We start from the raw sequence: 72089 nt of genomic DNA, 5'->3' as shown, positions 1-72089 counted from the left end.
AATCAATCTCATGGCATGTCAACGTGGAACCAACGAGTATTGGTTTCGTCGTCATGGACAATTGAAATGTATGCTAAGAAACTTAGGAACTCCTACATGGTTCCTCACTCTTAGCTGTGCTGAGTATGCATGGGACGATTTACTTCAATTTCTACGAGAGGCAAATGAAAACATACCAAATATAGAATTGAAAACACCAGGAGAACTGTGTTCTTTAGATCCAGTGAATGTTTGCAGATATTTTAATCATAGATTTGAAGCTATGATGTCTTTTATTACCAACAAAAAAAATCCTCCCCTTGGAGAGGTTTTGGATTTCTTTTGGAGGAAGGAATATCAAGCGAGAGGTGCTCCTCATATACATATGTTGTCGTGGATTAAAGATGCACCCAAATTTGGATCAGATTCAGATAAAACAGTGATGAGTTTCATTGAAGAGTATTCAACATGTGCTGTTCCAAAATCTACTGAAGAAAACAATTTAAGGCAATAAGTTTTACGTTTTCAATCTCATCGTTGTGGAAAGTACTGTCGTCGAAAATTTAAAAACAAGGAAAAGTACTACACGAAATGTCGTTTTGCGTTTCCTCGACCAGTGATTTCTAAGGGAAGAGTAAATAATTTGATGTCATCTCTACGACATACTGTGACGAGGAAATCTCCCAAAAATACATACAATTTGAAAAGAAATGAAGAATCTAAGTACATCAACGATTACAACCCAGTGATTTTGTCCATGTGGAATGCTAACATGGATATTCAGTTCGTTGCTGACAACTCTATTGCTGTGGCTCGATATGTGACATCTTACATCACAAAAAAAGAAAAGACAGAACTGAAGGAAATGTGGGAGGACATTTCACATGAAAAGAGTCTAAGCAAGAAATTATACAGTTTCAGTCTGAAGATGTTGTCGCATCGAGAAATTGGAGCATATGAATGTTCTGATCGGTTATCATCAGCAAGTCTCTATGCCAAATCAAGAACAATCATTTGGGTGAGTCTAGGTCTTGCTGCAACACGAAACCGAGTTTTGAAATCTGTACAAGAAATTGAATATTTGGCGGAGAAAAAACCAAACAGTACAGATATTTTGAAGACAAATATGTTGGATACATACTATCCAAATAGAAGTACTCACCTTGAGAACACTTGTTTGTATGAAGTTCTTCAAAACTACAGTTATAAGAGGAACATCACAGAAGATATCAATAATGGAAAATATGCACTCATTGGCTATGAAGGATGTCTAGTGAAGCAGAAAAAAGGCCATTTGATTAATCATCGAAAATTGAGTTGTGAAGTCCCAGACAAAAGAGAATTTTACTATTTAGTACTTTTGCAACTCTTTAAGCCATGGTGTACAGAAGAGGAACTACTTGGAGATTTTCTCTGTTATGAAGACTCTTTTAATGCAACTAAGGATACCATAGAATGTCCTATTTTTCAAAATTATCTGCAAATGTTGAATGAAGAAATGGAGCAAGAAACCACAATTGCTGAAGAGATAGCTAGAGACAGTTCTCAAGATAGTCAGAGTTCTACTTCATTGAGCCAGGATCCACTAGGAGGACCAATTATCCAAAATGAAGCTGCCACTGCCATGGATGAGGTGGAAAGAGCTATGGAACAAGCTCAAGAGGATGGAGTTAACTTAGAAGATTTGGTAAAGCAACTAAACATTGAGCAGAAAAAGATATATGATGAAGTCACAGAGCAGATTGAACATGGATTCAGACATGAGAAAAAAGAGTGCTCATGTATATCATTTGACTCTGTCCGACTATACGTAAGTGGAGAAGCGGGGACAGGACAAAGTTTTCTAATTAAAGCCATTGCAAGTTATCTGCAGAAAAGGACTGATTCACCACTCTCTTGTGTTGTAACTGCTCCAACTGGTCTGGCAGCACATAACATTAAAGGGATTACTCTACATCGTTTACTGATGCTGCCAGTTGAACATGATAATAAATTGCATTACAACAAGTTATCTGGAGATGCGTGTTCTGAAGTTTCAAGAGTGTTGAAGAAAATGAAACTTCTTATCATTGATGAAGTAAGCATGGTCTCAAATCTAATGCTTGCTTTTGTGCATTTGAGAATGCAAGAAATTCTTAAAACAGAGTATGATGTGTTATTTGGAGGAAAACACATTATTGTTTTTGGAGATCTATTGCAGTTGACTCCAGTAAAAGGACAACCAGTGTTTAAAATGCTCACACATGAAGATACCAGGAAGTCCCTTGGAAGCATTGGAAACGTTAATATATGGCTAAATTTTAAATATGCTGAACTGCTTCAAAATATGCGACAGGCCAAGGATGAAGAATATAAAAATATTCTACAAGATGTAAGAATTGGAAAAGTGACTGAGCTTGGGAAAAAAGCTTTGCATAGTCAATTAATTTCAAATTTGTATCCAAATGAAAACATTCTTCCAGAGAATATTTTTAAAAAAATGACTGAGAAGAAATCTGGAATATGTTTGATGCCAACTCTGCAAGAATGTTCCATCTTCAACAACAAAATGTTAGAGTTAGAAAATGAAGAGATTGTGAAACTGGAAGCAATAGATAAAATAGAGCATATGGGTGCAACAATTGTTTTGTCTGAAAATTTGAAAACTAAATTGGATTCATTGGAGAAAAGTATTTCAAAAACAGCTGGTTTTGAAAAGACTCTGAATGTGTGTTTAAATTGTCGTATCATTTTGAGAAGGAATTTAAATGTTGAAAGAGGTCTGGTAAATGGAGCAATGGGTTATGTTGTTGATTTTGTGAATTACAGAAATAGAGATGGAATTGAATTTTTAAAAATAAAATTTGATGGCATTGAACAAGTACAACAAATAAGTCGTGGTTGTGCTAGATTTTTACTTGTAAAAGACTTATATGTTCGCCGAAAACAGTTTCCTGTTTGTTTGGCGTATGCGGTAACAATTCATAAATCTCAAGGTTTAAGAGTAGATGGTGCTTTGGTGAACATTGGAAGATCTGTGTTTAAAGAGGGTATGGCATATGTGGCATTATCACGAGTCAGAACTTTATCAGGATTGTACTTGATTGTGTGTGATGAGACAAAGATTTCTGCAGATCTAGATTGTGTTAAAGAATACAATAGGTTAAGAAGAGAGTATGCTCCACATTTGCCTCAATATCCTCCGTTTGAAAAACGTGTGGTAGGCCGAAAAAGAAGAAATGAGAATAATTGCAGTGAGGTAGTAGCAAAAAAACAAAAAGTAGAGAAAACTGTAATTGAAAACAGGAAGAAAAAGAATTGTGGAGAAAATGTTGTTGGATTTCAGTTTGAAAATAGTTCTGGTGTCAACTGCTATGCTAATGTAGTGGTTAATGTTGTTTTTTTCCTTAAAAGTTTACAAGAACAGATTATTGAAAATCGGGATCAAAGATTGTGTGGTTTATTGAATTCTGTGTTTGAGAAATGTAGCAGTGTTACAGCACAAATAGAAAGTGTAACAGAAATTCAAAATATTTTAGATATGTGTTCTGGTCAAGATAAATTTTCACAGAACATTCAGCAGGATTGTCAGGAATTTTTAATGTATATGTTTGGTGTTTTGGAAGAGGAAGGTGTAGATGTAGATAATCTTTTCAGCCTTTCTTATCAATGGCAGCATGACTGCCGCAATTGTAGTTTATCAAGTACTACTAGAATAGATACTGAAAAATTTATATATTTGACTTTACCTGACTGTAAATCAGTGTCTTTTAAAAATCTAGTTAAAGCAGCAGATCATAATATGGTGTGTACCCAATGTAACTGTACAATGCTGTCCACATTATTTATACAAAGTTATGGGCAGTATATCATATTAGTTTTCGAACGATGTAGACCTGATGGAACTAAATTGACAACTTCTATCAAAAATGTTGTAGCTTCTCAGTTATCAATTTCAGGAAGAACCTTTACAACTGAAGCTATTATTTATCATGATGGTTCTTCGACAACCTCAGGACATTATACATGCTACTTAAAATCTGAAAATGGATGGAGTTACTGCAATGATTCTCATTTAACTTATAAACAACGTTTGCCTTATGACTCTACAAATTCTTATCTAGTGTTTTTAAAACCAAAGTTTTAGTAAAGGGAATTGGCTTTTGAAGACGGGAATAGATAATAAAAGTTAGTTAGTTAGTTAGTTAATCTAATATTTTAAATTATTTATCTCATGTAGATACTTTAAGTGGATCTCAAAGTAAAAAAAACTGATATATCAGACACAAATTGGCCGTGAGGAAAGTGTAAGGTATGATGTTCTTAGATCTTTTTTCATAAGAAGTCGATGAAATGGAAGTTATAGAGCACAGCAGACTTTTTTCCACCAAAAGGACCTTCACTATCTTCTATTTGGCCTCACGGAAAAGTAAGTGAATCAAGGATTAGTGTACATATATGAAATGTATGTTTGAATGTTTTTTTTTAAACACAATCTTTTAGATTGTGGTTTTTTTTCCCGCTGTTATATGATGAAGACTTTGAACTCACTGATTTAAGTGAAATTCAATATATTCTGAGAACAGCAAAAATAAATAATGTAACATATTGTAGAAGTTATTGTGTAGTTTGCATTATGTAATTTATATTGTGTTCACATTGTCTTACACTCATTTTCTTTTTCACCCTTATTTACCTCTCTTTACTAATTTACACTCTTTTTTCATCGCTGTTTCTTTACTGCACTTCATTCACAACTTCTCAATCTAATAGGAACTGTCTGCATTTCCTCTGTTCCTTCCACCACTTTTTATCTTTTTCATATTCTCTCAGTACCACTGCTTTAGTTTCCTAACCCTCTCTTTCTTTTTCTCCATTTTTTTTTCTTTCGCACTCATTGTACTGTAGTTCACTTAGTTATTCCTTTTGTCTTTCTGTGTACTTACTCTCTCACTCCTGTTTTATCCATCGTTCTATAATAACTTCATTCCTTTCATCCCTTCACTCTGTGACTTTACTTCACTCACTCTCAATCATCTTCTATTCCTCTTTTTTATTTATAGTTTCTCAATCAGACTTCTCTCCTTTTCACTCATTTTTCTTTTACTTTCTTATCTTTACTGTTTTTGTTTTGATATCTTACATTCTTTTAGTATCTTATTTACCTTTAGGAATTTGTTCTCTTTCTATTTCTTTTTCCTTTTTTTTTCTTTTTCTACATTACTTTCTTTCTGTTTTTGTATCCTTCACTATTGCTTCATTTCTTAGTAAACTTTTGTAGATTTTTAAACCTCATGAACTGTTTCTTCTATTTTATTATATATTTTTAAGTAATTATAACGTGTTTTTTCTTTTATCTTTCACAGATACAAGTTTGCATTGATTATATGGTAAGTGTGTTTACAAAATGTTTTTTGTTATCACCTTTGGTTTTATTTTCACTATTTTTCTCTCACCCTACCTCACCCCTGTTTCCTTACTTTGCTTCCCTCACTTATTCTTTTCTTCCATGTTTACTTCCTACCACATTCAACTTCTTTCAGTACCTCTGCCTATGCACACTCCTTCACTTACCTTTTTAACTGGTTCACTTAGTCCCTTTGTGACACTCCTTCTTTAACTCTCTCTCTTCTTTCTCTCTATTATTCCCCATGTCTTACCCTTATTCACTTACATGTACCCTCTTTCACCCCTCTTTACTTATATTCACTGCTATTTACTTTCCCTCCGTCACTACTATTCCTTTCCTCTGATTCCGTCACTACCTGTCATTCCCATACTTAACTGTCCTTCCTTTTACTTTCATCATCCATTTACATTCTCCCAGAACCTCTGCTTTAGTCTTCTTCCTATTTCTTCTCTTCTTTTGCTCCCTTATTCATTTTTTTTTCTCAGTTACTTCCTCTAACACTTTTTCTCTGTCTTACTATCTATTACACAGCCCCTCTGTGTTCCTCCCTTTAGCTCTCTTTCTCTTAACACCACTCTCTCTGTCCCCATTCCTTATGGTCACTCCTTCATTATTTTTTTTTTCTTTTTTTTTGTTGGTGCGCTGACGGTGCGTGCACCGGGGCGTTCATCGGTACGCGCACCGGGAGTGCTCCAGAGTCAAATATAAAAAAAAAGTAAAATACTATTTTAAAATAAAAATATTATCTTAATATACATTATAGTGTTCATTTTTAGAAAAACATACCTTTCTCAGCTAAAGACAATTGTGAAAAAATAAGCTTAGAAATTCACTAAAAAGTACATAGGTATGAAGACCTACAAAAAGTTCAAAATTAGCATTAAAAAAACCTTTGAAATTCACTGAAAAAACCATAGGTTTCACACCAGTTATAGTTAGGAATTAGCATTTAAAAAACCTATTAAATTCACTGAAAAAACCATAGGTTTCACACCAGTTATAGTTAGCTGGAAATTTTACTGATATAAAACCATTGAAATTCCCACGTTATAGTTCGTCGGACTCACTATAACTTGCGCGTGCAATGCACTGCTGATGACATCACATATTACATCACTCATGACATGGTCAGTGACATCACTCATGACATCACTGATGACACCATCCTTGTGACACAGTGACAGACCTCCTCTCACTGTAAAGTAACCTTTCAAACACATATTGAAAAATTGAAACTAACATTTTCAAAAAAGTGCATATACCCATACCAGTTACAACAACCAATTCAGTAATTTCACCATCTATATACAAATTCACACATTCACCAACAGTTTTATTTATTCACTCATACATATACTCACTCATCATATGTAGTGATACCCCTATTCATTCTGTTACACATCGACAGTCATCAAAAACTTACTCATACATATACTCACACATGCAAATAAACTAATAAACATCCATTTATTTGCATATACAACTATACACACATTAGCACATTACTTCTAAGGAAACTTACACATACTTACTCTCTTAAACAATCACTTATAGAAACACATACTTATTTAAACAGGAACTCTTTCAATCTCTCACTCTCACATATACTTACTTATATACATCAATGCTCATATATACAAGATTAAAACATATGTAGTTACTCATAAAGACACTAGTGAGAGAGGCATTCACTCACTAACACAAACATATACACACTCATCCACCCATACAGTCCTGCACATATGCTGTCTTCAAAACACATACAAACAGTGAGTCAATCATTGATGCATCTATGTGCTAAGTAACAGCCCCACCAAACCATACAGACACTCATACTGATACTAAAAAAACATCTAATAACCCATATACACACACATGTAGCTACTCACCAACCCATGCAGCCACTTATACACAAAGTAAAACACTGATACATATATTTAAATATTAAAACATTACTCGCTAATATATGTATTCACTAAGATACACTTAATAAGCCAGTTAACCAATCAATTTTTTTTTTTAAAACATCCATTTAGACACTTATTTAAACATTTATTCTTCCATCGACCTTAACATATACATATATAAAACATATTTATTTTTCAGAAAGACACACATTCACTGGATGGTGTCATCAGTGATATCATGAGTGATGTCACTGACCATGTCATGAGTGATGTAATATGTGATGTCATCAGCAGTGCATTGCACGCGCAAGTTATAGTGCGTCCGACTAACTATAACGTGGGAATTTCAATGGTTTTATATCAGTAAAATTTCCAGCTAACTATAACTGGTGTGAAACCTATGGTTTTTTTCAGTGAGTTTAATAGGTTTTTTAAATGCTAATTCCTAACTATAACTGGTGTGAAACCTATGGTTTTTTCAGTGAATATATATATAGTTAGGATTTTTTTGAATAGAGATTTCTGAAAATTCTATGTTGAATAACTTTGGCGTTGATGGACGGAATTGGCTGAAATGTTCAGGAAAATGGCACATTTGGTTTCCGAGCGTCCCCTGAAAGTTTGCGGGGGTTTCGTCAAGCGGGGGCCGAGAAAAAAGGGGGGTCCCAAAACGTGTTTTTAACATTTAGTTTTTCATAGGGCGGTTGGACTCACTTTTAGCTCGAACGGCTGAATGGATTTCCACAAAACTTGTCAAAATTGTAGGGACTGGTAGCCCGATGTGCCTTTGCTATGTCTCAAGATATATGCTCGAGTGGTTTTTACGAAAATTAACTTTGAAAAATATATATTGGGCTACATTGGGCTATATATATGTTAGAGCCCAAATGTAGCCCAATGTAGCCCAATGTAGCCCAAACATGGCCACCAGAGACAAAAAAAACACATGTATCCCAAATATCAGCCAGATGTAGCCCAACTATAGCCCAATGACAGAATGTCCCAGAGTGTTCTAAAGAACAACTAGAGCGCTAACAGTCTTACTTATGACAAAAGTATGGCACACCTGAAGTCATCTTGATTGGAATAAAGTGTTAACACTTAAAACATTTAATTTTCAAAGGAACAAAATGAGGGGTTTCATTTTGCCATAGAAATGTTATATATATATATATATATATATATATATATATATATATATATATATATATATATATATATATATATATATATGTATATATATTACCTACTGGCGGTCGCCAGTAGGTATATATAGTTAGGATTTTTTTGAATAGGGATTTCTGAAAATTCTATGTTGAATAACTTTGGCGTTGATGGACGGAATTGGCTGAAATTTTCAGGAAAATGGCACATGTTGTTTCTGAGCGTCCCCTGAAAGTTTGGGGGGGTTTCGTCAAGCAGGGGCCGAGACAAAAGGGGGGTCCCAAAACGTGTTTTTAACATTGAGTTTTCCATAGGGCGGTTGGACTCACTTTTAGCTCGAACGGCTGAATGGATTTCTAAAAAACTTGGCAAAATTGTAGAGACTGTTTGCTCGATGTGCCTTTGCTAGGTCTCAAGATATGTGCTCCAGTGGATTTTGAGAAATTCACTTTGAAAAAAATATATATATCTGTGACAGCGTCCTGGTTAGCGCCCCGGTTCGCGTACCAGACGCGTAACGGAACTTCGCGAGGAGAAGCGGATTGGCTCTCCGGTGACTCTCAACATTCTAAACAGTCCGGAGCGGCCGCCATCTTGTCTCTCGGTAGGATCGAGAGACAAGAGGTGGAAATAAACGAAGGGGGAAATGAATGAAAGGGGCAAGGTAGACCCCTCCTGACCCCCTAGGATTGATGTGGGGGCTATTAAAGGGCCCCGCGGGGCAAAAAAATAAAATACATTTTTTTTCGATTTTTCGCGGTGGAAGCGCTACCCGGTACGCGAACCGGGTAGCTCACCGGTAGCGTAACGGGAGTCCGCCATCTTGTGTTTCGGACGAATTTAGTCACAAGATGGAGGATAAACAATGTTGGGAATGGGTATAAGGGGGCAAGGGAGACATATCCTGACCCCCTGGGTTTTCTGAGGGTGGCTGAGGAGGCCCATATATGTAAAAAAAAAACCACATTTTTTTTCAAATTTTCGCACGGTTAGCGCCCGGTCCGCGCACCGGGTAGCGTTCCAAAAAGCGTAACAAGGGGAAAACCAAGGGAAATAGTAAAATAATATTTTAGAGTGCTTTGAGGTAGGGTAGCTCTGAATAGAGTTGTTGTGTTGTGTGGGTGATGTAAGTACCAACATGTAGGTACCAATGAAGAGTCTAAAATTCAATGTACACCGTCTCCTCTGTAGATATTTTGTATGTTCTAATATGGGTTATTTAAATGTAAATGTGTGGAAAAGCACTACATGCTTTAAAGCAATTGTATTTTTGAACTGATTGTTCTTTCCTCTTAGTCCTCCTCTTTGGTTTTTTTTCCCCACACTCTTCTTCAGCATGATAGTTGATAAATTTGTTCCCTCAAAAAATGTATATACATAAAAAATTATATTAAATACATATAAAATATATTTTTCCTTTAAAAGAAGAATACATTTTACAGCTTTTGATATTTGCTATTAAAAAACCATTGAAATTCACTGAAAAAACCATAGGTTATAGACCATATATAGTTAGGAATAAGCATTTACAAAACCTTGAAAATTCACTCAAAAAAACATAGGTTATAGACCATATATAGTTAGGAATTAGCATTTACAAAACCTTATTTTACTCACACAAAACCATTGAAATTCGCATATATAGTTAGTTGCACTAACTATATATCGCGCACCCGCAATCCACTGCTGATCATGTCACATATTTCATCATTCATGACATGGTCAGTGACATCACTGATGACATCACTGATGACATCTCAAATGACATCACTGATGACATCACTGATGACAACATCCAGTGACTGTATGTTTCTGTAAAGTTAAAATATGTCTTACATATTGAAGAATGAGTGGATGTATAATTGTCTGGATGAAGGATTTAGTAGGTGCATGACTGACCGTATGAGTGAGTGATTAAATGTGTCTCACTGAGTGCATGGGTTAGGGACTAAACTGTCTTAATTTGTGCATCATTATGTCTGTTGTTCTGTAAACTGCTGCATGTGTTGATCAGTAGCTATATGAGTAACTATATGGGTTATTGATTGGTTGCCCAAGTATTTGTATGGGAGACTGAGTGTGTGTGGGGGTGGCTGGGAGGTGTATGACTCTGTGCATAGATGTGTGAGTAGTTGATTCACTAGATGTATGGGTTCAAAAGTGCATGTGGAAACAGCTGTATGGGCGGTTGACTGTGTGCATGAGTGTATTGGTGAGTGAATGGATATCTCAGTGCTACATGTCAAAGTAAGTACATATGTAAAACACAGTACATGTGAGAGTTGACTTATATAAATAACTGTGCATAAGAGCCAGTGAATGTGTGAGTGGCTGTATGGATCATTGTGAACTTGTATCAGGGATTGTATAAGAGAGTAAATATGTGTTAGTATATGTTTGAATAAGTAAGGTGTGTATAACTGTATAGTTGAAGAAATGGAGGTGTGATTGATTCTTTGCATGACTGACTAGGTGTGTGAGTAACTCCATGGATGAGTGACAGTCTGTGAGTGTCTGTTTACACTGAGTGTATCTAAGGTTATATTAGAGTCTGAAGAGGTTCATCGTATTATCACATGAATGATGTCATCAGTGATGTGATCAGTAATGTCAAATGAGATGTCATCAGTGATGTCATCAGTGATGTCATTTGAGATGTCATCAGTGATGTCATTTGAGATGTCATCAGTGATGTCATCAGTGATGTCATTTGAGATGTCATTAGTGATGACATCAGTGATGTCACTGACCATGTCTTGAATGATGTAATATGTGACATGATCAGCAGTGGATTGCGGGTGCGCGATATATAGTTAGTGCAACTAACTATATATGCGAATTTCAATGGTTTTGTGTGAGTAAAATAAGGTTTTGTAAATGCTAATTCCTAACTATATATGGTCTATAACCTATGGTTTTTTCAGTGAATATATATATATATATATATATATATATATATATATATATATATATATATATATATATATATATATATATATATATATATATATATATATAACCTAAATTCAGTTTCCTGGACCCAAAAGTTTTTTTTAAATGTTGCCACAATAGATTGATTCTTCAATGATAACCCCATTGAAGTACCAACTTTCTCTGTCAAGGACACAGAATCTACTTTTGCATTGATGTTACCTGGACGGCGTTGTGCACTGGGAACAAAAGAGCTTTGCTGTGACCAACATATATATATATAAACAGACATTATTATTTGGGGTTTTGGTTATTTTTGAGGTTTGGTGGGTAGTTTATAAAATGTATTGCTTTTTACATTTAAAAAATAATTTTGTAATACTTTTTCTGAAAAGTAAATATGTTATTTGTTGGTCAAGTTTTGGGGTTTTGTAGGGCTTTTTAGTGGGTAGTGTATCAGGGGTTAGCAGGCTCCAAGTGATAGTCCGGCCCTGCAGACAACACCCACTATGCCTGCCCAAAGACTGTATAAAGTGGGGGTGCCGGCGTGCCTCGGGTAGGCCATCCATGAAAGGTGGGGAACAGAGCCAAGCATATAGACCAGGTTCTGTAACCAAACCCGCTACACATTGTCAGAGTCCATGCCTAGGGGGGTGGTAGCCACTTGCTGTGGGTTGTGCCCACTGAACTTTTGGATATGGAATATGATTAAAACCCCAAAAGATTTCACTGAAACCAATAAAAGGCTAATGTGAAGTTATAAATGCATATAGCTGCAACACCTCAACGTATGTTTAAAAAAAAAACCTCAGGCATTCACCTAAAAAAGTACAGATATGGATATAAAATACAATTGAAAAAAACTGTGAAATTCACAAGCGGTGGTAACTCGCACACCAAATTCAATGTTTATGGCTTCACAATATTTATTCCAGTAAAAAAAAAACACCAAAAAATAAAATGTAGTTAAACAACACTTAATAAACCCCAAAATTATACTACATTCCCAATCATCCTTGTGAGAGTGGTATGGATAAAGTGATATGAATCTCATCTGTAAAATGATGTACATTGTTTATCACTGCACCTGTTTCATAAAGGGTGCGATCATGAGTATTGCTTTTGGTGTGCAGGTTATGGTTTGCATGGCTGTTGTGCGAGTTATGGATTGTGTACACAAATGTAGGGAATACCACAAGCGAAAACTCTTCCAGCTTTGCCATCGACTCCACCAGTGTCTGAAGTTGACTCTGCGACACAAAATGGAGGGTCAGTTGTTCACTCTAGTGTGATTGGTCCACCTCCCTGTTAGGCAAAGTTAACTCCATGAAGCGCGGCTGTGGTCATGGTGTGGTCATAGAGAACAAACGTATAGTGTTGCCAAAATGCTCATATTTAGCTCCCATTCTGAGGGCCCTTGTATGCAGGAAGAATTTCCACCAACATCGATGGACATTGGTAAATCTTACACAGAAATGTTTCTCCACCTTAATCTTACAAGGCAGAGACAACTGTTTCGATTGAGTAACTCCAGTAACGACAAATCCTCAATAGCCTAGGACAGATTTTCAACCACCATCTTAGAAAAGGATGTAAATCCTCTAAAAGGAGTGACAAAAGATCCACAGATCACACTGGTACTCGGGCTTAAGCGTTTTAATCCTACATAATGACATATCATTACCCATCCTTCCTCCTTTTACTTCCTTGTTACATCCCATTTTCTAATTTCTAATTTCGCCATTTTCCACTCTGATTCACCTGTCAGAAAAATCTGAGTTTTTTTGTATCTTAGTTGTATTGTTTGTTGATCTGCCGAACAAAATCACCAAACTAGAAATACTAAAGTATTAATCACACCTCAGTGGTTTCATTAAGCGACAGTGAAAGACCTCGGCCTCTGTTGACACACCTAGAAAGGTCAATTATTCTGAGATTCTTGGAAAGTTTCAGGGAGAAGCAGGTATTCACTGGAGGTGGAGACGGAGGATTTCACAATTAAAAGGCGTAGCTCCGAAAGCCTCGTATAAAGTTAAGTAAAGGAAGCGAGGTCCTGGTGAAACAGAGTCGGTTCCTCGCAGGGTGCTCATTCGAGCTCCCAATCGAGCAAGTGACGGATATGGCTCGCTTGCTGGCTGCCGCGTTACTTCTCTGTGTGATTACAGTGATCAGCACAGCTGCGCGTGTAAATCCTCCAAGGAAAGTCCACGAAAGTGCAATTTCATCAGCCAATGAGGACCACGAGCGGGAACAAATCAGAAACAAAAAACAAGACGCCGGTATTGTTGACAGCCCTGTGAGTACTGCATGACAAGATTGTTTTAATATGTATTTAAAGCAGAACACCTTGAGACTAGCGGACCTATGCCACATATGAGCCCGGCAGCGCTAACTTGAGACAAGGTGGCCCAGATTTAGAAGCAGCGCTACTCCCTGTCAGTTGCATTGCATGACAGGAGGTAGAGCTTTAAGTGGGCCGGGTCCCTCCGGGTATCAGCTACAGTAGCATTTTGGAATGGACATTGAAATGGGTCACTATAGGGCCGCATATTCGTGTCCTTAACTATACTGATAGTCATGGACAATTGATGCAATTATTTTCAAGTAATCCATGTTATGATTTAGTTTCCGTTTGTATTTCACATGTTTTGCTGAATCTTGCACTCCACTTGAGTGTTGGCTATTCTCAGGATAAGGGCTTCTAGTGGGATGAAAAAACGTGAGGGAGTCTCCCAGAGGGGTGTAGCCGATGTAATTAAGGGCGTGGCTTCAATTCATGTAAGCCAAAAACCAGTGCTTACATGCTTATCATAGAGTGCTGCGTGACTGGCATTTTGCTGCTTCTGTCATTGCATGACATCCAGATATAAAATACAAGTAACATTACACCTACAACATGCCAGGCAGGGCTATTGGCTGTGCCACTGGTTCTTAGTTGCATAAGCTAAATAAGCAACAACTATGGCTTTGTTGTATAGAATATTGAACAACTATAGTTCTGAAATGATGAGACTGTGAAAGAATTAAAACGAGTCTCTTTGAAGTTTCTTCAAAGCCTGTGAAGGGTAGAACTTATTCAGAATTCGGACTTTTATTTCACCCTGTGGGTGAGGGCAATAATGCAGAACCCCATAGGGACATTTACATTTACATTTACCCGTTTCAGCACCGGATTTGTAGAACTGCTGGTGCTGAGCACCGACAGGACCCAGCTCACTTAAAGCCCTGCCAAGGATGTTATGTTTTTGGGTGTTTTTTTCATGCAGCATATATATTGTATAGTGCATGCATTGAAGTGGATCAGTTCCAGGTGTTTATCACAGCCATGGTTGAAAGCTCTAAAGCTGAGGCTGAAGGCAGTGAGTGTTTCTCACAGTGCCTGTCAGAGGGTCAAAAAGTTGCTCAGAATACATGGTCATCCAAACCTTGGCTTCTCTGCAGAGCTCACAGAGACAACTCCTGACAAAACCAATAGTCCTGGCTGTATTTAGGTGTATGCCATCACATCTACATCTTTCCAGGCCTCTCACACCCACTGCACCTACACAGCAAGGAACAAAAGATCTTCGATAAAGAGCCCCTTTATGGGTGCCCGCCAAGCATTGCAGCGCCGGCTCGACGAGGAGCAGACCCATATGATGAAGCATTATGACACCTATCTTGCTGGGTGTGTGCTGGTCCTAGTTCCGAAAGGAGGTATTCCCCACCTCCCTATTACCTTGAGTACACACCAGGTGGTGTATCTGCCACCCAGGAACACCGTATCACTCTTGTCCTCTAGCATGATCCAGGGCTAGTACGGATGGACCTTTATCAAGCCCCGATTATCCCCCTTTTTGTTGACTTTGTACGAGTGAAACATGAGCCTTACTATAAAGCCCAAGTAACTTTTGTTTTTATCAGTGAATTTATATTTATATTATTATTATTACTTTTGAAATCTGCCACACAGAAAAATGAGGTAAATGGGATGTCTGCATATGAAATAACACTGTACAGGTACTCACTTAAGGGCTTCCAGGAATTTTAAGCAAAGGCACTACAATTCCAGAATGCCCTTCATTTTATTTAAGGCTTGTTAATTAGAGCAACATAAGTTTGGCACCGCTTGAAAAAGTTGGACGTCGAAACGCGTTGTGGTGTGAAATGCTGTCTCTTAAATAAAAGGATATTGCTAATTGGAGCCCCCAGGAGTGCATCGTTGTCTCAATTTGTGAAACAATTACTAGGGGGTTCATGGTTTTTACCCCCAACACCGCAGCAGCATCAACAGCACGCCACTTGTAGACCACTTTGTTTTGGAGAACCCTAAATGTACTAAAGAAGACTAAAGAAGAATAAAACAATTGGATTTATCTTGGGTCTGTGGACGTATCTGAAGAAACCTATTTGAATCAGAAGATAAACGGAAGAAAGTATTATATATACACTGACGAAGGCAGTACGCCGAAACGTGTTTGTGTGGTTCTCGATAATAAACTCGTGGACTGATGATTCACCCTCCTGAGTGCTGTGATTTCTGGCAAAGCAACCCGGAATAGTGAGCAGAATATATATACAGGACAGGATAGGCAGGTAGAGTAAAGAAATCAAAATACAGACCAGACAGGAAGGAGAAAGAGCTGAGGCTAGGGAGGAGAAAAGACAGACTGGGGTGAATAGTAATAAGATAGGGAGGGAACTGAGAGACTGACAAGGCGAGCAGAGAGCTTGGGAGTCAAAGGGGGACAGGCTTGGGGAAAAAGAGGGCAGACTGAGGGGGAGAGGTGAGATATGGGAGGGAGTAGAGAGAATTAAATACAGAAGGGTCAATTTGGGGGAGACCAGAGACAATGGGAGAGCAGAGAAACTGGCGAGGACAGTGGAGAGACTAAAAGTGAGAAGATAAACAGGAAGAAAGATAAGACAACAGGGAAAATGTGGGCAATGTGAAGTCAGAAAGGGTAGAATGGTGAAAGGGACAAGAATTGGAGAGAGAGTACACACTGAGGAGATCGAGGGGAAAGGAACGGAGAGCAGATAATATAGAGGATATCATGTGGATGGTAAAATCAGAGAGAAAGGTGTGGAGACTAGATAAGCTGAGTTAGAGTAGACAGTTGGTAGCAAAGATGCTTTGGGTAGATCCGATTAGCTGAGGCAGGTCAGGCAAAGCTGGGGGAGAGACTATAATTGAAACCAGGCAGAATGGAGGAGAAAGAACAGACTGGAATCGAGAGCTGAAAGATGGTGAAGGGTGAAGCAAATAGGAAAGAGGGGTTAGTCTGGATGAGCATAGATTGTTTACTGAGAGACTGTCAAGCACAGTGTAGAGACTGGGAGTAGTAGACAAGATACTAGAGAAGAGAATACAGACTGGAAAAGAGAGTGGAAAGACTAGGGGAAGTGGGTACAAGCTGAGGTGGGAGAGGGTAAGCTAAGGGAGAGGGGGCAGGCCGGAAGAGAGAACGGACAGAATTTGGAGATAGAAGGGACTGAGACTGGGAGAGTGAAGATACTGGAAGGAAGAATAGGGAGAGTGTAGGGAGACTGGACTGAGGTGGCAAAGTGAGCTGAAGAACGATGACGGATTCAACCCTGATATATGACTGGAGGAGAGTATCCGAAAAGTTTCAGTGTCTGAAAAGTTTCAGCGCTCCGTCCATCTTCTCATTGTGTTTTCTTTGTTTGTCCTAAATTGGCAGGGTAAGTTCAGGTGTGGGTCCCTGTCTCACTTTGCCACTTGATTCAAGCTAGCCTGGCTGATGAGGGGTGGTACCCTGAAACCAGTCCCCGGATGCTTGTTTCCAGTCAGGGAAGACCTGGCTTGGCAGTTTGGGCTTGACTGTTCCCATGAGGCACAGGGTCAAGATTGATTTGCATATAGTTTGGTCTGAACTCAGGTGACGAAGTGAGCTAAAGAACAATGATGGTTTCAACCCAGATCTGTGATGGGGGTGAGTGTCTGAAAAGTTTCAGTGCTCCGTCCATCATCTCCTTATGTTAACATTGGCTTATATCCAATTAGCATATTTAATTACCTTATAAGTCTCTAGTAAAGTGCACTTCATGTTCCCAGGTCCTGTAAATTAAATGCTACCAGTGGACCTTCAGCACTGATAGTGCCACCCACTTAAGCAGCCCTTTAAATCTGTCTCAGGCCTGCCATTGCGGAGACAGTGCGTGCAATTATAACCTGTCATTTCAACCTGGCAAAAAACATTTTGCCAGACCCAAACATACCTTTTTAATATATATAAGGCACCCCTAAAGTACACCCTAGACAACCCCAAGGGCACGATGCAGTACATATATTAAGTAGGACATGTACTTTTAAATTTTACATATCCTGTAGTGAAAAACTCTTTAAATTGTTTTCCACCACACCAAGGCCTATCTCACTCATAGGATAATATTGGAGTTACTTTATTACAATTTATAATTGTAATTTCCAAATGTGAAGAGATAGCCCCTACAAGTTTGGTACCTCTGGAATCACAATTAAAAATCCTAACTGATAGTAAAGTCGGATTTTAAATTGCAATTATGAAAATGCCAATTTAGAAAGTTGGCATTTCCTTCTTTTAGCCTTTTGGTGACTGCAGCCTATCCCTGGTCACATGACTGGGGGTAGTTAGCAGGTGGGCTTTGTGTATTCTTACTAGACAGCCACACACAATGAGAGCTTAGGTGTGACTGCATGGGTCATAACTGGCCAGATGAGAGGGAGGAGCCGAGCCCAGTCTCACTTACTTTGCACCGGAACAAGGTTGCTTGCATGGAAAATCAATACGAGCCACTACAAGTTTGTCTCTTCACACAGTAAGATTTGATTGCCCACATGGACCGCCAAGGCAAAGCACCAGCCTGCGATGCTTATCCTGCTCTTGGCACAAAACATCTTGGCAATGAGATGGTAAATCTTCAGCAGGACTAATCTGGGACTGTATCCAACCTGTGATCCATCATGCTTTATGCTTTTAGGTGCTATTTTATTGTTTATTCTTTAAAAATTCATAACTTCAGTTCCACTAATTGTTTTTTGTTATTTTGGTCTTGTTTTATGTATTTACGTGTTGCTCTATTGTTCTAACCTGGCGTGGGATCTTTTGTGGGGGGTTTTCACTGTTTTACTCTTTGAAATGTTCCACAAATACTTTACATATTGCCCCTAAATTAAGCCTGACTGCTCTGTGCCAAGCTACCAGGGGGTTCAGCACAGGTTAATTTGGGGAATGCCTGTGCCTTACGCAGACTAGGATTGTGGTTGCTGCATAACCAGGGCTCACACCCCAGTCAATCAGTGATCACATTTCTAACACATGTATTTAGGCAGCAGGTGGATAAGTAGTGGTTTGCTTGCTCCTTGCATGACATTTGGCCAAACAGTGCATAATCTGTACTAGTAGCCAGCAGACAAGTAAATGCTGAAGTTTCTTTTCTATTTGCACAGCAGCTGGCCAAATCATATATATTTTCTGCTATTCAACTACAAATTCAAAGAAACTTCACTATTCACCCAACTGCTGGCTAAATAGCAGTCTTTAGGTACTATTTGAATTGCGGCCATGAAAACAGCAAAGAAACTTTACTATTTGCCTGTCCTGTGGCCAAAGAAAGCATATCTGCTTTTTAGTCAGTAGCCAGGCAAATAGTAAAGTTTCATTGCTATTTGCATGCCATTTCTTTTTAATCTGCATGGCAGCTAACCAAACAGTGCACAATCTCTACTATTAGATGGCCAAGGGCCAAAGAGTACAAAGTCTTCTTTTTTCCCAGCAGGCAGATACATAGTAAAGCTTCTGTGCTATTTGCAAGGCCGACATCCAACTAGTATCTAATGTCTGCGATTTAGCAAGAGGCCTGGTAAATAGTGAAGTTGCTTCCTATCTACAGGGCTGGCGGTCAAACAATGCATTATCTCTACTTTTTAGCCAGTTACAGACTGAGGTTTCTTTGCTGTTTGCATAGCCATAGGCTAAACAGTGCATAATATGTTTTATTCAGCCCCAAACCCGCTAGATAGTGAAGTTGCTTTGTTCCTTGCACAACCACAAGCCAATTCTGACATATTATCAGCTATTTAACTAGCGGCTGTATAAATAGTTACGCTTTCTTACTATTTGAATGACCCTTTGTCAAATGCCTTTTAATAGTGGCTAGATAAATAGTATAAATGTCTTTGATATTATCATGGCCGCCATCCAGAAAGTACCTAATGTATGCTATGTAGCCAACACCTTTAAAAAAAACTTAAGAAGTTAACTTAAAAAGCCAAAGGTAAAGTGCAATTATCGGTGTGAATTAAACAGAAACACCACTGAAATGCACAAGTGATGGTTAGTATGCAAGCCATAATATGCACAACAGCCATTCAAACCCATACCTTACACACAAATGCTATATTTATCACCTCACACAGATGATACCAAGATTTGACAATACTTAAAAGCACAAAGTAATTAAATCACAACTCATACTCAAAGCAGTAAACAATTCTGCATTCACCGTCCTAAAGAGTGTTATGGTTAATCTCATCTGAAATCTGAGCAGCATATGGAGAAAGGGTGAAATGCTCCTACATGTGTTTTAAATGTTCCTTGTTAATGAGAGGAGGTTGGAGACCCTCCCCAATCAGTGTACATAAGACATCCCTGTACTTTAGCCATGTTGTATGTTTTGTGTATGTGTAAAGATGTGTCAATAGTCAATAGTGAAATACCTTTTATATTTTCATGCAGTGGAAGACCCTCCACTAAGGCGAAGGCGCGTGGCCCAACTGCTTTTCTGCATTGCAAAAAAGGAAAGATAAATTGATAAAACACGATGGTATTATCATTCAAATTTTCCCTGCTTAGACAGTTTTGCAGGACGGGGCTGAGTTGAGCTGCTCATAGAGCAGGGAAAGGAGTGGTTGGGGTACTTTCTAAGTGTGCATGAGGGTTTGGCCAGCAGTCTTCGGCCGGCCAAACTGTCATGTGCACTTAGCATGTTCTCCACCAGGCTGTATTGGACAGGTTAGGTGGAGAACATGCACAGGTTCCAAGTCCCTGTCTGAGTGCTGAACCACGGCGCTCACACCAAACACAACGCAGCTGTCATGCTGGAGACAGCAGCGTTGTGATTGGCTTAGAGGAGCCTGTGTGCTTCCTGCTTCCGTTCTGGGACTCGTCGGGAAGAGAAGGGGAGGAGAGATGATGGAGAAGAGATGGGGCCGCAAAGAGGTAATTGTATTTTTTTTCTTCACACAACCCCCCACGATCCCCGATCTGTAACAGCCTCACTGTTTTCATGGCTGCAATCCAGATAGTTAAAAATGTATGCTATATAACCAGAGACTTTAAATAGTACCTAATATATGCTATATGACTAGTGACATGTTTAAGAAAAACAACATTAGAAGTTCACTCAAATAGCCACAGTTAAAGTGCAATTATAGGAGTGAATTACACAGAAGCACCACTGAAATGCACAAGTGGTGGTTGGGTATGCAACCCATAATTTGCACAAGTGCCATTTAAACTATACCTTGCAGATAAATGCTATATTTAGAACCTCAGAATGATTATACCAAAAATAACAACACCTAAAACACAAACTAATTAAATTACAACTCACACTCAAAAGCATAAATAATTCTGCATTCACTGAGGCTTATTTATAAGCCCCTTGTGCCGCCTGTGCGTCACTTTTTGTGATGCTCCGTTGGCACAGGAGCCTGCTCCAAATTTACCAGGCAGCACTAAGCCACATTTTTTGGCATATTGCTGCCTTGTAAATATTGCTACCTTTAATGCAGGTTTCTGCTTTAAAGGGGCGAGCAATGGGTGTTGCTGGGGCCATTCCCAGCAACATCCATGGCTTTTTGACACTGCCCCAGATTTACGAGAAATCATAACTCTGAAGCATTGCCAAAAACGTACACCTCTAAGAAAGGCACAACAAAGAGAAATATCTTTATTTCTCCTAATTTCTTCTTTTTCTATGTGTGCAGCATTCTGCAGCACACATAGGAAGAGTAAAAAGTCTGTTGTGATTTTGTTTGTGCATGAAGGGAAGCTTTCCTGCACAAAAACAATCATCCCTGCAACGCAGGGACATTTGCACCAAGGTGCAAAGGTGCCTGTGTTGGAGCACGGCTGCCCATTGTGCGCCAGCGCAGGAGAAAAGAACAGGAATGCTGCATATCTGATAGATAAGCACATTCCTGCACTTTTATTTTGCCGTAGAGCAGCGCAGCAGGAAGTCCTGCAATGCTGCCCTATGGGAAAAATGAATAAATCCGGCCCCCACTCTTTAACCCCTTCACAACGGTGGCTATTCTGCCGCAGTGCTAAGGGGGTGGGGGGGCCACGCGGCGGTCCCGTGCTCGTGACGGAATCGCTCCATCACGGCACGCGGGTGAGCAGTGCTTGTGACGCAACGGTTCCGTCACGGCCCCGCCCGCGCTTCAGAACGTTAGCGCAGGCGCGGAATTTGCGCCGCGCAGGCGCGGCGAGAGGGCCATGATGGAACTGTTCCGTCACAAGCATGGGAGGGGTTAAAGCTTTATGGGTAAGCTCATCTGAAATCCGTGCAGCATATGGCGAAAGGGTGAAATTATTCTACATGTGTTCTAAATGTTGTTTGTCAATGAGAGGAGGTTGGAGACCTTCCCCAATTCAGCGTACCTAAGACATCCCTCTGCTTTAGCCACAGTGTAGGTCTTGTGTATGTGTGAAGACATGTGTACTTCTAGTGCCTTTGCTCTTTAAGTTGTAGGTGATGCATGCACAACTCCTGCACATGCCCTATCTATTATGTCTGTGTGAGCAAGTGTGTACTGCTGCTGCTGCCTACCCTGCGGCTCTTCTATATATGTGTTGTAGAGGTACATCCTGCGCAATTTCTCTGAATGAGGAATCACGAACTGCAGTGATTTGTATTATACCTGCTCCAGTGCTTGATTTGTAAAAGAATAAGTGCAAGGGCTCCAAGTTGTGCCAGTGGTTTGCAATAGCAAACACCAAGGGTGCTGAATACCTAGGTCGCACAGTTTTAATTCCATCTCATGCATCTCCAATCCACCACCAGACACTCCCTGCGCCTTTATCTCACTCTTGCAGGTTTCTGCTTTCTCCCTTTGTCACTGTTTTTGCCCGTCTCATTCTGCTTCTTTACCCCTTTTGGTCTCTCTCTTACTCTGGATCAAAGTCTGTTTTGAGAAAATGTGTGCCGCCAAAAGTGCAGCTTCATCCACAAGCACCAATCAAGCACTGACCTGCTCCCTGAGTGTGAGGGAGCCAATCACAGCTTCGGCTGTCACCCGCCAGACTCCCCACAGCAGTTTCTTGTATTAGGGGCGCTTGCACTGCTGCTGCTCTTGCTGTGTTGTTGTTGCACGTTAGTGCGGTTTAGAAAAAATCATTATAAATCTGAAAACGAGTGGCATCATCATTACTTGGTTCTAACGTTTCACTCTGTTCACAGCCACCATCTCAGACATCTGGAAACCAGGAAGACAACCCCGAAGATTCATTAACGGAATTAATTAGTTATTTTTTGTGCTGCAAGATGAACCTATGTGCTGGTAAGTCTCAGCAATAATATTATTTCAAATCCTTTCACTTGCTGTTTACATATTCATCATGTTTGCCCCAGTAATAACTGTACATACTCAATGCCTCTTGCTGCATAACTGTAATGAGATGTTTCAAAGTCAAGAATTGATCATGGACATATTGTGCCTGTCCATAAAGAACTAAAAAGACAACCTCAACTGGCAATAGTAGGTGCACATCTGATGACTAAACGGGTGTGGTAATAGCAGAAAATTCATTTAAATACGATCCGTGGACCACAGCATAGGGAAAAGTATGTGATTCTGATGCTACCTGTGCAAGAAACCCTACTGACTGTTAGCTCTGCAGAAAGTGCTGCAAGGCCCATGCTGTATTCCTGAATTCACACTAACTGTGGACACAAAGATAAGCAAGGTCATGTTACAGGTACTAGATATGAAGATAAAAGGGATGATGAGGTCGCATTGGTGTGTGTGTGGGGGGGGGCTGACGTACCATATGTCCCCCAACAATAAGTTGCCATTATTTTGCATACCCCGTAACTCCCTAGGAAACCATTTAAGAGGGACTTTTGAGGGGGCTTGCAACGTTCATCGGAGCCCCTCCCCCATCGGAATAGAAGCTGGGGGGGTCACATGTGCAGACACTGTGAGTGTGCCTGGAGCCATGCTATCTGTATTTTTACATACACACCCTGTTCCCCAGCTGTTCTGATAGGAATCACCCCAGCATGGTATACAGGCATGTTCCACTGACCTGAGTGCCTAAATGAATGTGCACCTGACTTTCGTTTTGGCTCTAGTGTCGTACAAATATAAGCGTGTGCACAGAGACATATGACTATCAAAGGTGCTGGACCAGTCACTTTAAGGGGTGCAAAAGTGTGCACTTATAACGAAAAGTGGAATACTGTCCCTGTCCTGGGCAGAACACACAAAGTGATGGCCGCAGCATGCTCTGTTTATTGAAACTGATAATGTGGCCAGACCCTATTATCTGTGTTACCTAGAGTGTGGCCTACACACCCTTTTTGTTCAAAGTTCCACTATCATGTGTATGCCCAGAACCTTTTTTGGCATCAAGTGTGTCTGGTTTGCAAGCGCATACAACATATGCAGTTGTGTGGCTCTGTGTGTGAGTGAGCCTGAGTATTGAAGCTAGTGGGATCCAATTTGCCCCTGTCTTGACTTGACACAAGATGGAGGAGGAGGACTACTTCTTGAGACAGAGGACATGTATTGTCTGCATTTCTTTGACTTGCAGTGCAGATCTGAATACTGAAGTGTGGGGGATGGAGTAAAGGCTACCTTTAGAAATTCCATCAAGACATGTGTTACCCAGGGTCTGTAGACAGTTTCTTCCTGCGCACTGGTATTTGGTTGACTGTAGGGATTGGGGTGAGACTTCATTTTCTATTGTGCTAGGTGAAGACATTTGTAAACCAGACATACATTTTTCCCAGTCCTGATTGCTACTTCAGAGATGCAGTGAACACCCAGCCGCAGAAACCTCACACTTCCATGTCTTGTAGGTACTCCAGTTTGGAGACAGCCCCTGTGGTACGTACCTTGAGAAGCATCACTGTTGCACCGTGAATTTGCCTGGAGAACAGGCTGAGAAGGAGACTTAAAAAGTGAACAACCTCACAACAGTTCTGAATTTTCAGACGGTGGATCCACATGCCTGTCTAGAAAGGAGTATAAAAACGGGGACCCAAACCACCCAGCTTTGTTCCTGATACAAGTCCTTCATGACCCAGGAAGAGAGCGCTTCTTAGAGAACTCAATGAATTCTTTGTGATCGGGGCAGGTGCCTCCCTGTCGGACAGTTTTCCAGTGTTAACGGGGCATCAGCTGCAGCCTGCATCTTCTGATGTACGAGTTAATCATCTTCCTGAGTGGCAAGAGGCCTGCCAACTGACAGAGGGAAGGAGTCTGTCTGACCCTGCGGCATTTCAAACAGTCCAGGATGAGAGAGGACCAGCATTTCTCAAATACTGAGGGGCATTCAGAGGAGGGTGACTATTTGAGGGCAAGTTAGAAGCAACGCACTTTGCAGAGGGTTTCTCAGTCATTTCCAAATGGTCCCTGGCTGGACCCACCTCAAGTATCTGTGCCTGACGGCCCAATCGGGGCTGCTACTGCTTTCAAGGCTGCATATGCCTGCAATAGTGTTGATGCTAACTGGATCTGCTCCTGATGAGCAAGGAAAAGGCTAATGCATCCCTGCTGCACCACCACGAGTAAGAACGGAAAAAACTTTGACAATGCATTTGACTTGCAAGGGAAAAACAGATAGGTGAGTGTTGGATAGTTCATTCGAGGTAGAACAAGAACTTGGTTGGTCATTCAAATGTCTGTAACAGAGATGTAGCTCTTGACGCCTTTTAGGAACTTCAGCTGGTACCAAACACTGTTAGCTGTCTGATTTACAGGCATGTGTAAAAGCAAATTGCTATTGCGGATGAACCCCAAGGACTTCAGGTTTCAAGGACTCCAGGTTTGGGTGAGAATCAGGGGTTGCATTCATAGCTGCAAGGAGAATTTCCATCACATGACTGCATGATTTGGGGAGTTGAGACGAAGAGGAGGAATTAAGTCATTTCGGGGATTAGTAGGAAGTCATATTAAGGAATCCAGAAGTGGACGGTACTGAGGACGTGGGAGAGCCTAAGGATATGATCTTCAGAGGCAACTCTTAAGTAAACGTGTCTGTCTAATGCATTTAGGGCCAGATGTAGGTGTCCATTTACCGACTGGTAACGGCCGATTTTGGCCGATTTCGGCCGTTACCGACCGGTAAATGGTCATTCCTGATGTAGGGGGCCTATTTTACCGATTCGGTAAATTTACCTAATTGGTAAATTTACCGAATCGGTAAAATACCGAATCGGTATTTTTACCGATTCGGTAACTTTGAGATGTAGGTGGGACTATTCTGAGTCCCACAGGCCTTACCGAATCGGTATTTTACCACCCAATCCTATTGGGTGGCAAAATACCGAATACAGGTGTGCATGCACACCTGTGCAATGTGACACACAGACATGCCCTTAGGGCATGTCTGTGTGCCACATGGCACACAAGTCCGGAATTGGGGTGCCAGAGGGTGTCAAAGTGACACCCCCTGCACCCTTGCAACAATCGGAATTTACTGAATCGGTAAATACCGATTCGGTATTCCACATTGATTCCTATGGGCTTCAAGGCCCATAGGAATCAATGGGGGATACTGATTTGGTATTTACAGAATCGGTAAATATTACCGATTCTGATTTACCTACATTTCCCCCCCTCTAATTTACCACTTCTTAAATACCGAATCGGTATGATTCGGTATTTAAGAAGTGGTAAATTAGAATTACCTACATTGGGCCCATAGTGAGCACAAAACCTGCAAATTTTTAATTCAGTTAATTGAATCAAGGGACAGTTTGGGAGTTGTATATTTCAAGGGATATCATGCAGGAGTTGCACAGTGATGACCAGGGCACATATTCTCTGGTGTAGAATGCGGTAATATTGTCTCCTCTCTACATCCCATGAAGCAGATACACAATCTTGTGACTGAAAATACATTTTATTTTATGCTGCAAGGATTTGAAAGGTGCTAAATTTCCCTCAGGAGAGGTATCCAGGTGCACTCGACCTCTATAGAGAGAAACAGGAAATAGAAAGGAATGGCTGTGTTGATGTTAGATCAGCCAATTCTTCAGGTTTTTTTAAAGATAAATTGTTGGACGGATGGAGAGTGGGGGAGGAGGTTCCCGGTTTAAACCACGAGGTAAGAGAAGGAATGTCCTCCAATGCACATGTGGCAGATGCATGGAATAACTGTAAGATTAAGTGTACTGGAGCAGAGAGCTCTAGTCAAGCTATATATGATTACCCTACTACTCAGAGAGTGATGGCCAGTGTCATAAAGTGCTTATTGCAAGTGACAAGCAACTTAAGGGTGACACGTTTATGAATATGTAGGCAATTTAGGACCTTGAGGTCTGGAGACATTGAGGTGCAAGCAGGGAGTTTGCAAACCAAGGAGGCAGCAGCGCTCTGTACAATGTAAGCGCTTATTGCGAGGTACTCAGGAATGTCGTCATAGAGCGTGTTGCCATAATCAAGATAGCTGGTGATCAGGGCTTGGGTAACTAACGGTCAAATGGGTGCTTATGGTGAGTCACCTGAATATTTTGAAAAGCATTCTGAGGATGCCAAAACAAGCAAAAGAGATGAAGGCCGTCTGCTCACTCATAAGGAGATTGTTGTCCAGAATGAATTCTAGGTTCCTGACTGACTTAGTAAGTACAGGCAGTTCGCCTCATTCTTTTTTTCCACCATGTCTCGCACTAACCAAGGTGGACTTGCCAAAGAGGACCACCTCTCTCTAATCTTCAGTAAACCCAGGGGTCTTTCCAAAATTGTCAATAGTGCCCGTGGGACCAGTTGTTGAATTTTTACCTGGCCGCTGCATTGCTCGAGTCCTCCCGCTGCCGCTCCTACGAACCCAGTGGCTGCCGAGTGGAGGACTCGGCTTCCCATCACCCTTTGCGGCGGCGCAGCCCGGACCTGTCATCCCTGCGCCTGGAGGCGCTACAAAAGCTGCGTGTCCCCGGTGGAGCTGGTGAGGCTTCAGTAAACCTAGGGGTCTTTCCTAAATTGCCAATAGTGACCGTGGGACCAGTTGTTAAATTTTTACCTGGCCGCTGCATTGCTCGAGTCCTCCCGCCACCGCTCCTACCATCCCCTCGGCTGCCGAGTGGAGGACTCGGCTTCCCATCACCCTTTGCGGCGGCGCAGCCCGGACCTGTCATCCCTGCGCCTGGAGGCGCTACTAAAGCTGCGTGTCCCCGGTGGAGCGGGTGTGGCTTCAGTAAACCCAGGGGTCTTTCCTAAATTGCCAATAGTGACCGTGGGACCAGTTGTTGAATTTTTACCTGGCCGCTGCATTGCTCGAGTCCTCCCGCCGCCGCTCCTACCATCCCCGCAGCTGCCGAGTGGAGGACTCGGCTTCCCATCACCCTTTGCGGCGGCGCAGCCCGGACCTGTCATCCCTGTGCCTGAAGGCGCTACTGAAGCTGCGTGTCCCCGGTGGAGCGGGTGAGGCTTCAGTAAACCCAGGGGTCTTTCCTAAATTGCCAATAGTGACCGTGGGACCAGTTGTTGAATTTTTACCTGGCCGCTGCATTGCTCGAGTCCTCCCGCCGCCGCTCCTACCATCCCCACGGCTGCCGAGTGGAGGACTCGGCTTCCCATCACCCTTTGCGGCGGCACATCCCGGACCTGTCATCCCTGCGCCTGGAGGCGCTACTAAAGCTGCGTGTCCCCGGTGGAACGGGTAAGGCTTCAGTAAACCCAGGGGTCTTTCCTAAATTGCCAATAGTGACTGTGGGACCAGTTGTTGAATTTTTACCTGGCCGCTGCATTGCTCGAGTCCTCCCGCCGCCGCTCCTACCATCCCCACGGCTGCCGAGTGGAGGACTCGGCTTCCCATCACCCTTTGCGGCGGCGCAGCTAGGACCTGTCATCCCTGCGCCTGGAGACGCCACTAAAGCTGCATGCCCCCCGCGTCGCGGGACGCCGGGCGAAGCCCGGGCAAAGGGCGGGCCCTCTAAGGCCCTCTGAGGCCAGAGGAGGCTAAGCTGGGCCCCCCCTTTGACGTGCCATCTACAGCGAGGACTGACTGTTCCTATATGTACATGAGTCTAGTAAGCAGACTCACCTAAAGCTTTTTTTTTTGTTTTTGGCCTCCCTGAGTATTGTTACATGCATGTTTACAGCTTGGACCGAGATAACATTAAAGGTCAAGTGTGTTCTAACTAGGTATCCACAGCTTTAAGTAGTACAAAAGGGGGTGGTGATGGACGGAGCATCTGAATCAATCAAACACTCACACCCAGTCAAAAGATCTGGGTTTAATCCATCACCGTTCTTTAGCCCACTCTGCCACCCGAGTTCAGACATGGCTATATGCAAATCAGTCTGACCCTGTGCCTCATGGGAACAGTCCAGCCCGAACTGCCAAGCCATGTCTTCCCTGGACCGGACACAAGCTTCCGAGGACCGGTTTCTGGCATTCCAGCCGTCTTCAGCCCGGCTTGCTTGAATCCAGTGGCAAAGTGAGCACGGGACTCACGTTGAGCATACCCTGCCACACTTATGGCGGCCAAAAGCGGTACAAAAGCGGGTGGGATCAGTCTGACCCTGTGCCTCATGGGAACAGTCCAGCCCGACGTGAGTCCCTTGCTGACTTTGCCACTGGAAGCTTGTTTCCGGTCCAGGGAAGACATGGCTTGGCAGTTCGGGCTGGACTGTTCCCATGAGGCACAGGGTCAGACTGATTTGCATATAGCCATGTCTGAACTGGTGTGGCAGAGTGGTCTAAAGAACGGTGATGGATTAAACCCAGATCTTTTGACTGAGTGTGAGTGTTTGATTGATTCAGATGCTCCGTCCATCACCACCCCCTTTTGAACCGCTTTTGGCCGCCATAAGTGTGGCAGGGTATTATCAGACGTGAGTCCCTTGCTCAATTTGCCACTGGATTCAAGCAAGCCGGGCTGAAGACAGCTGGAATGCCAGAAACCGGACCTCGGAAGCTTGTTTCCGGTCCAGGGAAGACATGGCTTGGCAGTTCGGGCTGGACTGTTCCCATGAGGCACAGGGTCAGACTGATTTGCATATAGCCATGTCTGAACTGGGGTGGTAGAGTGGGCTAAAGAACGGTGATGGAATAAACCCAGATCTTTTGACTGGGTGTGAGTGTTTGATTGATTCAGATGCTCTGTCCATCACCACCCCCTTTTGTACCCCTTTTGGCCGCCATAAGTGTGGCAGGGTATGCTCAGACGTGAGTCCCTTGCTCACTTTGCCACTGGATTCAAGCAAGCTGGGCTGAAGATGGCTGGAATGCAAGAAACCGGTCCTCGGAAGCTTGTTTCCGGTCCAGGGAAGACATGGCTTGGCAGTTGGGGCTGGACTGTTCCCATGAGGCACAGGGTCAGACTGATTTGCATATAGCCATGTCTGAACTGGGGTGGCAGAGTGGGCTAAAGAACGGAGATGGATTAAACCCAGATCTTTTGACTGGGTGTGAGTGTTTGATTGATTCAGATGCTCCGTCCATCACCACCCCGTTTTGTACCGCTTTTGGCCGCCATAAGTGTGGCAGGGTATGCTCAGACGTGAGTCCCTTGCTCACTTTGCCACTGGATTCAAGCAAGCCGGGCTGAAGACAGCTGGAATGCCAGGAACCGGTCCTCGGAAGCTTGTTTCCGGTCCAGGGAAGACATGGCTTGGCAGTTCGGGCTGGACTGTTCCCATGAGGCACAGGGTCAGACTGATTTGCATATAGCCATGTCAGAACTGGGGTGGCAGAGTGGGCTAAAGAACGGTGATGGATTAAACCAAGATCTTTTGACTGGGTGTGAGTGTTTGATTGATTCAGATGCTCCGTCCATCACCACCCCCTTCTGTACCGCTTTTGGCGGCCATAAGTGTGGCAGGGTATGCTCAGACGTGAGTCCCTTGCTCACTTTGCCACTGGATTCAAGCAAGCCGGGCTGAAGACGGCTGGAATGCCAGAAACCGGTCCTCGGAAGCTTGTTTCCGGTCCAGGGAAGACATGGCTTGGCAGTTCGGGCTGGACTGTTCCCATGAGGCACAGGGTCAGACTGATTTGCATATAGCCATGTCTGAACTGGGGTGACAGAGTGGGCTAAAGAACGGTGATGGATTAAACCCAGATCTTTTGACTGGGTGTGAGTGTTTGATTGATTCAGATGCTCCGTCCATCACTACCCCCTTTTGTACCGCTTTTGGCCGCCATAAGTGTGGCAGGGTATGCTCAGACGTGAGTCCCTTGCTCACTTTGCCACTGGATTCAAGCAAGCCGGGCAGAAGACGGCTGGAATGCCAGAAACCGGTCCTCGGAAGCTTGTTTCCGGTCCATGGAAGACATGGCTGAGCAGTTGGGGCTGGACTGTTCCCATGAGGCACAGGGTCAGACTGATTTGCATATAGCCATGTCTGAACTGGGGTGGCAGAGTGGGCTAAAGAACGGTGATGGATTAAACCCAGATCTTTTTACTGGGTGTGAGTGTTTGATTGATTCAGATGCCCTGTCCATCACCACCCCCTTTTGTACCGCTTTTGGCCGCCATAAGTGTGGCAGGGTATGCTCAGACGTGAGTCCCTTGCTCACTTTGCCACTGGATTCAAGCAAGCCGGGCTGAAGACGGCTGGAATGCCAGAAACCCGTCCTCGGAAGCTTGTTTCCGGTCCAGGGAAGACATGGCTTGGCAGTTCGGGCTGGACTGTTCCCATGAGGCGCAGGGTCAGACTGATTTGCATATAGCCATGTCTGAACTGGGGTGGCAGAGTGGGCTAAAGAACGGTGATGGATTAAACGCAGATCTTTTGACTGGGTGTGAGTGTTTGATTGATTCAGATGCTCCGTCCATCAAAACCCCCTTTTGTACCGCTTTTGGCCGCCATAAGTGTGGCAGGGTATGCTCAGACGTGAGACCCTTGCTCGCTTTGCCACTGGATTCAAGCAAGCCGGGCTGAAGACGGCTAGAATGCCAGAAACCGTTCCTCGGAAGCTTGTTTCCAGTCCAGGGAAGACATGGCTTGGCAGTTCGGGCTGGACTGTTCCCATGAGGCACAGGGTCAGACTGATTTGCATATAGCCATGTCTGAACTGGGGTGGCAGAGTGGGCTAAAGAACGGTGATGGATTAAACCCAGATCTTTTGACTGGGTGTGAGTGTTTGATTGATTCAGATGCTCCGTCCATCACCACCCCCTTTTGTACCGCTTTTGCCCGCCATAAGTGTGGCAGGGTATGCTCAGACGTGAGTCCCTTGCTCACTTTGCCACTGGATTCAAGCAAGCCGGGCTGAAGACGGCTGGAATGCCAGAAACCGGTCCTCGGAAGTTTGTTTCCGGTCCAGGGAAGACATGGCTTGGCAGTTCGGGCTGGACTGTTCCCATGAGGCACAGGGTCAGACTGATTTGCATATAGCCATGTCTGAACTGGGGTGACAGAGTGGACTAAAGAACGGTGATGGATTAAACCCAGATCTTTTGACTGGGTGTGAGTGTTTGATTGATTCAGATGCTCCGTCCATCACCACCCTCTTTTGTACCGCTTTTGGCCGCCATAAGTGTGGCAGGGTATGCTCAGACGTGAGTTCCTTGCTCACTTTGCCACTGGATTCAAGCAAGCCGGGCTGAAGACGGCTGGAATGCCAGAAACCGGTCCTCGGAAGCTTGTTTCCAGTCCAGGGAAGACATGGCTTGGCAGTTCGGGCTGGACTGTTCCCATGAGGCACAGGGTCAGACTGATTTGCATATAGCCATGTCTGAACTGGGGTGGCAGAGTGGGCTAAAGAACGGTGATGGATTAAACCCAGATCTTTTGACTGGGTGTGAGTGTTTGATTGATTCAGATGCTCCGTCCATCACCACCCGCTTTTGTACCACAGCTTTGAGTAGGCATCATGTCCTCGCCTGTCCTCAAAGAAAAATCCTTAGTGGGTGGAGGAGTAAAACGAGGGACATTAGATAACTATGTCATCAGGGCCACTATAGGAACTGACAGGGACATCGTACTCGCTGAGAGACGGGCCGAAAGACGTCGCTCTGTTGAGTTTATTAAGAACAAACGTTCATCTCTGGGTCCGTTACAGCTAGCCATTTCACCGCACACCAGCACGCATTGCGAAACCGAGGGTCCTGATGCATCTTTCGGTGATATTATACCTTACTCCTCCAAGATAGAACCCCTCCACTCGATCCAAATAATGATTTGATCATAAATCTTTCCGCTTCCTCAGGTAACACGACACGAGAGGCAGAAGCCTCGGCAGACACACTGTCACCATTAGTAGAGACTGCCCAAAAACCTAATAAAATTCCTAAAAATCCCCGACCACAAGGCCCTCCCCCAAAAAAAAGGAGAAAGGGGGGGAAGGGAACATGGAGAAACAAGATCAGTCATATTGATCCTGTCAAATCTAAGAGCTCCTCATTTGTTGCACCTACATTATCCGCACCAGCCATTCAACCACCCTCCCCAATACTAGAAACATCTGGCACTGACTTAATGGGAAGTACCGATAAACTGGTTAGATCCCTCATATTGCCTTTAGTAGAGAGACGAAAAAGAATAGCTCAACAGTTGGGGAACTTAGAACATGTAATCGAGGAAATTAAAGATGGAATTAAGGATGTACCAAGGCCCCTACTAGTGCCCGTAACCTCTGTATCATCTCCAAACATTATCGTCCAAAAGGCGATAAAAACTACAAACCAAACTAAATCGAAAACCCCGAATCCAATGCCCCCCAAAATAACTCGGCAAAATGTGAAAATTTGAGATAAAGAGGCTCAGGTGGGTGGAAAACCTAATCTCCCAGGAAGTCCCCAAAAATCTATTGGCCATGATGATTCTGTGAGGACATCCTTCCCTAAGAGGCACAATGCGGAGCTGCCTCCGGAAGCAGCTCTGCTTGTGGTGGTCCTCACCGGAGTCCCGGTTCTGAAGGATGGTAAGAGAGAAGACCAAAACCAGCTAAAATTTAAAGTCATATTTTGGCTCAGGCAGAACCGACCAATTCCGCCTAATGTAAATGGCGAAATTCTACACTTCAGGCACCTTCCCTGGTTAGGACCCAGTGTAAAGAACTTAACGGGGGATATCATCATAATAAATTTTAGAGACAAAAGGGCAGTCAGATATATTTTAGATTGGCATCCTCCTAATGGAAGGAATGCTATTACAGCCTGTGAATTGCCCTACTTTTATCCCAGAACTTTGATAACCCCTGTTACTAATCCCAGGCCTCTAGCCTATCATCAGGATGATCACATTAGACCCTTATTCCAACATCAGGTTGATCATTTGAGGCCCCAATTACACAACGAGATGATCGCCTTAGACCTCTATTTCAATATCAGGATCCTTGCTTTGGGTCCCTACCACTACATCAGTTTGATCACTCTAGACCCCCATTTCAATATCAGAATGATAATTTTAGGTCCCCAGGCTATTTCTATCCCCCACTGTGGAATAACCCTCCTACCCAGGAACGCAGGTCCAACCACCAACTAACTACAAGACCATTTTTGATCCCCACCCAGAACCGATATAACATTCTGTCAGGAATAGACGATATTAAATGACTAACAGCCACCCCAACTTCCTTAGATAATTCTAACATGCATATCCTAGACAAGCTGATCGTACCCCAAAAGGTTTCCCTATCTGAAGATTATTCTTACAGTTTCTCTCGCTCAAGCCCAAGCGATCCTCCTAATAAGGCCCAGGAAAACAGTATTTTGAATGAAGGGCCTTGGAATTTAATGCAAGATCCTTCCCCGTCGACCCAAGTTCAAATTGCGTACATTCATTTTAAACAACCGTATCTCCCTCCCAAGGTACAATCATCCAGTAGTTCAATCATATTTTGGAACGTAGCAGGTCTGCGTCCTAAAGTCGACCAACTTAACTGGCTAGAAACAATTAGAAATCAAAACGTAGTATGCTGCCAGGAAACATGGTCGGTGACTGCTATTCATCTTCAGGGGTATAGATCGTACCACTCTAGTGCACGTCCTTCCCTTTTCGGTAGACCCAAGGGAGGACTATCAGTATATGTATCTAATACCCTCCCACTTAAGGAAATCATCGAATTAAAAACCGAAGAGAACTATCAGATCCTCAAACTTTCATTGAAACAAGGGCACACATACTTTTTGGTGAATTTTTATAATAATTTGTCTCCACCAGAATTTGTCCAAGTGATAAATAGGATAAGTTCTGTCTTAGATGACCAACGCAGTAGATGCTCCTTTTCGCCTTTTAAGTTGATATGGGGTGGATATTTTAATATTACTTTATGTAAAGAATATAATAAGACTAACTGTGGCATTGTAGATGAAGGCGGTAGACCTCTAACACATTTCACTCACTCCAGTACTGGGAATATCTTAAATGAAAAGTTATTTACCCTAGGACTGGGATACGCGAATGAATTAGTTGAGCCTTCAATTGACTTTCCCCGGCAGGGGTTGTAACAGCATAATTGATTTCATCTTGATCTCCAACTATAAGAAGGACCAGCTGCTCACATTTTTAACTGGAGATGATATTAGTAGTGACCATTACCCCTACAGTGTTAGCATCTTAGTGCAGAGCGCACGTAACACAACTGGTAACCTTGGGTTATTAAACCATGAAGCCATAAGCATAGACAAAACAAACGGCTATTCGGTTAAATGGTCCAAAGTAGATCCGGATGTTATAACTACAAAGGTTATAACCAGAGCCCTTTCCATGTTGGAAACATGTTTAAATCTGCATTCCTCTGCAGAGCAGATTCTGACTGGTTTCATTAACATCACTAAGGTAATTAGCGAGGAGTTGCTTCGTAAGCAAAAGCAGAACTTCTCGCAAGATAAAGGCTGGTTTAATCCTGAATGTCGTAAGGCTCTTTCGCCCCTAAAAATAGCTTTACGCATACCTGTGAGGGATCAAGTTGAAATTAGGAAGCTGAGAAAGCTTTATAATCTGGCCATAAAAAAATGTAGGCAAGAAATCAAAAAAGATCTGTGGGTGAAGCTTCATGAGAGCTGTACTGGAAAGGATAGTTTTATGTTCTGGAAAGTGGTTAAATCACCCTTCTTGACTGATGTGAACCCTGGCCCCAGAATTGAGGTAGCAATCTCAGCAGAGGGATGGGTCTCTCACTTCTCGAAAATATTCTCAGCTGAAAGTCTGTATACAGACGAAAGTGGAGAGGGAGTATTTCCCAACATATCAACTTTCCCTATCGAACTATCTTTCAGTCATGATGAAGTAGTTAATGCCTTGTCATCCTCAAAGTCTGGTATGGCCCCTGGGCGGGACGGGGTACCTTTGGATATTTACACCCATACGCAGGAGCTCTGGTCGCCGGTACTGACCCGGGTAATTGAAGCTGCTCTAAAAGGGGGCCTTATAAAATCTTGGTCAACCTCTACCCTGCTGCCCATTTTTAAGAAGGGAGATCGTAACAACCCTGCATGTTACAGGCCCATCTCCCTCCTGGATTCCCTTGGTAAAGTCACTGGTGGGCTGATCCTAAATAGATTGCGGGTCTGGTCTGAGGCCAATAACATCTTGACAGACCTGCAATATGGCTTCCGGGAGGGCCTGGGCACTGTGGAGCAGGCGCTGAATCTCTCCCTTCTTATTGGGAAATATGTAGGGGCAAAGAAAGGTAACCTCCACTTAGTTTATGTGGATTTGACCGCAGCTTTTGACTAAGTTTCACACTCAAGGCTGTGGTTAATCCTAACAGAACTGGGCATAGATCCCCGATAATATCCTTCCTACGTGAACTGTATTCTGAAGCATCGGCCAGGGTTAGATTTGGGGTGAACGGGGAGCTTACCCCCCCTTCGCAGTCGCAAAAAAAAAACCTTAAAACTCATCTTTTCAGCAGATAGCCTTTTGTGGGAGGTGGGGGGACAGCCATTTCACTTATCACAGCGCGGGGACACGCCGGTGGCGTAACCAGGCGCTTAATAAATGTCCAAATATATATATATATATAAGGGAGTTAGACAGGGGTGTGTCTTGGCTCCCTTCTTATTTAATCTCTACACGAATGGTCTTGAGAAGGCCATGCTAGAGTAGAGTCAGGACTTACCAGCTATCGCCCGTCGTCCCATTCACGCGTTGCTCTACGCGGGCGACGCAGTGATCATGGCGCGAACCCCAATACAACTTCAGAATCTGTTAAATTGCTACTGTAAATTTATGGCCTCATTGGACCTTAAGGTTAATATAAAAAAAACTTTTGCTATGCATTTTGGTAAAAAGATAGCCAAGATAAAACCGATATTCATTGAAGAAGCCAAATTGGACTGTACTAACACCTAAACACCTACCCATACTTAGGTATTTTATTTGATAATAATTCTTCTTGGAAACAGGCCATTAGTAGTAGGCACCTTCTATTCTTGAGAGCTACTTCTGCCCTTTTTGTTTTTGCGCGTAAACTAGGGAAGCCTCCCCAAAAGAACGTATGCAAATATATCATGCAAAATGCCATAGTGTAGCTGTTTACGGTGCTGGGGTGTGGGGCTATGTACTCGTGGACATCTTACAGAGGGTAGAGAACAATGTTACCAGTTTTTTGTTAGCCGTCCCGTAGTGTTCTCCAACGTTTGGTTGCCATATCGAACTGGGCATGGATTACATTGCTGACTACATCAAAATCCAGCCAATATGACTATGGCACCGCATCTGGTCAACGGAGCAGTGTAGTATAACACGTGCATTAATTTCAGACTGTTTGACACTAGATAATTGGTCAGATATCCTGTGACTTTCTTAAGGATTTGGACCTGTCTACATATTTTAAAGAACCTTCCATTTTATCCACTATAACAAGAAATACTTAAAAAATGTTATGTTTGTCACATCTAAGAGAATTACGTACAGCCCAAGAAATTAATAAAGTCTCAAACCGACAAATTTTAACTATTCAATGTACTCAGGGCATTCAACCATATCTCACCTTTTGTCTAACCATTTACGAAAAATACCTGTTGACTCGGTTCAGGTTCAATATATTTTTTCGTTTGGTTACATTTCCAAAGAAACAAGACTGGTCTACTCCATCTACCCGGTGTCCTTGTGATGGTATATCCGAACAGTCCACTATCCATGTAATATTGTTCTGTAAATTTTATGAATCACCTTGCAAGCGTTGGATTACTCCAATATTGTTATCCCTGGGTTTGAGAAGATGCTGTCCTGCTTTTATGCCGTTACAACATTTAGAATCAGTATTTATTGCTAAATGCATTGCCATGTTTCTTAAAATCTGCCTAAAAATTCCTTGCAAACATGATTAATTGTAGTTCCAGTGTTTTAGAATTATTACAGTTATTTATCTTTTTATATTTTTGTAACGAACTCTTGTTCTTTTAAAACTATGTATGTTGATTCTCATCTGTACTTTTTGTGGTTCCTTTAAAATTTGGAAACCGAATAAAAGTTATTTACTACTACTACTCTCTAATCTCCATTGAGCTTTAAACAGTTTTTCTTTATCCAGCTTGCACTTGGTACATGTAGACAGTGAATTTGACCCTAGTTTCCGGGACGTTTTCAGTAATTGACGCAATGAGCTGGATATCAATGTGAATTTCTACTTGCAGAGGAAGGCTAATTTTGACTAATAGGACATACTTTAAAGTGTTAGATTATTTTATGAGCCCCCTCAAATGTTTAACTAAATTATCTGACTTTTATATATTTTTATTTCTTGGTACATAGATGTGGAGTTAGGTGTAGAAAATCTGTACATACTTATTTATCAGTATTTTGTCCTCAATATTTTGGCTTTGATATTAGGGAAGTACAATATTCAGTGCTCAATATTTTGGACCCACACTTTAAGTCCATTCATCTAAACACCTCATGATATTTTATTCTCAATGGAGAAAATCTTATAAATGGGATAATATATATTTGCAAATTACGCACACATTAATTTCCTTTACCATATGTTGAAATATGGAATTTGAAGAAAAGTCTTCACTCTAATGAGTTACAAGGGAGTGTAACAAAATATAGTTAATTTATGGAAATCGGAAAACTGTATAGAAATCTGTATCCATGTGAAAACGTACTCTGAGAAAACGTTTTTTTACAAAACAAATGACTCCAAAATTTAGACTACATATTTCACAACATTATGTAACTATCTCCCTACAAATATCGCTACCAGAATGTAATTGCTAAATCCAATCAAACTGGCTTCCTACATATTTTAGGAACGGTCTCATATATTTGTAAGTCCAGTCCTATTACAACTAAGGGCAAGTAGGTGATAACATGATTAGGTTCAAATCGGAATCTTCATAGGAAGATATTAATCAATGTACAATTGATGGTTGTGCTAATCTAAATTTTTGAGTCTAATTGCTTGCAGAAGATAACATTTAATTAATTAAGTCCTTTCTATAAGTACAATGCAATTCACTCCAGGAATACTGCTAAAATGAGCTTCATGAAGAATCGCTTGCCGAAAGGAGTCATCTAAAAACCAAGGAAAGAATCACCTTATAAACAAGGGTGAAAAAGAAGGTTAATTAAAATGGGGAACAAATGAAGAAGAATATGACATGTTATATTTCAGTGTGAACTAAATATTATATTTAGTGAAAAATTATATATTGGAAAGATTTCCTATTCATTTCCTACTTTTCCTTACTTAATTTGATAGCCATCGGACACTCTGCTAGCAAAATAGTTTCTAGGTTATACATTTATGTATTTTTGTGAACCCCTTATTGCCTAAAGAGTTAGCATTCAGCTAGATGTATGTTATATTATGTAGGAAGTTGAAAATTAAAATATAAGAATGGTATTTTAGAAACATCCACATTTTCAAATTATTGCCATTTTAGAACGTTATTTTTTAAAACGTATTTTTTATCAGAAAAGTGCACATATTTTTGATTATCACTTTTGAAAATATTGATGTGCAAATAAATGTTATATTTTTCTCTAGAAAATGGAATGTTTAAAGTTATCATGATTTTGAAACCTATTGGGATTTTGAAAACGATTACCATACTTTTAAGGAAAAGATCAAACATGTTTTGGAAACAAAATTGTCAGACTGAGCGAAAGAGGTCACATTCTTGATGGGAGTTAGAGCTGATCTCCAAACTTCTCTGAGAAATCTGTAGCTTATTTTTGATATCTTGGCAGGAGCAGAAAGGATTTACTCAGCAAAAAAGTGCATGTGACACATGGACACCAAAATCAAAACAACATTAGAGTTCAGCAACAAGCACAATACATTTCCCAAACCAAAGTAGCTAAAAAGACCTAATCTAATTACAAAAATAATACAAATTAATTTTAAAAAAAGGCTGAGATGTTTACTGCATTTAAAGCAATTTCTGGCAGCGAACTATTAAACATACCAAGGTTTTACTTATGCATCACTGAAATGACCGGGACTGGGCCACACTTGCATTTGTTTTTTAGCACTGAAACTAAGCAATTGCCTCATTTTAAGAAAATATACTTTTTGGAAAACATTATTCTTTAAATCACAGTTTCATTGACATGTAGTAAATGAATGTTTAGAAAGTAGTGATACAAACAAATATCCATCCATTTTGAACATCATTTCTGGTGCTTCAGGTGTTCCCCTTATGTCCACAGAATATTTCTTGGGCACTATGCTGCCAGTTCAAGAGGGAAAGGGATTTTGTTCACTTACAGTCCATGGCCACAGCTCCTGTTTTGGACTGAAGTCTCAAATCATATTAGAGCACGCTGCTGCCTTGTAGAGGACTGCAAGGGCCACGATACACCACCAGCTTACGGGAGGGGAGGAGGAGCCACACCCCTTTGCGCATAAAGAGCTACTTTGATCCCAGCTGCGTGGGATGTGCTCTGCCTAGGAGGGGACTGCAAACCCCATGGTGACCACCAGCTGACACAAAGGGAGGAGGAGCCATACCTCCTATGGGCATGTATTCCTACTTCAGTCCTCACTGCGCATGACAGCGTGCTGGCTAAGGGCGGGTTCATTCATGACCGTCTGCGACAGAAAGCGGCAGGGCAAGGCCACACCTCTTGATCCTGCACCTGGATAGTGCCTGGACATTGCTGGTGAGCCTGTTATCTCAGCCGTACTATTGGATTTATGGAGTGCCCCTCTGTTTTCTTTCTTTAAAAAAAAGAAAAAAAATCCCATGGTTCCACTTTCAACTGTGATTAATTAGATTCCACTATATACTGATCTGCTACTGAAGTTTTTTATGGGAAAAAGAAAGGCAGCCGACCATCCTCGGGGTGCTGGGAATAAACATATGACCGCTCTGAGAGATGAGGCTGAAAACTCTACAGGTTAATGACAACTTAATAGTGGAGGTAGAGGATATCCTCAATAAAGGAGAAACCTGCATGCGGTGCAGGCTTTCAAGGTTTTAAAATCTAACACAACTCAATTTTACAAAGAGAAGCCAAATTAAGTTTATCCTAGTGCAACACACCCCCGCCAACTAACTAAAAGTAGAGAAGGCAAGGGCCATGAACTCTGTTACTTCGCATGTCACACAGCTAGCCTCTACCAACAGCCAGCTGCAATTGGAAGCTCTACCACCTCATCAACCCACCAGTTTGACCCTCTTAATCTCTATTAATCATCATATTCCTCTAACTAGCCTAGACAAAGAAAGGGAACTGCCTTTTACTTCTGATCTGGTACCTAATGCTTTGTGTTTTGACAATATTAAAACCCTTTTTAGTAGTTTGAAATGAACTTAATATTGCATGAAATGCTGTTTTTGCTTTATTAGAAACTAAAAATAGCCTAAAAATAGCCTAATAAAGAATTTGTTATCACGCCAGACTTGTAATAATCCAGCCTGTCAAACAGTACAGTCCAATTGAGTTCCCAGTTCAGCTAACTCTGATGGAACATCACTGGGTAATTTTGCCACAGGGAACAGTCATTCATCTTTCATTCCTACCTGTCTCTTATTAATGATCACAACTGCTCAGGACATGGGGGTAGTTGTGTAGTAAAGAATGCTCTTTCTATAAATTTACAGGTAGTAAACAATTAAAAGTATTCTCCACTCGTTCCTCTGATCCTAACTTGCTGGGGCAAACACCTGCACCAGATGCGCTAAGTAAGATTCAAACAGAGATTTTTTCAGGTAGGGACACTAGTGCACACTTGTCCAACACTGATCAGTTGGTTCTTCCTCCCAAAGTTAAACCTTTTGTAGCTGTTTTGGTAAATGTGCCCCCGCTTATGTAGAATGTCAGTGAAAATTATTGTAAGTTAATGAAGTAACACATTGGCTAACTACAAGGGCTGGGAAAGTTAGCTTTTACACTCAAATTGACATGGTACATAGGGTAGGATGGTGGGGCGCAATAATGGCAATTGCACAGTAGTTAATTTTAGTAATAGTTGAGCTGCAGGCAGAATCCTTGCCTCTTCTGAGGGCAAGGAAGTTTCAGCTATGAATTTCGGCTACGGCCATTGGGGTTTTTCTATAGGCCGGACATTGTGCAAAGTCTGAGAACTCCTAGGCTTACCTCATTCTTGGCAAACTAAGGTCATCTTGAGGTACATCTTAGGCATATTAAGGCATCTGCTACCTCCCTCCCACTCTCGATTAGATTTAATGGTCTCAATACACTTGTGAAAGTGAATTGACGAACTCCTACTGATCGCAATATATTTACCGGCTTGACCAGCTTAGTTTTTTGTCGTGGAACATAGCAGGGCTTTAGGAGAAGGCCAATGATTTGAATTGGTTAGATTTCATTAGGCCTCAATGCATACTGGCCCTTCAAGAAACCTTGCCAGTTAGAAATATACCCTTCTTAGATGGTTTTTGTAATTTCTCTCGCCCAGCTATTCCATCTTCTTCTGGGCAAGCTGAGGTGGGGGCAGGGGTCTATCCTAATATCAATGACCTTGAACTGTCTGATTGAAGAGTTAGAGACAAACTCTTCAAATTTAATGGTGGTTTTCTTCACTTTCCTTAATAAAACAAATCCGTTGAATTTAAACAACTGTAATTCTAATGGTCATTCCTTCCATTCTGATGTTATTGCCTCTATGGGTATGGCTCAGGAGAAATAGAAGACCTTTTCTTTAGCCTCTGGCTCAAGCTCTACTCTTTTCTTGCACAATAGTCACTATGGGTGATTTTATTATCCATCCCTGTCAAAAAGTTTGTCTGTTCTTCAAGGATTTCCCCTTGGGGGAGAGGATGTTGCCTAACAGCTAGGGCACTCAATCTCAAATCTTGGAAACCAGGTTCGAATCTTGGCAATGACGCTCAACATCTTGTGATTCTGGGCAAATCCCTTAATCTCCACGTGCCTAACAAAAATGAATGAGTCCTTGTGAAATGCAACTGGTGCTCTTGTTAAACGCTCCGATACCTGATACCTTCGCTTCAAGTTTGCGCAAAAAAAAACTCCAGGAAAAAAACCCTCTATTTTTTAGTTCAGTCTTTGAATCTGGTTATACCAATCTCTTCGGGACCTCCTACCTATGTTGGTAGAGGCTGTGAAATATTAATGGAATACATATTAATGTCCTCACCTTTATCCTATTTTCTGACTGACTACAGGGTTCTATTGTCTGGTTGAAGTTATTACAATCCACCGGTATTACTGTTAAAGTATTCAAGTCAGAAATTGCTTCTGTCGACCCCTGGCACCAAACATCTAGCTCCCATGGATCAGGGCAGATGCCTGAAATGGATAAAAGTGATCCCAGAGGAGTTTTGTGAAAACTTGTTTTGTTAGAGGAGTAATGAGCTTGAATGCTGCATAAACCCCAACTCTGTGCCTCAAGATGTCTGAAATGCATTTTCTATACTCTGTGAAAATGTGAGGGACTCCCTAATTGTTAATAGTAGAGGCCCTACTGTTACCGGGGTGGAACTTTAGTTTGATCAGGTGTGTTCCCAAGGCCCTTCACGATCTAACGAAGACCCTCAAGCATTCCCGAAGGGGTAGAAGGGAGGTGAAACTTCTATGTGGTCTTGTATAAAGGCTATTAAGAAAAGAAAAGAGTCTCTTAAGGACAATGCTTAGGGTCAGTTATTGAGTGAAGGCCTCCATCATGATGGTGCCACTTTTGGAGGGTTCTTCACAGTCCAATTCTAGGAGCTGAAGACATGCCAATTTTGACCTCAGTGATAGACGAGGATAAATGGTTTGATCATTTTTAACATATTTACTCCCTTGATGTAGGGACAGATCCTTTAATCCAACCTGCCATGCTGGAACAGTTGAGAAACTCCAAACTCTCTTTTGCTACTGAAGAAGTTGTGAGTGATATATTGAGATTAGCTGAAAATAAGGCAATGGGCTCTGCCTGAGTTGCATTAGATCTGTTTAGGAGTGATTCGATAATCCGGCCCACTTGTTATTCAAGGTACTAAATGATGCTGTGTTGTCAGGTCCTCCTAGTTCATGGGCTTAATCCATCATTGTGCCCATTTTCAAAAACGTTGTTCCTGGGGGACATTCATAGGGACATGTGTGCGTCTGTGAGGGTTGGGTGGAATCGTTGTTTTACAAGATCTTTTTCCATAAATGAGCTGTTATGCAGGGGTGTATCCTGGCACAATTCTTGTTCACCATTTATACTAATCGCTTAGAGGTACTGTTGCTAGACAAAAAATATGATGTTTCCGATATGGGCTCCAGTTAGTTACCAGTTCTGCTTTATGCAGATGATGCCATTCTAATTTCATGGACAGCCATAGGGATGCAAATGTTACTTAAAACCTTTGCAGATGTTGATGGGTCATTTAGATCTCTCCATAAAGCACACATAATCATATGTATTGGTCATCAGTGCTTAGCCCACTAAAAATAAAGCTTTTTGGTAATAAATAAGAATTACACAAGGTCATACTTTGAGCTCCCTGGATATTTTGTTTGATTATAGAAACACTATGGGACCTCTGTTCACTTCAAAAAGGTTAATGTTCGCTCCTGGGGAACAGTCATGGATTTTGGCATAGGGTTGAGTAAGAAACCAATTAAGTCCCTTCTCCTAGTCTACAACTCCAAATGTGTATCTGCCACATGCTATGGTAGGGATATATAGGGGTTACAAGATCTAAGTGTCATCTAGGTTGAGGAGAATAGGTTTGCCAGGCGTATAGCGGCTGTTTTGCAAAGTATTTCAACCTTTCTTGCCGATGAGGAATTGGGTCCTAAATATATCTTGGATACTGTCACACTGTTACAGTAGATATCTGTATGGTACAAGAATGAGCCAATCTTGAACAGAGTGATTATTAGGGACTGTCCTACCCTGGACAATGTAAGAGCAATCTCATAGCTCAAATATATCACATCAGAGCTTACTACATTAGGTCGCCCGGATTTATTTATTTCATACTGCAAAATGATAACTAAAGCAGATTATGAGTGGGTTTGCTGCTTTAAGGGAAGGTAAAAAATTACAGAAACCTGCTGCTGATGTCCATTGCTTGATGAAAACTGTACTTCCAACTGAACGGTACTTGACATCGACCTATATCGAGGCTGTCTTGCCCAGCCAAGCTTGTCGAAAAGCTTATAAATTTGCAACTGACAGCCTTTTTGGATGACACTCTTTCGCTGGATGACACATAATTTAGGTTGCACAAGGCCATTATACCTAGTCAGCACTAATAGTGGCCACAGAGGTAAACAAGGCATCCGTGGACAAGGGCGGAAATACTGCCCTTGTCCTACCTGACCTATCTGCAGCGTACGACATGGTCAATCATGATCTCTAGATTGACCGTTTGGGGGGTAGGGATTTGAGGGTGTTGTGTTCTCACTATTGAACTCATTCCTGACCATGGTCAATCTGTTTTCCTAAAAGATATTACATCTGAACCTTTTTCTGTACCATGTGGGGTTCCACAAGGCTCGGGTTTAAGCCTAACTATTTTCAACATGTACGTCACATCTCTAATGAAATCTTTTGCGTTGTTATTGTTGTCGTACGTTGTCATACCCAGATCATGATCTCTCTCTCTAGCAAAGGCTCAGACATGAGCATCATATTTCATAACTGTATGAGTACTGTGAGCCAATGGATGGACAATTGTCTTAAATTGAAATTCTCAAAAATTGAAATCTTCCTATTTGATAACAACACCTCTTTCTGGTCTCCTGCTTGGTTGCCAGATAAACTTGGTTCTCCTACGATCCGAGTAAAATAAATGAGAAATCTTGGTGTTTAAATTGATAACAGACTCCCATACACGGAAAAGTCAATCAAGTGATCTCTACCTCCTTTTACACCTTGCGTGTTACCAAGAAATGTGATCTATGGAAAGCAGTCATTATAGCCTTTGTGCTATTTAGAGTTGAATATTTAATAATGTGGCTGTTCCCTCCAACAAGCTTTCCTCCTGAAGAAGCAGGAGTTGTGTCATTTACACTGCACAGAACTGAAACTTGCTCCCTTTAGGACTGAAAGCAGCTCCATCCCTGCTCTTGTTTTGAAAAACGTTGAAAACCTGGCTCTTCAGCCAATAGTATTCCAGCTTGCCCTGTAAAGCCTAATTTCCTGGCTTTTTAGCCAAAGCATCTGCAACCTGCTCACTAACCCTGTCACTTAGCGCCAAGATGCCTCCGGGTATTTGCTTGCGCTTTAAAAATATATAAATTAAATCAAATCACATGGGTGACTAAAGCTTAGCACTGCCAGTTATTTTTTTTTTTTTAATTTTTAAACCCTTTATTGAAAAAGTGCACACTGCTATTCAGCCTAACATCCCGGAGGCAAGGCAGTACGGTGAATCAGGAGAGCAATAGTGCAAGAACAATTGCAACAGTACAGTGAAGGTTGTTTTTATATTTTATGTAGTAAAGAGAACATAGAACAAGAAAAGAAGAAAACGCCAAGGGCGTGAAAGAGTGGCAATGGAGTAGAAGAAGCCTTCGAGGTGTTGGAACAGGGCAGGGGGACAGCGTGCACAGAAGCACGAGTACAGGAGAATAGACCAGGATAAAGGGGGGGAAAAAGAAGAAACAGGATTCAGCAGTATAACGTATCACAGTTGGTGTCACAGGTCATGGTGACAAATGTTCCTCCAAAGAGACAGGTTCCGGGGGCAAGCAAACATCACCCCTGTAAGCATTCCAAGCCCCCCACACTTTCGACCACTTTTTGGGCTTACCCCTGGCAACATAGACCATCTTTTCCCTAAACATACACCAATCCATGTTGGCTTTCCATTGTACCACCAGGGGAGCCGTCGGAGCCCCCCATTTCTGCGCAATGTCGCGTTTGGCCACCATGTTGCCAAGGGTCACCCACTGCGTCTGAGCCACATTGTGATCGGATGGCTCCCAGATGTTGAGGAGAGATCTCCTAGCTTCCGCAGTTGCCACCACCCCAGTCACCTCATCCATAATCCGGTGCACACGTCTCCAGTAAGAAGCTATGATGGGGCATTCCCAAAGAATTTGCAGGAAAGTAGCAGAGGCGCCACAGCCACGGCGGCAGAGCCCATCGATCGAGTAGCCCATATGCACAAGCCGGGGGCCAGTCACGTACACCCTGTGCAAGATCTTAAACTGCACTAGCCGAAGACGAGAGGAAATGGCGACCTCCTTAGGGGAAGACACAGCGCTCTGCCAGTCCTCGTCGTCGATCTCCAGGCCGTCACGCACCCACTGATCCCGCACGCCGAGGAGGAGGTCAGTGCGAACATTAATTAATTTCTTATACGACAGTGAGATAGCACTGTCAGGCATATGACCGTCCAACACCCTGTCCTCCAGCGGGGAGCTTTCTGGAATCGCCCGGTCTGCCGGCTTAGCAGAGAGTAGCGCGTGTCGCAGCTGGGCATAACGGAAAGATTCCGTGCCGCCCAGCTGATACTCAACCTGTAGCTGGGAGAAGGTCTTAATCTCGCCCTTCGAGATCATATCATCCACCCTGGAAATTCCTATGAGGTCCCATTTATCAAATCCCTTGGTGTGCCATAGTTTGCCCAAAATATCGGAATCATACAAAGGGGAGAATTTAGTCAGCCTGCCCTGCCAGCCCTGCGCCTTGGTGATCGTCCGCCAGATGTGGACCGCAGTTCTCGTTGGACCCGACATCCGCCCATCCAGAGACCTCGAGTACAGCGCCCTGTAGTAATTGCCGCCACCCAAAAGCCACTTATCGATGGCGTAGCCGGGGTTGTTTTCCGGACCGTAGAAACCATGATTGATAGCCGCCAGTTGGGAGGCCCAGTAGTACCTGCGCACATCTGGTACTGCGATACCCCCGTCGTACCACGGAAGTGTGAGCTTCGTGATAGCGACGCGGGGACGGCCGTCCCAGAGCAGGGCACGTTGAAGGCTCTCAATCTCCCGAAAGTAGCGGGCGGGGACCGGATCTTGGGTGTTCTGCAGGGCGTACAGAAACCTGGGCAAAGACATCATCTTGAATAATGCCGCGCGTCCAAGTAGAGAGAGGGGGAGTTTGCGCCAACCCTCCACGTCACGCCGGAGGCGCAGAAGAGGGGGAAGCAAGTTGTGGTCGTATCTCACCGTCGCATTACCAGAGATGTAAATCCCCAGGTATTTAAAGCCCTGGCTGGCCACCTGGATGTTACAGCCTCTAGGGAGGCATGGTGTGTCCCCTTTCAGTACGTATAGGGAGGACTTGGCCCAGTTAATAACGAGGCCAGAGTACCTGCCAAAAAGTCTAAGTACATCGCATGCCACAATAAGTGACTTGCAAGGGGAGGTGAGGTAGAGCAGAATGTCATCGGCATAGAGAGAGATTCTGTCCTCGAAACCAGGGGCCCAGCTTATACCATGCAGATCCGGGTGCGTGCGCAACATAGCCGCAAGCGGCTCAAGAGCGAGCGCAAACAGAAGAGGCGACAAGGGGCAGCCCTGTCTGGTGCCCCTATGAAGGGCAAAAGATGCCGAGATGCGGCCATTGACGGCAACGTTAGCCAGTGGGTCAGCATAGAGGAGCTTCACCCAGCCAATAAACACCGGGCCAAAACCGAGCTTCGTCAACACCGCCCAGAGGTAACTCCATTCGAGAGAGTCAAAAGCCATCGTGGCGTCCAAGGAAGCAAGGACTGCCGGCTCCTCCAGGGTGTGGGCCCTGGCCAGGGCGCCATGGAGTCTACGCAGGTTAAGGGCAGTGTTGCGATGAGGAATAAAGCCCGACTGGTCCGGGTGCACTAAGTCGCCAATAACCCCAATCAGTCGATTAGCGAGTAGCTTGGCGAGGACCTTAGGCTCAGCATTAAGGAGAGAAATGGGACGATAAGAGCGACACAAGTCTCTCGGCTTCCCTTCCTTATGGATGACCACAATGGTGGCCAACCTCTGGTCTAAGGGAAGTAGGCCGGCGTCCCGCGCTTCCAGAAACATGTTACGCAGGTGTGGAGATACCACATCCGGCCTGATCTTATATATCTCAACCGGGATGCCGTTAGGGCCAGGTGCCTTGCCCGATCGCAATGAGCGGATCGCAAGGGCGATCTCATCAACAGAGATGTCCCTGTCCAAGTCGTCGCGCTCCTCGTCCGAAAGACAGGGAAGTTCGACTGTCGAGAGAAGCGCTGTCGAATCAATCTCAGACCGGCCCGAAACAGAGGTGTAAACGCCTCGGAAGTAATCAGCAAAGGACTCGGCAATAGCGCTGGGATCAGAGATGACAACTCCGTCATCCCCCATTATCTCGGGTACGACACGGCTAGCCATCTCTCTCCTGTCCAGCCAGGCCAGCAACTTCCAAGCCTTATCGCCAACGTCGTATATACGACCCTGCTGTTCCTTAGCTAAGGTAAGGGCTGCATTCGTGGCAAGGTCACGGTATTCCGACTGTTTGAGGGAAAGGTCATGCAGGAGAGCGGGATCAGGTTCTGTCTCCAACTGGGAGTCAAGTTCCATGATCTCCTCCTCGATGCACACCAAATTGGCATCCCTGACTCTACGGGCCTCCGCTATAGGAGCGAAAGTCTCACCTCTCAAGACAGTCTTAAACGCCTCCCACAGAGTCGCGGCCGAACCAACCGATCCCCCATTCTCAGAAAAATAGAGGTCGATGGCCTTGGCCAAGAGATTGCGAGTCTTGGGATTGCGAAAATACAATGGATTAACAGCCACCGGCCGATCTGACAAAACAATGTCAAAATCAAAAGAGACCCACAACGGGGAATGGTCGGAAATGCCCCGCGCCAGAAAACGGGCCTCAGAAACAGCAGGCGCATGTGCAGCCAATGTAAGAACATAGTCTATCCGGGAAAGACTACCTTGGGCGCCGGAATGGAAGGAAAAATGACAAAGCGTGGGATGTAAAAGCCGCCAGCTATCCACCAATCCCATAGTCTCAAGGAAAGATGGCAACCACAGTTGGGAGCCCCGGAGGTCTCTAGGCGGATGTCGGTCCAAGGAGCCGGAGCAAACCGAGTTGAAATCACCCCCTATTACCAACAAACCAGCAGGCAAAATTAAAATGGCGCCACCAAGGTCTTGGAAAGTGCTAGATTGTAAGCCCGGAGGAACGTAAACTGAAAGTAATGTCAGGGCACGCCCCTCCCACCGTCCCGCCACTGTGGCGTATCGCCCCCTCTCATCTATCAGAGTGACGTCGACCTCAAGTGGAAGGGACGTACGGACAAGAACTCCCGCCCCCTGAGATCCCGAGGAGAACCCCGAGTGGGCCACCATTTTGTATCCCTTTCGATTGAGTGCTTTACATGTGTGCCCAACCAGATGTGTCTCCTGAAGGAGAACAACATTGGGCATGTGGCGTTTAATCAGTTGAATCACGACCCCCCTCTTGATGCGGTCACCCAACCCGTTAACATTCCAACTGAGTACTCGTAGTTTCCTACCCCCCATCATCGTGTCGCCAGCCCCACCCAACCCCAGCAAACCTCAACAACAAGTGAAACTGAACAGTGTATACGACCCATTGCCTAAGAGATAGAAAGAGAGAAAAGTAAACAAACAAACAAACTTTCCCATCACCACCCCCCACCCTGCAACCCTGCAGCAGACTAAAAAACCCCCCAACCAGCAGTGTGCCTGTCGCCCCATGAACTAGTCTACAAAAAGTCCCCAGAGGAGTAAGGAATCTCCGCAAACCCCTCCCGCCACCCTCCATGTAAACACCAGGAGAATCATCCAAATCGAAGTAACATTGGTATTAGCAGTCACAGACAGCAGGGACACCAACCACCATGATCAGCTCAGTAGAGACCAGTCCTAGAGGTCGGAACCACCAGTTGCGCCTCTGGAATGCTCGTCTTGTTCTTCCCGACATTGTGGCAAAGTGTCCAGCCAGTCGCTTGCATTGTCCGGCACATCGAAAAACAGGGCACGGCCCTCGTGCTCAATACGAAGTTTGGCAGGGAACAGCATCGAGTATTTAAAGCCCATGTCTCTTAGGCGCCGTTTCACCCCTGCGAAACTCTGACGCTGTCTCTGCACAGCCCTGGTGAAATCCGGATAGAAGTGCACCTCAGAGTTCTGGTATTTGAGCGGTCCATGCCGTCTCGACGCCTGAAGGATCACGTCCCGGTCTCTAAAGTTGAAGAGCCGGCAATGATGGGTCTAGGCGCCATACCCGGTTTCGGCGGGCCGCCCGGGACCCGATGGGCCCGCTCCACAGAGAAGAAGTTGCTCAGGCCAGAAGGTGCGAGATGCGTCTGCACCAGGTCTTCCACAAAAAGGTCCACTGCCGCCTCCTCCGCTCCCTCCGGAACACCAATAATACGGACATTCTGCCACCTGGCACGTCCTTCAAAGTCCTCCAGCCTTCTAGAAAATTGGTCGTTGGCCAGTCTCAGGGTCCGGACCTCCGTCTGTAGGTCCGAAACATCGGTAGTTAGGCTCGAGGTCTTGAGATCAAGAGACTTCACTCGATAGTTGGTTTTTCCCAGGTCAGCCCTGATAAGGTTGAGGTCCACAGCCAGAGTGTCCACCTTGTGAGTCAGGACCTCATGTTGTTTTTGCATTTCAGACCGAATGCCCGCGATGGCACCCATAACGTCACTCAGGGTTGGCTCAGAGCCTTCGGGCGAGCTCGCACGATGAAGGTCTTTACGAACACCTCTGTTCGACGTCTTGTCGGGGTCCCCTCTGCCCGCCATGTTGGGTCCAAGGAGGACAAAGGGCTACACCATCCGAACAAAGAAACACACGAACAGAGCAGAGGCAATGTCAATAATCGCACCAGGCCGGTAGTAGGCAACTCCGCAGCTACAGGCACTCCGCCAGCAGGGACCACAAACAACCGCTTCGCATTCCAGTCATGCGGAGCGTCGGCGAAGGCAGCAGCCACCCAAGAGACAATGGCGCATCCCTGGCACGGAGTTTAGCTCGACGTAGCTTCGCCTAGGAACCACCGATTTAGAAGCGGAAAGCTGCTCCCGTGTCTGCGACCATCCACCAAGTAGAATCCACTAACGTGGATCAGGATTTCCAACAGGATATTTGCGGAGGGTCGGAGGGTCCGCGGAGCTCCGAGCTTACGCGGCCATCTTGGTTGCCCGCGAAGCTCCTCCTCGCACTGCCAGTTATTGGCAAGGTTTAGGGTTAATCTCTTAGTACAATGAATCAGCTTTCCCAAGGCCTAGTCTGCTTATAGTTCTCTAACCTCCCTCTGAGTGCAATAAAACATCGTCCCAGACAATTGACAATTTTGTATTCCTTTGTCTGCATTTTACCTGGCCAAGAAAAAGATTTGTAATACCTCCTTAAAAAGTTTTAAACTTCATATAAGTGTAGCCTGCTATGCTACACCTCCTGATGCTTAAGGATTTTTAAACTTGCGTGTGTAGGCAATTTTCTAAGTAGTGCAGTTAAGCTTCAAAAGGCCTAGATTTAATTAAGTCATGGGCTTTCAGGTCTTTATTGTAGTGTCTTGTAAATAAAAGAATGCTGGAACTCTTTTGGTTCCCACTGTACACAGTAGGCCAGTGACGTAACCGTTGGAGAGAGAAGTTAAAAGCAGGATAAGAATGTTGAGTTCTGACTTACACGTTGGTGACATAGTTATTGGTGAATTATTGGACTGGCAGGATGCTACAAATGGCGGCGAGATAGGGGATGGAAAGCCCGCACATTGAAAGTTGTACCAAAGAGAGATTACTGTGGTACAGTAAACTGTAGAATCGACTCTGGCACTGGTGGAGTCTCAGAGCAATGCCAGCCTGTGTAAAACGCTTAAAGATAACGAAAGCAACATTGTAAGGTCTATGTATTGTGGCCAGGAATTGAATGAAACTGCTGCAAATAAAAGGTACTGCACCATTACATAAATGAATGCCATCTGCTATACGAAGTAAGAACGCTAAAGGCAGATGCAACTAGGTTACGATAGCAGCACACAGCAATAGTTCAGTACAGATTAACCTGAAATTCATATGCTACGAAACAGAGTTTCACCAGCTGTTTGCAAAGAAACTTTTAAGTACAAATCAACCCAAATTTCATAACATGATCTGCCTTCATGGACTACTAGCATACACAGTTTATCTGCTTACCTAAACCATTCATGAATCATCGTGCCACAATGTGCTGCAGGGTGGACCCAGAAAGAGGGGTGGGGGCTGTGCTAGTGGAGTTGTCCCCAAACGTAGGGGCCCACCACCAAAGTTGCAAGGTAGGGGCTCAGAACAACTTCCTAGACTGCCCTCAAATAAAGAGTTCTGATGGAGAGCCAAGGTGAAATCGAAGCTCCACAATCATTAATGCTGACCCCAAAGTCCGAACGTCACAAGGCGCTAGTGAAGCACTGCCTGATCAAGTTTCACAAGAAGCAATTGAATGACCACAACTGTCCACTAATGTTGCTGCATTTTTACAACCACCAACTGCATTTGATACTGCCAAAAATAGTGGCAATAGATGAACGGCATGGATACAGACATTTGAAGAGTTCATAGATGCAATAGATGAAAAATAACTATAAAAAGATTATAAAATATATGAGGACCATTGTTGGTGAAGGAGTGAAAGATGCCATAAGAAAGATACCACAAGAAGGTGAAGTGGCATACAATCATATCAAAATAGCCTTAAGTGTCATGTTTATGTGGATTTTGAAAGATACATATTCATTCAGGAACGCTAGAGGACAGGAGTTTGTTGAGAGACTGGATGTTCTGGTGAAACACTTTAAATTCAATGACTTTAATGATGAAGAAGCTGCCAGCCTCTGAGTAATCGATGGATGTACGTCAGATACCTTTCAATGATGAATGCTGAAGGAAACTCATATCTTAAAACACGTTCTCAAGGTTTGCTCATGCAGTAGAGCCTGCTGGTCATCAAGGGACTGGCATGAAGGCCAGAGGCACCTAATGGCCATCAGTCATGAGCATATAAAGTAAGCCAAAGTACAAGCCTGAGGGACACAAATCGATGTCTCCGCAGAAAAAGAAAACATGTTACAGATGTGGACTGTCATTCCTACTTGAAGGTAAATGTCCTGCCATTGGACAGATATGCATTGGCTGTGGTGAAGCAAGCCATTTAGTGACCACTTGAAAAGTGAAGAGAAAAATAGGTGCGTCACAGCGTGAAGACAAAAGGGCCGATGGAGCGCTACCTTAATTTGTACGTCATGCTTCCACAAGCCAAGTGTTCACATCAACAGAGGCAAATCAACACCAAATGAAGTTGCTTGTTTTCTAAATCATCGACAAAGAGTTCCACAGCATCAGTTTTTAGTGAAAGTGACAATGACAATTGTGCAAGTCGATATTTTCTTCAAAAAGGTATGCACAAGTGGGACTGGTATAATGTGAGGGCAAATCCACAGTGAAGAAAAATCGACACCAAAAAGCACCAACAACATTTAAACATTGTTTGAAGATCACTCTAAAAATACATGGGTGTTGGATACCTTTCATAATTGACAGCGGTGCGTCAATAAACATCATGCCTAAGGAAAAGTATCAAGAACTGTCTCCATTACCACAACTTACAAAATCAAAAACTAAAATATACACATTGGCTGCTTCGACGCCCTTAAAGAGTCTAGGTTCATTTGTAGCCACAGTTAAACATAAGAAAACTGTGGGACAAGCACTGATTTATGAACTTTAAGGAACAGCTTCAAGGGCCTGTTTGTTGAGCTTCAACACTGCTGCTGATATGGGACTGATATCAGTGAACTATGATATGAAAGCACATCATTAAATTGTAAGTCAATTTCCTTCACTATTTCATGGGTTAGGAAAACTCAAAACAATGAAAGTAGGGTTACATATCAATTAAGATGTTTATCATGTTGCTCAAAGACACAAACAAATTGCGTTTCACTTGTGCGAAACTGTTGAAAAGGAACTTAATTTGTTGCTTAAACATGGCATCATTGAACAGTCCCCTGGTCCGACTCCATTGGTTTCTACCATTGTAGTTGTGCCTAAAAGAGAAAGTGAAGGAGCTGTACACATATGGGTTGACATGCGTCAAGCCAACAAGACAATTGAGTGAGAGAGACATCCCAGTAAGCGCATTGCTGATATGATAACTCAATTGAATGGTGAAAGTTCTTGTCTTGACTCGACTTAAATAAAAAAAATCACTAATTGGAACTTGAATAAAAATCCAAGTACATTTCAACCTTTTCTTCGCATACTGGTCTGTGTCACTATAATCATTTGAGATTTGGTGTATCCTCTGCTGCCGAACGTTTCCAATACGTCATTTGGCGTATCATACAGCCTATAGTAAATGCATTTAACTACTGTGATGACATATTTGCTTCCAGAGTCATACAGAAAGAGCATAACAAAGTTCTCATGCAAGTATGTTGGTCGCTGAATGTTGCAGACTTAACTTTGAAAGCTAACAAATGTGAATTCCACAAAAACAGCTCAAATTGTTTTTGTCTATGTTTTTCTGATGGGAGTATGAAACTAGATCCAGCTAAAGTGCACACATTATCCACTGAAAATCCCCCACAAGACATTTCTGTGTCATGATCATATCTTGGAATGGCCAGTTACTGTTCTAGCTACACACAAGACTTTGCTACGGTCAGTGCACAGTTACCACCCCCTTTTCTGAATCGTTTTTGGCCACTATAGGTGTGGCAGGGTATACTCAGACATGAGTCCCTTTCTCACTGCTCCATCAGGATTCAAGCAAGCCGGGCCGAAGACGGCTGAAATGCCAGAAACCGGTCCACGGTAGCTTGTCTCCTTTCTGGTGAAGAATTGGCTTGGTAGTTTAGTCTGCCCTGTTCCCATGATGCACTGGGCCAGGGACAGACTGATTTGCATATAGCCAGATTCTGAGCTGGGATGGGGCAGTGAGATAAATAACGGTGATGGATCAAGCCCTGATCTTTGGACTGGGTAAGAGTGGTCTGCTCAATTCAGACACTCTGTTCATCACCACCCCCTTTTCCAAATTGTTTTTGTCTATGTTTTTCTGATGGGAGTATGAAACTAGATCCAGCTAAAGTGCACACATTATCCACTGAAAATCCCCCACAAGACATTTCTGTGTCATGATCATATCTTGGAATGGCCAGTTACTGTTCTAGCTACACACAAGACTTTGCTACGGTCAGTGCACAGTTACAAGAATTAATGAAAATGAATATGTCATAAATCTTGTGAAAGTGTGAAGAGCTTCTCCAAAATCAGGCAAGGTATTGACAGTGCCACAGAAATGGCCTACTTTGATCCCAAGCGTCATACAGAGGTTGTAGTTGACGTTAGCCCTGTCAGATTAGGCGCAATCCTTGCACAGCAAAATGAACAGCCTTGTAGTGCTTGGAGACATATTGTTTGCATACGTCAGTAAAAGCCTGTCAAAACGAAACGTGCTTACTCGCAACCTGAGAAAGAAAGTTTAGCAGCGGTTTGAGCTTCTGAATATTTCCATGTATTTTTGTACGGAAAGCCTTCCACAGTTGTGACTGACCATCAAGCACTGTTGATGATATTTGGCAATCCCAAAGCCAAAATGCCTCCTCTAATTGAGCATTGGGGTATGAGGTTGCAAGAATACAACTACTCTGTTCTTGATCATCCAGGGAAAGATCAGAATCCTGCTGGATATTTTTCAAGAGTGACATTACAGTGCCCTGGTATCCCATCTAAGACAGTGGAGGGCTACATCTATTTTATTGTAAACTCAAGCGCACCATCTGCCATGTCTTTAGAACAAATTGTCACTGCCATGCGCCAAGATAGTCACATGTTAAAGTTAAAGACATTATTGCTCATCAGTCAGCACTCTGGACCTCTCATTAATGACAATGAGTGTTTGAAGTTCAAAAATGTAAGAGAGGAACTTTCAGTGACTCAAGAAGGCCTCATTCTACAAAGTACACAAATTGGTATTCCTGAGAGTCTACGATGAAAAAAGTAATTGACATCATCCATGAGGGACATTGAGGAAGAATAGCTGCCACCAATAGAGCTCTCCATGACTAAGTCTGGTTTCCTTACCTTGATGAAAGGATCTAAAACAAATTCATGGCTTGTCATGTAGGCAACTGTCTTTTGTCTTAAACAATTCAGCACCCTTTAAACATATCAGAATTGCCACATCATGCTTGGGAGAGAATTCCTATTGGTTTATTTGGTCCTCTTGAGAACATCACCTTCTAGTCATTGTTGATGAATACTCCTGTTTCCATTGGTAGAAGACCTTTTATTCACTACACATTAAAAGCTTATTCAAAAATTTGACGCCATCTTTGTGACATGGGGTGTACCTACAGTCATAAAATCTGACACTGGTCCATCTTTTAATAGGCAAGAATTCAAAGACTTTTTAATTCACCTCAATATAAAGCATCAAAAACGTAATCCTCTTTGGCATCAAGCCACTTACCTGGTAGAACAGCTCATGAGTACTTTAAAGAAAGCTTATCAGCTTGCTGCATTGAGAAGCCCAACCTCAAAGTTGTTTTGAACACTACTCTTCAAACTTACAATTTGACCCCTCATTCAACAACAGATGAAAGCTCTACCACTCTCATGTTTGGAAGAACCAGGACGAGGAAGCTGTCCCAATGGACCACCTCAGATCGAAGAACGAGGAAGATATTCATACGAAGGACATTGGTCGCAAACAGAAGATTAAAAGATGTTCTGACAGGTGATGACTTTACAAGAGGAGATCGAGTGCTTGCCAGACAACACAAGAAAAGAAAGTCTGATGATAATTTTGAGGCTGAGCCCTTTACCATCACTAACACCAAAGGACACATGGTAGCTGCCCACAGTCCTGGAAAGTCCCTTATGAGAGATTCCTCTCATTTTTGACATGTGGCCCATCACTCACCAATCATCAATGTCAATGTAGAGACTGGGGCCAGACAGACTGTTAAAGACTGCGAATGCTGATGATTCCACCTCACTGGCACGATCAAAGATACTTCAACTGCCAGTTCCTGGGTTCCAGTGTGATTCAGGAGCATGCTTCGCTTGATTGAAAAATTATAATTGCCTGTATATATATATATATATGTATTGCTTTATGAATTTAATGTATTCATATGTTTTTTTTATTTATTTTGAAAAGTTGTAACTTTTTATTTAACAAAGTGGTAGAGATAGTGCCTTGTAAATAAAAGAACGCTGGAATTCTTTTAGTTACCACTATACACCGTAGTCCCCTGACGTAATTGTTGGAGAGATGAGTTGAAGGCAAGCTTAGAATGTTGATTTCTGACATAAACGCTGCAGAATAAAAATTACTCTCTGTGTGTGGCATAGTTATTGGTGAGTACCTGGGCTGTCAGGACGCTATATTTATGAGTTATTGCCTTCAAGTAGGCGTCATTTCCATGTTCCGTGGACAGAGCATAGTGGACCTAGTTGAGGTTTCTGCACTGCCTCGAAAATTTGAGAATCTATTTTATGTCGAAAACTGTATTGCAACTTTTGTTGCAAAGGCACAAATGCAGGTTGAGCTCCAAATATTGTAGCTAAAATTCCATCACAATCCTCTCCTATCTCCCTGAACCTTTCCTGTGACTTATGGCAAAATAAATCCCTCAAGGCCTTATTCCCAAGTTTGACAAATACCTGAGTATCTTTCTCCCTGCTTCCAATTCCTAACCCATGCCTACCTCTTCTAACTGTTTCATGATCAAAGTGAAACCGACCCCTTACGATCAGCGCTGTGTTACCCCTTTCAGACAGTATGGTGACTGCCTCTCTGTTTGACACTCTTACTTCAAAGGATCCATTGGATCTTTGCCACTATGATGTGCAATTGCTAACTGAAAAGGCACAGAGTTCTTTGTGTGTGCGGACCTGGCATAAATGTCACCCTTCTCACCTAAAGATGTTCCTTAAGCAGAAGGAAACCACCAATTACCAGTTCTTTAACCTGCATAGGTATCTCATCCATGATATTCTTCTCTTGATTGATGACTGTAAGAAATAAAGGGAGCAAAGCTGCTGATGTCTTTTGCCCTGGGAGGTGCCTAGGTTTGTGTCTATTTACACCTCCTCACACCTTTCCAGGACTCGAGGAAAATGTGAAGGAAAGTAATTAATGTTGGTAGCAATCCAGGCACCAGAAGTCAGCAATTATGTATATCAACCTTTTAAAAGTGATTCCTCTAACAGATAGAATAAAAAAATCAGCGTAAACTCACAATGTTTATTTTTGCCAGTCGCCTATTAGTAGTGAGAGCGCGGTTTCTAGTTCTCCCTAAGCCAAAGTTAAAAAGAAGCATGATTGTAAGCACTGCACAAGTTATCAACTACAGCAGGGGCACGATTTCTGAAGAACAGTCACAACTGCCTTACTTAATGGCAGATTTAGCATTCAAATGGGCAGGAAGGTATATCTTCCTACATAAGAACAATACTTTGAGGCATAGTTATCTATGTGCTGTAGAATGTAGCATACATGGAAAAAGGAAACAACATTACGCCTCTCTGGGGTAGGGAAACAATTTTGCCACAAACCCAGGTTTACCGCCTTTAGTAAATCTGGGTTTGTGGCAAAATACGTGTGTGGATGCATGGGAACAGTCATGCTTCACCCATGCAACGCCTGCCCAATGCAAAGCCACTGAAGGCGACACAAATCGGCCCTTGCATGACTTTGTAAATCTTGAATAGCATTTTGCGTTGTGGCAAAAAATTGGCAAAACCAAAACGCAAAATGTTAGTAAATCTGTGAAAAGTATGTAACTTTTACACCATCCAACCTGTTATCTGAGCTCAGGGGAAACAACAAGTGCTGATAAGGTGTTTGGCAGTCCCTCATTGCCTAGAGTTAAAAAGTACCGTTAATTCAGGTCCATAAAAAGCAAAAAAAGCTGGGTGCAATTACATCAAAATTAAAATGTCATACAAAAAACAGAAAAATATAGTGATTTAGGGCAACGGTCACTAAATTAGTCCAAAGCTAGACCATCAGAAGCAACATCAAGCTAAACTACAAACTGATTAGGCCTTGCTGTTGATTTGTCTGATTATTTTCTGTTAGTTGGCGAAAAAAAGGCTATGTAGGCAAAGGAAAACACTATTTTCAGAGTGTGTTCAGTATTATCCCAGGGGCCAGATGTAGGTACATCTAATTTACCGACTCTTAAATACCGAATCATACCGATTCGGTATTTATGAATCGGTAAATTAGAAGGAGGGAGATGTAGGTAATTTTTTATTTTGAATTATCGATTCTGTAACATTCGGTATTTACCAATTCGGTAAATACCGAATCGGTATTCCCCATTGATTCCTATGGGCTTTGGAGCCCATAGGAATCAATGGGAAATACCGATTCGGTATTTACCGAATCTGTAAATACCGAATCCAGCAAGGGTGCAGGGGGTGTCACTTTGACACCCTCTAGCACCCCAAGTGCAGGCTTGTGTGCCATGTGGCACACATACATGCCCTAAGGGCATGTCTGTCTGTCTGTCACATGGCACAGGTGTGCATGCACAGATGTGAATGCACACCTGGATTCAGTATTTTACCACCCAATAGGATTGGGTGGTAAAATACCGACTCTTAAGGGCCTGTGGCACTCTGTGGAGTGCCACCTGCCTCTTGATTTACCGAATCTGTAAAATTACCGATTCGGTATTTTACAGAATCGGTAAATTTACCGAATCGGTAAATTTACTGATTCTGTAAAATACTGCCCCTACATGCTGATTCCTAAATACCGGTCGGTAACGGCCGAATTCGGCCGTTACCGACTGGTATTTCCTCTCCTACATCTGGCCCCATATGTTGAATCATCATGAAATGTGATTGACATGCTAATAGAGGAGCAAACATTGCCTCGTTTTGTTTGTCAATGTAGGCAAATGGTATAGAAATAAAACATAGACTTCCATTCAATGCTTCTTAAAAAAGTCTCAAAATGATCTTTGGAAGCGTACATCTATTTTATTTATATAACACATCATATTTAATCATGTACTAATTGTCTTGATTTAAGCAGTAAAAACGTCTTATTCTAGGCATTCCTATTTCTAAGCTATACTTTATAGTTGTTTCATATCATTTGTATTTCTGCTGCTTCTTGATTTTCTGACATATCACAAATGTTTGTTTAGGCCCTGCCTGTGCGAAATGGACCATTGAATGAAGGCCAGAATGCAGAAAAACTACAAAGAAAAGATGAAGTGATATCTCAGATGTGAATGGAAAATAACACCCCGTTGTCCATAACGTTTAGTTCATGTTGCATTCATTAGAATGACAGTAAGTCCGAAGAAGGCAACCAGGTATTTCACATGCCAAGAAGCGATTCACTTATGAATGTCTCCATTAAAAATAACTATATCGATTGAAATCTGCTGCAATTTGGTTTAACATCACATCACTTGCTATTCAGAGAAAGATTATATCACTTGATTTACATATTATTTTCTTGACATCAAAGATTTTACACCTCGAGAGTTGATTTTTTTACTTTACATTTGCGCATTTCCAATTTACTTGTATACGTTGTTATGAAAGATGCCATTATGAAATCTGAGTAATTACCACAAGATTATAACTGGGTGGAGTCTGTAATTTGTGATTTTAAAATACAAATGTAAGTACATGTCCAAAATATGTCAATATATTGTTTTTTTACAGAAAGGTAACAATAAAATGTGTTAAACAGTGTGTTTCTTCTGTTTAAGGCTGTACCAGGATGTTTGAATCCCCCATCTTACACTCACTTACTCCTCACAGAAAGTAGAATTTAAAAAAAAAATGTTCGGCAGTATTTCAGCTATTTAATCGCAGGTGATTAACCTTTCCTTTATTCATTTTTTTAGAAGCTAAACTCATGTGGGAGTGGGCTTGGCCCAGCTGCTGGGTACTAATCTGGTGTTCTAGCGTGGGGACACTCCGTTGGAGTAACCCGGCGCTCTATAAGCTGTATAATAATATTTACAAAGTGAAAAGTGTAACTATTCTGTTGATGTTGCGACAAGGTAAGTGTTGTATTCTCTGCACTTATGTTTTGCTGTATCCCTTTAAGTCTGACATTCCATTTTCCTGATGTCATTTTCTACTGTGTTCTGCCTAGTCAGTTAGCTCCCTGCTTTCTGATGGGAACACCAGTTATTCTCTGTAGTGCATAATAAATGCCTTATATTCTTTTATTAGCCTCATTACTTCATTTACATCAGTAAGGTGTACATTTTTTAAAACTATTGTTACATCCACATTCTGAAATCATAGGAGAACTGAGTTGAGTCCATTGAGATGGTGGCATAGTTGCCTGGTCATGCAGAAGCAGATGGGAGAGTGCCACTTGCTGTGCAAGGATGATTCCCCATCATCTTCACCCAGGACTGTGGACCAGTGATGGAGTGCTCACGGCCACAGCATCCAAGGCGGGCATCTGCAGCCGCCAGGCATTCCTATAAAAGAACCAGGATTAGAGCATTTGATTTCCTTTCTTGCACCTACCATTCTAGGACAATGCCACTTTCCTGTGATGGCAGGTGTGGTTGTGGATATATTGATTTCTAATCAACATGGTCACCTTCACAGTTTTTGCTGCCAGAGCTATCCTGCCGAAGACGGTGTTACCATTTTCTTATAAAGTGTTTTCTTCTTCCACTCACATATAAGGGAGCTTGGAGCAGAGAAGGATTTGTTGCAATGCTTTGGATGCCCCTATTTGTGTTGCATTTATCCCCCAAGGGAAAAACTTGATGTCATTAATTTTTGTTCCTTTTTCCTCAGCTGCTTTTGCGTGTTGAATTCTTCAACCACAGAGATTATGCTAGACTCTTCCTCTGCTCTGTCTCAGGATCGTTTGGTGTCTTGCTTCAAAATCTTCTATCAACAACTATTCATATTGCAGACAATGTTTTACTGTCCTTGTGATTTTTTCCTTGCAATTGTATCTTCCAAAGGAGCAGATGACAACTTTCACATATATGTCAAGTGCAGAGTGGCACTCTGGCTAGTGGGAGGAGTCACCCTTTCTTCAAAGAATTACAAAGGAAATAATGGAGAGCCTCACTGCATCCAGTCCTGGAAAACTAAACCAAATAATAAATGTAGCAAAATATGTCGAATATATACTCACTCAACCCCATTCTCCTATTTGACGTTTCACTTTTCTATCACCTTCTGACTTTTATCAAGCATATGCTGGATTCTTTTTTCTCTCTTTTTAAAGATGCTCCTGAAAAAGTCTTGGTTTCCCAGTGAGGTCTTATCTCAGGGCGGAACTGGAGAAGCAAAGTATCCCTGGCAAAAATGCTCAAAACAGCGTCTCTTCCTTCATCTCCTCACACAATCTCTTTCTTTCCATCCATTCTCTCTCTCTTGTCCTTCTCTGATGGCTTTCCGTCTACCTTTCCATCTTTACACCTTTACACCTTTCTTTCCTTCCCTCTCTCTCCGAGTACCTACTTCAATTAACCTGAGGGCGCTGGGGAAAGTGACAGATGCACCAGGAGCAGCCACACCTGCCCAAAAAACAGCCACCGGGGGTTCCAGCTCACCCGGGAAGTGCCTAGTGGAATAGGAAGCCTGTCCGGGCTCGCCTTCTCTACAAGAATTCCTTGCTCTGCCGAGGCTATTACTGAAATATGCTCTTCATTACATGTCATTTGTCTACAGTTACTTTCTTTTTTATGGACTCTTAACCCCTTCGATGCCGGGCAAATTCCCCCGCTGTGCTGGGGGGCGGGGGGGGGGCGCGTACAGCGCCCCGGTGCTCATGAGGAGGTCAGCTCGTCATGAGCCATGGCACTCCGGTGATCATGATGAGCTGAGCTTGTCATGGCCACACCTGTTCCCATGGAACGCTCAGCACAGCAGGGGAATTAGCCCAGCATGCGAGCGTTCCATGGAATGGGCGCGGTCATGACGAGCTCAGCTCGTCATGAGCACACGAGCGCCGCGGCTCATGATGAGCTGAGCTCGTCATGAGCACACAAGGGGTTAAGGCTAACTGTTCGACACCTAGTAGGAAATGCACTAGTCAATATTGGTCTTTCTGTATAGCGTATATTGGGATTAGGAGTATGAATGTTAAGAGTAATGGTAAGAGTTGTTCCTACATTCCTACTCTCCAGTGGGCCAGATCATGGATTTTCTTCACTGTCATTACCCGGGACTCATTCATTGGGTATAAGGCAAAATATAAATGCCAGGAGGCCAACATTTCTGATATCTTACTCTCGCCAAATGTTCTAGGCTTTATATTATAATCCAATGAGGGACCTTTAAACAAGGGATCCTAAGAGAGTTTGGTGTAGGTTGATTTTTTTCTTTCCCCTCCCCCTTTTCCCTCCTGGTTTTTGATACCTCAACTTCATGGCACTTCAATGATGTGGGCCTTCAGTAAATTGTCAGTAGGATGTTGCAAGATGTGACAGCAACCAAGGTGAGGAGAAAGAAATATCTCTCATTCTACCAAAGAAATAACCCACTAACCCCATACCAGCTTTCTTGAGCTTTTCTCTTCTATGGAGGCCTATAAACAAAAAAAAAACTTGCAAGTGATACTTCAGTGCTGAAGTGCATGCCAAAGTTAGAGACTTGCCAATGGCATCTTTATCACCCCAGCTGAGAAACCATTAAGGCTAGACTGATTTGCAGGGACAGTGTTTCTTTTTCATGGCTACACAGCACATGGGCCTCAACCTGCTCTAGGCCAACTATGTATCAACCAAAACTAATAGTACAATTTGTCTGCCCTAGCTTCTTCAAGGTTCATCCTTGCTCACATTCTCTAGATTTGTGCTTCCTTCTTGCGGAAGCTATGTAGGATGGCTTGTCTCTTTGTCGGCATCCCCAATGTGCAGATAGCTGTGGTCCCTTTCCCTGCAGGCAAACGTGTGCAGCAGGGCCCATTCCAGCTACTTGCACTACAGTAAACAGTGAAAAGTAAAGTCAAGTAAAAGAAATCCACACGCTTCATTGATGAAGTTTTCATCACTTTTGATGGCCTGTATTTTGATGAATGTCCCAGTACAAATTTGAAGTAAAGATGGGTATGAAAGGAGAACTGTGGGTGAACCCTGGCCTCCCCTCCATATGTTAATTCTGGTAACATTTATTATACATTCTTTAAAAGTCATAGCATACTGTAAATCATATACTTCATTGGCATGAGCCTTGCCTTTACTCAACATTGCCATTGTGATATAAGGAAGGTACATTGCACAGGTATACAGGTATGATAATTTTCTAAGATCTGTCTCTTTAGTGGACACTGATTTCCATATGAATGGGGTCTACAGCAGACTGTATGCTTTGGGCACAATAAAACCCTCTTCGTGGATAATTTAGCCTAGTTTGTTATATTTATTTATCTAATTATTATTTATTTTTTTGGATCCTCATTTCACCGTTGGCAAACACAAATAAATGCTAACAGCCCTGATTCTGTTGTGGGTGCCCTGGGCTGAATTTATTGCTTGTGCCTTAGGCCGTCCCGGCCTGCCCATTTGTTCAGGGCATGGTGTAATCATAGGACCCTGGTGTTTTGACCAGCCTCATTTCTTTTCCCCACTCTATCAAAGGTTCCCAAACCGTGTTATTTACTTATATGTCATACCAACGTGCAATAATTTAGCCTAGTTTGTTAATAGAGAGTATGTACATTGTTCAACAGGAACAAATACTGAGCAAATGACATGTGCCCTGGGTCCCTGTCAATCAGGTTCCCAGGGCCTGTGTTCTTTCCCAAAACTGTACCTTGCACCCTCAATTGGCTCCTCTCTGGCCACATGTCAGTCCCTTGTAAAAGGTACAATGGGTACCGAGGGTACTGCAGCCAAGGGAGACCTCTAAGAGCTGCAGCACTTATTGTGCCACCCTTAGAGGCCTTGTACCTTTACCCACAAGCACACTGCCATTACAGGCTGTGTATTATGGTGCAGAACAAAATGAAGAATCGACATGGCACACATCCCTGTTTGCCATGCCTTCAACTCACTGCCCTGGCATAGGTCAGTCATCCCTCTAGCTGGGTGCACTATACCAGGGGTGAGGGTACAGTTGCCTTAGCCCCGCACTCATACAGTGCCTAGACCAATTGTTAGACATTGTAAGTGGAGTAATACCAAGTAAGTGTATATGGTGCTGGGAGATTGTCATTACGAACTCCACAGCACCAATAATGGCTTTACTGAAAACTGGGACGTTGGGTATCAAACTTCTCAGCCCATTAAACCCACATTTATGCCAGTTGGGGTTTAATGAAAAATGAACTCAGAGGGCATCTTAGAGATGCCCCCCTGAAAAACTTCCAGCCTCTGGTGGGTTTCCTGACTGGTTTACACCAGCCTGCCACCACAAGACATGTTTCCCTGAGCCCAGAAACAAAGCTTTTCCTGGGCAGAGGTGGTCACACCTCCCCAGGCCAGGAAGAGCCATCTGTGGATGGGGAGCTTCAAAGGCCTAGCCGCCTTTGCCATGCAACCCCCAGCCTCTCTTGCTATAAGGAGCAGGCCCACTTCCTGTATCCCCTCCTTTTCAGTGGGAACACAGGCGGGTAAAATTAGCCATCCCAGAAGGTGCGCCCACCTCTGCCAACCCCACCCCTCAGGTGGGGAGGCAAGGTGAAGCCCACTCTTCAGTGCCCGCCATCATGCAGATGGCAGGCACTCTCCAATCATCATCATCATCAAATTCCTTTATTTCGGCAATACATGCCATAAAAGACAGACATACAGTCATAAAAACAACATATGTAAATAGTTAAAAACATTAAAAACAGTATTCATTACAGCTTTCGAGGATCTAAAAGACAAGGATTATCCAACAGTCCATTGCGTTTGCAGACATCAATTAGTTAAATCTTCAGTAAAATGCCTATGCATTAACAATTACGAATGACATTCAGTGCTTTCCTGCGCTTTAACCAGACTGCCGCCAAATATTTAGCAACGGCAAAAACAACTACAGGTGACAAATCTGTTTTTAGTATGCATAAGGCTTGCATACAATGTGTGATTCGCATGTTTTTGCATAAGGGGATCAACCAATACCTCTCGCTCTCCTATATGCCGGGCAGAAAAACATGATGTGTACTTCAGATTAGTTGGACGCCAGTTACATGTGAAAGTTCCAATTGACAGTGTGCCATACCTCCACTGCAGATACAACTTTCTTGTAAGGGCCGGAAAGATGACATCTAGGACGGTTTCAAAATGATAAAAATCCTTCACCTTTAGAAAAGAATCTATTAAAGTGCCATTGTGGGAACTGGAAGTCGAGAGTATTAATCTGCATTCATAAAAAAGTTTAGACAGACTTTTTCGTGAGATTCTCGGGCAAGCAGTTTCAGGTTTATACCACATATCAGAGAGGCCCAACTTAACAAATTCATCTTTAATATAAGCTAACCAGGGAATTTTCCCTATATTAGTTATATTTAATATCTCTAACAATTCCTGTCTGTAAGCAGAAAGCTCTAGAAAAGGAAAGAGCAGAGATGGGCCCAGCACCCATCAATAGTGGCAGCAACTTAATAAATAGGGTCAGAGAGTGCTCTTACTATCCCGAAATCCCCAAAGGAATTTTCCCTAAATTTGAGGATGTTGATGATATCACTAAGTGGTTCACAGCACTGATGAAACATTGCATCAGTATCTGATAGACCTAGGTCCAATTTCTTCCCAAGAATTGGCAAAGAAGGCGGACCACTGTGTCGAGACAAGGGTGACCAGGACGCCCACTGGGATTGACCAAAAGAAAGGGGTTATAAAACCTCCCCAGAGGAAAGACAGTGAGCATCCTAAAGATAAAAGTATGGAGTCCCAGGTAGCCACCCAAAAACCTGTCAAGGCGGGTGTGCCCAAAGACACCTCACAAACTAAAACTGGGTACCAAGGTAAGAGTTAGCCCCCCTGACTCTATTGGTCATGGTGGGGTTACTCAAGTTGTGGGTAACTTCTGTGGGTAGGCTGAGTTTTGCCCTAGCTAACTTAGAATTGGCAGCGGTAGGCGCCTCTGAACCCAAACTAAAAAGATAAAGACACTGAGGAGCTAGGAAAGGAGCATTGGGAATTAGGTCTTGAAACTCTGCAGGTAGGCCAGCTCTGCAAAGGGACTTACCTGGACAGAAGGATGTAAGGCGGAGTAGGCCCTGCAACTTTCAAAGCACTTCCTCTACTCTTGCTTGCCTGAAAGACTAGGAGGTCTCCTAGGTTTGGCTGAGTTGCATGACCTTTGGGCTGGGGGGGGGCTTCTGTAGGAAGCTGGGTTTCTGGTGAAGTAACCCCCCACTTTTTGCCAGACTACTGATGCACTTTGATTTGATGTGCCCTAGGTCCATGCCAATCAGGTTCCTAGGGCCTGTGTTCTTTCCCAAAATTGTACCTTGTAACCCCAATTGGAATCTCTCTGGCCACATGTCAGTCCCTTGTAAAAGGTGCCTGCTAGGGCAAAGAAACCCTATGCCTGGTACCATCACTGCACCTGTCGCCTATGCCCCAAGTTCCAGTGTCCCATCAGTGCCAGCAAGGTCCTCAAGCTCTCCAAAGTCTGAGTCTACCGTGGGGTGAACCCTCCAGGACCCCCCCACGTCTCCTGCAGCCTCTGCACGGAGATCCCCCCCAACCACGAGTGGACCGGTAAGGTGAAATCCGACATCAAAAGATACCTCTGCAACCAGACGCTGTGCACCCTGGATAAGAGAACCTGAGGTGCACCTACATTCCTAGCTCTCCAACTTACATGCCCAGCTGTTGGTTCCTCCCGGAAGTCTTTCTTTGCCGATCCTGCAGCCAAAATCCCAAACCAGCAATTCCCATTGAAATCAACAGGTCATCCAATGCCAAAACAGCACCCTGAACCCAGCTACCGCTGCAGGTGTTCTTTGGGTGCTATCTCGGATCCCCCTTTGCCCTGAGCCTAACACTAGGACATTTGCTCCCACAATCTTGTGAACTGCTCTTGAGCCGCCACCAACCGGAGGCCCCCTATCCCCCATTGGATAACATTGGCCCTCAGCACTCTGCACCCGGCTGTCCTAGTGCAGCTGAGGTTGCTTTGAGAGTACATCCTTGACCCTAGGGGAATCCTGGTTCTAACACCAGAATACCAACTCCCACAAATAACTACTTACCTGTAAACTGGTAACTCAATTTCCTTCCATAGGATTGCATTGACTGCTTTTTCCTGAAAATTGTTGTGTGGATTTGGTTTTGTATGAGAACTTGAAAAACTGCAAATAACTAAAAACTACTTAACTTACCTTTTCTCTTGGAAATGTCCCAGTGTGATATCTAGGCATATTGCACTGAGTAGAATAAGTAATTTATAAAAGTAATCAGAAGTAGTCTAACAGTAATTTCCACTGTACTGAAAGCATTTACAAAGCTGTAACAAAGACATTTTCATTCAGCTTACTTGTATTGTTCAACCTCCCTTGAAAAGTACCATTTGCGCTTACCTGTACCAGGCTTGCTTTGTTCTGGAAAATAAATATAACTAAATAATACTTTTATACAATCAATTGGTCTGAATTCAGTCTTTGAGTGTGTGACATCATTTGCTTCCTGAGTGTGTTCAATGAATGCTTAACACTACCCTTTGATAAAGTCTTACTGCTCGCCCACACTACCACAAATAGAGTAAGGTGCTATCTACTTTTACCTCCGCCTACCTTTGGGGTTTCACTGGAGTCTGTGCACACTGTACCTCATTTTGGTATAGTATATACAGAGCCAGCTTCCTACACTATGTACATCCCCCACCTGGTCTAATGGAGAGATTAAATTGATACTTAACAGAGGTGAGGAGATTAGAGAGGCTGTGGCGGAAGGATCCTAAAGAATCCACCAAATGTAAGCTAACATATATAGAATGCTCTATTTGTGAAAAAAATATATCATGAAGGAAAAAAAAACATCCTTTCACCTTATAAAATTTGGAAGGAGGCAAATAAGACTAATAATGCAGACTTTCAAAGCTTTCACAATTACTACTGTTTATTCCCTCCTGAGCAATCTGAAACTATTTTAAGTAGGAACAGAGACTTTTAAAATACAAAATTGGTCTGTTTGTGATCATTTGGATACAAAAGAGTGGCTTAAAGCTTGTTCTATGTCAGTGGATCTTGCCATTTCCCCTTAAATCTTTTGTGAGCTCTCCCTTGATGAGACCATCTCAGACGATCACCATTATGAAGACTATCAGTCCCTCTTTGTGACAGGGAGGTCTCTGCCCAGCGAACATTGTCCAAGCAAGACATATTGAACTGGTCCTTTACAGCAGCGAAACTATCAACACCCCTTTTAGAAACATATTATTCCCTATTGTCTCGAGCAAGCCTAGGTGAGACTGCTCCTTAAGATACACCGATCGCAAGCCACTAACCCAAAAAAACTGCTCAGGTTCAAAAGTCCTCTGGCTTCTGAAACTGATGTAGAAATATACTATACGACAATTTCAAGAACTTGTGAAAGCAGTTTGATTTCTTGAGTTAGCTCAGTCTAGTTTTGCCCAAGGAACAGAGACAGCCCTTGTCCTTGTAAAGTCCACTGTTCTGAAGATTGTAGACTCAGGCGACCATTTGTGGTATTGGGTTCTCCAGTCCTACATACTCCGCAGAATACCCACTACACCATAAGAACTGTTGGCACGGAAACTAGAAAATGTAAAAGACAAGTTTATTAAGACCCCATGGGGTGGTGGTACATTCCTACAGCACCCTTCGGTAATGCAAGAAGTATCACACCGAACATCGGTGCAAATCCTTCTTTTATACAGTTTTACAGTAATAAAAAGGTACGCGGTACACATTTACAGAGCTTTAGGTACATATATGGTCATTTTTGGAACACAGCCAACTCATGGGAGGAGCTATAACACCACTGGTCAGTTTGGCGGAACATTCCTAAGGGATGACTGGTCAATCTGAACTGCGCATGTGTGAGCTTGACCATTACTAAAAATAGCCTGTTGCTGGGCAAACTCGAGTGGTCAGTGGTACAGAGGAAGGACAAAGGGCATGCTGACCACGAGGCAACGCATTCTGTAAAATGGCCGCCGATACATACAAAATGGCGTCCGACAACTATAGTCAAGATAAGGGAAAAGTACGTGTAGCAAAGCTTAACGCTAACCCGATCACCGTCAAATTACGACAGACGACCCTTTTAGCGTTTAGCTGAAGCTACCTCATAGTGGACATAGTCGGGGTACTCATCTTCAATATCAATAGACATAATTTGTGCCACTTCTTTATGAATCATTTGTTCATGTTTAGCAAAGGCTCGTTTGGATGGAATGCAAGCAGAAAGGCACATGGAGCATAATACAGGGCCACACTGGATACAAAGACATAAAAAGAATAATATCCCAATTATTACACATAGAATCGTCAGCAACTTCCAACCCCAGGTACTAAGTATTGACCAAAACCACCCCGAAAATGTCCATGTACCAGTATCAGGATGTATCTCAGCAGCAATTTTATGTAATTTAGATATGGCATCATAAACAGAAGGTGAGTTATCTGGCACATATACGCAGCAACTACTTCCGATAATGCGGCATGCTCCTCCACGATCAGCTAATACTATATCTAACACCATCCTGTTCTGGAGCGTAACAATTCTAGTTATCTGAAGCTCCTCAGTTAAATTCCCTAATGCAAAAGCAGTATCATTGGCAACAGCTTCTACAACACGAGTTAACCGTCGTATTTTCCAAATATTCAGAGCAGCTCCAACAAAAGAAAACAGACCTAAATTAAAATCGACATATTGTTGCAACGCAGTGTCCGTTTGGTCTATGTCTTGAAGGACTAATGCTCTCTTTACCCTATTCAATATGAAGTCGTGATAAAGGATGTAGTTGTTATGATACATAGGTGGGGCAATAAACACAGGGGGTAATACAAAAGATATATAACATGTTCCTAACCATCCTATGGGGAGACGATGATAACCTTTATTTCCGCATATAAAATACGTATTTCGGGAGGCCACAAATGAAATGCCATTCGGAGTGTCAAAGGTAAGAGTGGTGTTACATTCACTTCTGCCAACTGGGATTGTACCTTTATTACGAACACAGAGATCAGCTTTGGTATCAATAACAGTAATTACATGTGAATTGGACATATTTACGTTCCGCTGGTTATTATAAACTCGTGGTGCCGACACATTGTCGGGGCGGTACTCCTCCCATTCAAACTTAGTTCCTTCAGCTTGCGGATAGCCATC

General features: G+C 42.8%; 1 long non-coding RNA gene across 1 annotated transcript; it reads left to right on the top strand.

The window, feature by feature from the left end:
• Nucleotides 1-13522: 13522 nt before the first annotated feature.
• Nucleotides 13523-61112, top strand: LOC147685223 (uncharacterized). Its single transcript, XR_015300417.1, has 3 exons — nucleotides 13523-13666; nucleotides 22819-22918; nucleotides 61002-61112. It is a non-coding gene; the product is annotated as an uncharacterized LOC147685223 (long non-coding RNA).
• Nucleotides 61113-72089: the final 10977 nt, after the last annotated feature.

The sequence above is a fragment of the Lissotriton vulgaris genome, chromosome 10, assembly GCF_964263255.1.
Source record: "Lissotriton vulgaris chromosome 10, aLisVul1.2, whole genome shotgun sequence".
Taxonomy (NCBI): domain Eukaryota; kingdom Metazoa; phylum Chordata; class Amphibia; order Caudata; family Salamandridae; genus Lissotriton; species Lissotriton vulgaris.
The sequence above is the reverse complement of the archived record's forward strand: the minus strand, read 5'-3'. Positions and strand labels throughout refer to the sequence as shown.